The following is a 72,089-nucleotide window of genomic DNA, read 5'->3' as shown; positions in this document are numbered from 1 at the left end:
CCCCGAGAAAGCTCAAGGATGCCAGCATTCACTGCTTGTTCCAGCCAAAACCTGACTCTAGGCCCCTAACTTCACTCTTCTCAGAAGCCCTTACTTAAATGGCAGCCCTAAATCCCTTCTCTGCCCCTTTGAGATGTGCCTTCTACAACCCAGGACTGCCTCGAAGATCTGGGAGTCATCTCTTTTCAGTGCAGGCTCCCAAAGTTTTGTACTGCCTCCAGTCCCTGTGGGAGGGTAAGGGCCTAGCTTCACTGGGTGCCTTGCTCTCATTTGCAGAATTACCTTCTGTCCTGAAATATGACAAGTTTGCTTCTCCTCCAGATAAACACTAACGAGCAAACCCAGATGGCCTAATCACATTACCTAACCATCCCTTCCTGCTTTTTGGTAATTTTCTGCAACTCTGATTCTGCTCCAGCCCGGACTCCTTCACCACCCACACCCCCCCTCCCTCATTCTCCCTCTGAAACACCCAGTCACCTTTGCGCAGAGTGGAATTGAGCTCAGTTCTGTGAAGTCTCTTTTTCCTGAAGTCTCCTTCCTCTCTTTCCTAGTACTGAGTAGTCTTTAACCTCTGTCCAGCTCTGTTTCTTTGACACTGGATGCCAAATAACTAGCTACAAGCCAAAGACGATAAATCCGATATGCCACTTACGGCGCGGAACGGACAAGTGCAGTTAACCCAGGCCTGTGTGCGCTTTCTGAGGTCCGGGGAGTTCAGCGAGTCTTACTGAAAAAGTAGAGCCCAGAGGCATAGACTCTTCCATCGGCAGAGAGGAGCCACAGTTAGAACTGCCATAGCTTCCAGAGCCATATCTGGAGCCGTAGACATACACAGGCCACCAAGATTAAAGCTAAGGGCACTGAGGTAGTCACCACAGTAACTCATCTGTCAGGAATTGAAGTTTTAATTTGACAGTGAAATGAATGTTCCAGGAACGAAGATTGCAAAGAAACGAGTACATTTTTAGATTCGCAGTAAACGATGTAGCAAACCATAACACATGAGCTTCATTCTCTGTGAAAATAAATCTCTGGTGAAAAAGAGTACCATTAGCCTATGCTTTTATTATTTAAGGGTAGTTCTAAGCATGCCTAAAGTCAGGATTTCCTCTGAATCTATTTGTCATGTCTAAGAATCAGAGAATCAGTCTTTATATGGAAAAATTAGTTTTATGTTCAAAGCTAATGACTATGCATATTTCTATATTTAAAGTTTATGATCATAATCCCTTGGATCAGGCCGCTCTTTCCTGCCATGGGCTGAAAATTTGGATTTGTCAGACGATATTTCTTTCACTTTGGCTACAATAGAGTTCAATTTGTGCCAGATATCATGTTTTCTTCCCTTTTAAAATTCAGTGAACTAGCACAAAAATTATAAAATTGTCATGCATAATTGTATAACTCTGAAACAGGCAGAATTTATTTAGAGAAAACAACAAATATTTGACCATCCATTTGTCTGCCTATTCTGCGAAACAACATATTAACTTCCTGCAAATCGTACGGGTCAAATTCTATTAGATTATATTCAAGCCCTGTTCGGACACAATGCAACTTACTTCCCATTAGTACCTTTCACAAAACACCCATCCTAATGAGAAGGGTCATCCGATTGTCTCTAAATTTTAAATGAGTGCAGACGCATTCTAAGCTTGTTCTCACACCTTTCTGCTGAGCATTCTTACACTTCCTACACCTGTGAAATATATTCTCCTTATAGGCTCCTGCAAACTTTCCTGTCCACAGTCATCTACCGAACTACTCTAACTCTTTCTATACGACTAATTAAATCCTTATTATAAAAAGGTAATTTGCTATACTTTTAGACAAGAAGATGATAAGTGAGAAGGAAGAAAATGATCACTCCATGGTCCTATCAAGTGATGCTCCCATTATTGTCAGAATGTGTGTGTGCATGTGTGTGTGTGTGTGTGTGTGTATTTCTACATGTGTATGGGTTGTGTGTACAGGTGCAAAGCTGAATATATGGAAGTACAAAACTAGCGGAAGTTAAAATTACTTGAGAAGTTTTTTTCGAGAAAGCAAAGCTGTCGTGGGCTGTGTTGTCCTGCAAAATAAGTTCTAGGGAAGGTTTACAATAGGCTGCAACCCAATTTATAAATATTTAACAGAGAAGATAAGAGAAGACCCTATCAAGAGACAGTGGTTTTAACTAACGCTAAGGGACAATAGAAAGCAAGATGTGCATGTAGACAGGACAGAAAACTTCTGCAAAGAATAATTGAATTTTGAGAAGTCTGTTGTCTCCAGATCAGCAAGGGTCTGTACATATTTCCTGTTGTTTATGAAAAGTTGATCCTTCTATGGTCTTATTAAAGGTACTCCCACAAAAGATATGACTTATTAGAAATATTTTGTGGGGGGCGCTTGGGTGGCTCAGTCGGTTGAGCGTCTGACTTCGGCTTAGGTCATGATCTCGCAGTTCGTGGGTTCGAGCCCTGCGTGGGGCTCTGTGCAGACAGCTCAGAGCCTGGAGCATGCCTCAGATTCTGTGTCTCCCTCTCTCTCTGCCCCTGCCCTGCTCATGCTCTGTCTCTCTCTGTCTCTCAAAAATGAATAAACGTTAAGAAAAAATTTAAAAAAAAAGAGATATTTTTGATGTCAGGATAATTTGTAGGTTAAGATCTAAAATAATTTGGCTAGTTGTGGTCTTTTGTGCTTCTGTATGAATTGTGTTTCTTTTTTTTTTTTTAATTTCTGTAAAAAACACCCTGGTGTTTAATAGGGAATATATTTAATATGTAGATCACTTTGGGTAATATGGACATTTTAACTCCAAATGCTACATTTAGCTTAATTTTTAACATCAAATGTTGAGCTTTAGGTCTTAATTTTTTCCCATAAATGTAATGTATTTTATTACATGATCAGAAACAACGTCTATGTTACTTTCATCATTTGTTATGCTTTTGATCAACTAGTTCATATCTCAACCTTTTTGTAAGGTTCTGGTAAAATATTATCTCCTTTCTTATTAGTTCCATATGATCTATCTTTCCCTGTTCTTTAAGCCCTGTGGTGTATGTTTTTCCAGGATAGAACTTTCATTGTGGTACAGTTTTGCTATATTTGTGATGGAGAAGTGTAGACATAGGTAATATAATGAGCCCTTAGCTATAATCAATTTGTTGCCAGTGATCTTTCATTTACACCTTTACTAATTCCTTATTTTTGAAAAAAAAAATCAGATATTCTGCCACTTTATGTGAAGATATTGTGACATGTATAAAACATAAAAACATAATATGAAGAGTATAAGGACACATTAAAAATAATGGAGCCAATTTTAGCTGTATTTTATCTTTGCTACTTATTGGTCAAACAGGCTTACTTTGGCAGAATCACTTTTTAGATTCACCACAGTCCTGTGTAAATGCTTGCTACTGAATTGGCTGAAAAGCTTAAATTTTCTATGAAACTGGTTAGTACCACTCCTATAATCATCCCTAATTTCTCTAAGTTATCAAGAGGAATCACCAATGGCACTACATGTTTTTCTCTTGGATGCATTGCTGAATTATTTTGGAGAACCAATCATGAAACATGAAAACACAAAAAACATGCACATGAGCAAGTCAGGAAAAACACTGTGAGAATCAAGCATAAGAAGACAGATAGATATGAGGGGGCACCTGGGTGGCTCAGTTGGTTAAGCATCCAACTTTGGCTCAGGTCATGATCTCATGGTTCTTGAGTCTGAGCTCTACGTTGGGCTCTTTGCTGTTAGCACAGAGCCCATTTCAGATCCTCTGCCTCCTTCTCTCTGCCCCTCCCCTGCTTATGCTCTCGCTCTCAAAAATAAATAAAAACATTAAAAAAAAAAAGAAACAGATATGAGGAAACCAAACATGAGGTAGAACTTAATGGCAAGTGTCATGAGTAAAGGCAAAAAGCCAAATACAGTATCTGGAAAATCATTCCTCTCAAGGTTTAAGTAATGAGAAAACAGCAGTAACCAAACAGCTGGAAAACAGTAGAAGAATCATCCTGACTTAGAACAGAGGCATTGGGAATTAATTAATATATCATAATGCCTTTGGTTGTTTAAAAGACACATGGCATCGAAGTATCCTGAACGCAAAGCGCTTGTCCATACATACCTATTTTTTTTGCACACTTTAGTAATTCAACAATATCTGAGGTGACTAAGAAGGACAATCCCCAATCCCCACCTGACAGCACTGAAGACTTTTAGTAATGTATATAATGATATTGAAAATAGAAGAGGCGTCAGGTGGAGCTATGCATTTTTTAGTGGAAAAATATCTTCATTGGAATTGAGTGTCTAAAATTATGTGATCCTGTGGGATTTGAAATCAGAAGCATGAACTGTGCAAAACACACACCACTTGAAGGAGTGATACGTAATCTTAGTGTATCAGTAAGTGCCAAGTATGAGGGAACAGGGAAGGGAGTAAATAATTCGATGGGAAAATTGTTTGATGCAAAAACATTACTAAAATTTTGAAAAACCCGAAAATCAATTGTGTTGAGATGAATGAAAAGAAACAAATCCATTTTTATGTTTGTGGAAAATGTTTATTAGAGACTATGCCCCAAATTATCACAGAATAGATACAGAAAGATGTTATATATCAGTAATGTTACAGGATTGAGAATATCCAGCCTGACTGGTGAAACCATGGCTCAGGAACATATGTCTCCGCTCATTCAAGGGGTCAGTCTGCGTTGCAATATCTTTTTCATTGTCCTCTCAAAAATTTCACTGCTGATTTTGAAGCAAAAGTACTAATCCATTAAAAGTTATAAAAAGTAATGTGAGTAATAAAAAATATTAGAAAAATCCATAGGACCAGTATCTTCTATAGAAAGTGGGATGAAAGTAGCCACAGCCGCAACCACCGTAGCCTCCAAGGCCGTAAGTGGAACCATAACCATAGCCCAGGCCACCGAAACCACCAAGGCCATAGCCAAGGCCACCATAGTAGTTGCCGTAGTAGTAGTTCATTGCGTCAGAGCTTGAGGATTTTGTTGGATGTTAGGTGAGTTTCTGGGAAATGAATATCACCACTTGTGCCTGGACTTTTATACCCCTTCAGTGTGGGTGTGGTAAACCACAACATATGAGTTTCATTCTTTCTGAAAATACATTTTTGGTGAAAACAGTCCTATCGAGCCATACTTTTCCTATTAAGGTAGTCCCACACATGCATGGCATATATTCTTCCTTTGAATTTAGTTTAATTTTCATTCCTCAGAACCAGACTTTGAATTGAATAATTATCTTCACGTCTTCAAAGCTTATGTTTCACATATTTCTGTATCTACATCATAATAATCAAGCTTCCCTACTTTAGAGAACTTAAGATTTTGATATTTGTCAATGATATCTCCATTTTGCCTCAGATAAGATTCTCTTCAATGATGGTTTATTCTTCTCGTTTGTGATTTAATAAACTACGGTAAGTTTATTGAATAATCATAAATGATTGCAAAGCCATATTCTTCAGAAAGGAAGTAGGAACAAGTATGGGCTTTTTCTTTCTTATTTGCACATTCGTATAATAAACTTCTCAGCACCTTCGTACTTGTAAAGATAATACTCATTATTCAATACTCTTGTCATAAAATAATTCAAGCTTTCTTTCTCAAGTTTCTTCCTGCTACAACTTGTATTAAACCTCCACTCTACCTAGATGAGACTCCTAAATTGTTTTTCAAAACTTTAAATGCCTTTCTCACTCTGAGCTTGTTCTCAGATGTTCTCTCTCATTCCAAAGTGACCCCCCAACTCCTTATAGCTTCTTTCAACGTATCTATAGCTTAAAAACACCTACTAACAAGCCACTATTGTTCTATACTAACATTGGCTCTTGCAGAATTTTTTTTCAATTTTTAACTGGTTACTAGGACTGGCTTAAAAATACTTTGAGGGCATAGACCTGATGCCTAATGTGATGATTTGTAAATATGTATTTGTTGATTTTTTTTAATTTCCTTTTTTTCTGAAGTGCCAATTTAAATTTTTGTAATCTTTTTTTTTCTACAGAGGTATCTATGTCAAAGTTTGCTTCATATTTCAAATTGCAAAACAGAATCACAATGAAGACAACATGCCCAATAAGATGTTCATGTTTATATTTTATTATGAGGAAAAAAAAACGATAATGAGTTTTGGGGCAGGGAAATGATAGGTGATACATATATAAACGATCGCTCCATGTACTTTATTTTTTTTAATGTGTATTTACTTTTGAGAGAGACAGAATGCCAGCAGGGAAGGGGCAGAGAAGGAGGGAGACATAGAATCTGAAGCAGGCTCCAGGCTCTAAGCTGTCAGCACAGAGCCCGACGCGGGGCTCAAACTCACAAACCATGAGATCATGACCTGAGCCAAAGTTGGACGCTTAACCGACTGAGCCACCCAGGCACCCCAATGATCACTCCGTGAACTTTAAGTCCCACAGTTTAATTAAGCTCACAAAGGAGGGTGCATGCACATCTCTTCATATTGTATGTATGTGTGTGTGTGTGGTATTTGGTATGTATGAATGAATATATACGTGTGGTTTTTTTTCTTACTTATGAATAAAGCAGTGTATGGAAGAGTAAAGTGATGGATAGTTATACCGATTTCAAGACTGGTTCAGAGGAGTTAACTATTCTACTGCTGTCATGTCTCATAAATAATTATGGGGAAGTGGGAGTTGCATCAAAAAGGATGTATAAGAATCCTACAAGTGAGAGAGGAGGAGGTTCCAACAAAGAAAACAATTGTAGCATTTGATCAGAGACAAGGGTAAGCAAGGTATGTCCTCAATGCGAAAAACATTGGGGTTCATGCAGAGTTTAAGTAAAGAATAATTGGTGGTTGGGATGCATAGTAACTTAAGACCAGGGTGGGTCATACATTATATTCTACAGTTTTGTTTAGGGCAATGGCATCAGAGAAGTGATGTTTTAGGAAGACATATTTTCTCTGCAATGTGGATCGTAGCATGAATTCTTGAAAGCCAGAGGACCACTGGAGAAGCTCTTACAATACCCTGTCATAGAACGAAACAAGAAAAATGGACTGAAAAGGATGAACATAAGATGCAGTATTAACAATCAGTAGCATTTGTGCAGATAGAGACAAGAATAAAACTTACATGCCATAGTTATTATTTTTCCTTGTTTAAATGTGTTCTGTTACACCTCTTCAGGTCAGCTTTATTAAAAAAAAAAGAATATCAAGTTCTAAGATTGCTCAGTACATTTTTTAATAATGCATAAATTTAAATAATTATGATGAAATTAATTTCTTTGGATTTCTAGTTAGTCATCAATCAGTTGGAAGGGAAATACATTGGTGAACAGCCAGGAATAAGAACTCATCCAAGCACCTTAATTATAATAATTAAAAGAAAATCTTATAAAACTAAATATTTTGGTGCCAAAACCCACTTTGGAAAGCCACTTTGGTTCTTTTCCTCAGAATTTAAGATGCAATTATCTGCTGTGCAAAATGTAAGTTTTGAGGTGTTTCTTGGTAATTATAATTAATATATAAGTAGAGATTACCTAAAAGTATAATGAGATACAATCAACCATATAATGTTTTCTTAACAAGGTATTTTCACCTGGAAATCAAAGTGGCACTGTAGGTGCAGATAGTATGAGATCAAACTTTTGTTTTTTGTGGTCACATGTATATCTATTTCTCTGCTCCTATGACTGAGGGCGGCACTTTTATTCAGGCCTCTGACTCTGCAAACGTGGACTCCACATTCCTTTTCCTATCATCACTCATATAATCAGTCTGCATGGCATTTTTCGAAATTTATCTCCTCAAACACCTGCCCTTTCTATTCTAACCCCCACACATGGACGCAATATTTGAGTCGGGACTTCTTCAGCATATGACAAGATTCTAGCATTTCATCTGACGTTCAGTGGTTTTCTTTGAGACTCATTTTTGTTCTGTGCCACTCCTCTTTTTAAAATCTGTGGTCGTATGAAATAAATATAATTTCACTTAGTATTTAAGGATGTCCATGTGCTATATTCACTCTAAATAACTCAACATTGTCCCAAAATCTCCAGTTCCTACTTTATCCTCTGGATCATATTTTTTTTTTCTTATCCCCCATGACAGTGCACAAGCTGTTCTCTTCTTTGACTATGCTTTTGTTCTTATTTGTTTAAAATAACACCGGAGCAAGGTGCACATGAAGTACAATTCTATTCAATACATCTCTCCACATTCTTTAAGTCCTGTAAGCCTTCTTACAAAATAAAACAGTTAATTGGTTTTGAAATTCTAGAAATGGAAAAAATTTTAAAGAGAGAAATATAAGTAGTACAATAGAAACAAATTCCATAAATAGATCATTTATGTAAAAAATGTATGTCAATTCAAGGTCAAATATAGCTTCACTTACCTGCAGCATCATTTTTGATCTTCTGTTCTTTGGATCTATAAATATTTCAATGTCTATCTGGTAGGTGTAAATATTCCTTAAAACAAAGTATAAAGTGTGTGATTTTTAATTATTACTTATTCCCTGGAATTTCAGACCCATTATTTGAAGTTTTCTGTCAGGCTGGATTTAGCGTTGTATAAGTAACTACTAATCACCAAATTGACGAGTCCTGTTTCTAGCATGAAACAGTGAAACACATCCAAATCATTCCTCAATTCACTAAGTCATAAAAAAATGTCAGCACAAACTTTTATTTTATGGACACATTACTGAGGTACCAGTGAGGATCACTGGAGATCCATGAAGACTTGTGTAACTTACCTAATTAAATGAGCATCATATTGCTAATCACATCACGTTTAAATTAAAAGATGACGATTAGGGAACTGAAGACACTAAAATAAGATATAAAGATGAATAGCCAGTCTAAAGTTGGAGGAAAGACTCCAAAGAAAACACATGCAATAAAATTCCTCTCAAGACTTAAATGAGGAACAAATACCAATAGTCACCCTGAGTTGGAAAAATGATACAAACCCTGATTCAAGCTTCAACATAATTTTTAAAAAGTATGACTAAAAGTGGTAAAACCCAAAAAGTTAAACAGTCACATATCACAATGTCAAAATAATAAAGTCTGAACATAGAAAACAAAATTTCCCAGGCTATTTCTTTTATAGAAACAAAAGCTAATGGTGTGGGCAGTGTGAATGTTTGGGAACATGGGGTGCTGGGTGGGCAGGACTCAAACAATGTATAATACTCCTGTCATTGTTTTCCAAGGAGGTGCTAAATAAAGGCATGCCCTGAACAGAGACGAGCAGAAAGGTATGCACAGCTCTTACTCACACATCTGTCAAAAATAAGTTTTCAAGAGAAAATGTGCTCAAAAATATTTTTTTCCCTGAAGTCAAAGTAGTTATTAAATTAAGCTAATAACTTTTCAAAAGAAGTGTTGTTCTATTCATAAGAATAGGTTATATCTAAATACGTGTTTCTACAGGATGTCAAATCAAAAAGAAGAAATACCTGAACAAGTTATTGCATGTGATATACAGTGGACTTCCTGGCTAAAAGTTAATAAGATCATTTCTAAGGAAGTAAATAAATGTATGGGGAAAATATGTTTCAAAGAAATACATTGTTCAAATATGCTCAAATTATGAATAACAAGAGCCTTTAGGTAGGCAAATATGACCGAAACAAGATTTAGAAAGTTTACGAAGTTTATTGGAAAATATGCCCAGAAATATCACAAAAGAGATAAAGAAGGAAGCTGTGTGTCACCAACAGAAGAAGAGAGTGGGAGATGATAGCCAGCCTGGGTGATGAATTCTGGGTCAGGGAAATAGATCATTGCAGATGGACAGTGTTCAGTAAAATCCAGAGGACCAGTATCTTCCATAGAAAGAAGGACGGAAGTAGCCACAGCCGCAACTCCCATAGCCTCCTAGGCCATAGCTGGAACCATAACCATAGCCCAGGCCACCAAAACCACCAAGGCCACAGCCAAGGCCACCATAGTAGTTGCCATAGTAGAAGCTCATTGTGTTAGGGCTTGAGGATTTGGTTGGATGTTGAAGGTGACTTTCCAGAGAATGTGTATCACCATCTGCACCCTGAGTTTTATACTTCCTCAATGTGGGTGTGGTAAACCACAACACTAGAGGTTCATTCTCTTTAAAAATTCATCTCTGGTGAGAAATGGTACTATTAGGTTAAACCTTTCTTAGTAAGGGTAGCTTCAAAAATGCATGGAATGTTTTATTTTTCCTTTGAAAATATTTCAACTTTCATTTTCCTTTCATCAGAGTCTAAAATTACTCATATTTCTACAGTTAAAATATAATTATCAGGCTTCTTTACAATACATTGACCGCTTCTGGCATTTTCTGAGATCTTTGTCATTGTCAGTTATCTTCATGTTTTCTCACACTCAATTTTTGTCTGTTTTAAATATGGTATTTCTGTCTCTTTTTCTCTTTGGCTTTTAATAAGCCAGGGGGCTTAGTATTAAATAATCATGAATGATTGAAATTAATCCAAATTAATCCAAATTGAAGACAACTCAATCTGAAGAAAAAGGGAGAATATTTTCCGGTCCTTTTTGTTTGTTTTCTGTATGATCACATTTCAATATTTTTAATTTGTAAAGACAAACTCTAGAGGAGAATATTCAAGTCATAATGTAAGTAATAGTCGTTGAGTTAGTTTTTCTTAGGAATGCTATAATAAAAATTACCACAAATTTGGTGCTTTAAAACAAGAGAAATTTATGTTCTCACAGTTCTAGAGGCTAGAAATCCAAATCAAGATATTGGTAGTGCCATGCTCCCTATGAAGGCTCTAAGGAAGGATCATGCCTTGTCTTTTCCTAGATTCTCAAGGTGCTTGCAATCAGTTTTTCTGGTCTTGTTGCTACATCACTTTATCTCTGCCTCAATCATCATATGATCTTCATCTTTCTGTGTGTGTGTGTGTGTGTGTGTGTGTGTGTGTGTGTGCGCATGTGTGTCTAAATCTGTCCTCTTATAAAACACCAGACATTGAATTCTAATCCTAATTCCTGATTCTAATTCCTAATTCAGTATGATCTCATCTTAACTTGATTATGTCTATAAAGACCCTATTTCCAAAGAAGTGCACATGTACATGTACCTGAGGTAAAGACTTCAAGATTTCTTGGGGATGTGATTCAATCTCTCAACATTGCCTTTCCTACAGAATATGCCTCTGCTGTCAGATTGTACTGCAACAATTTAGATGACTTGAAATGAGTTTGCAAGAAGGGCCCTCCCTGTATAATTCTTAGTTACCTAGGGTTGAAAGAAAAAATTTGTGTGAGATTGTCTGAGAAGACAGAGATTTAACAAAAGCTTCATTTCACAGCCCTGCCTTTTGTGAGGCAGGAAGACTAGATGGGGTTGGGTATGAGGAATGGCTTTCTTCCAGGGATCTAGAGCAAGGTTCTGGTAGTCTGTTGCCCTTGGTCTTGACCTATGGGGAAGGCTCTGGGTGTATTTATTTTTGTTTTTAATTTATTTATTTAGATTCAAGTTAGTGAACATCACAATGTGGTATTGGTTTCAGGAGTAGAACCCAGTGACTCATCACTTACATATAACACCCAGTGCTGATCCCAACAAGTGCCCTCCTTAATGCCTATTTAGCCCATCTCCCTAGCCACCTCCCTTCCAGCAATACTCAAGTTTGTTCTCTGTATTTAAGAGTTTCTTATGGTTTGCCTTCCTCTCTCTTTTTATCTTATGTTTATTTCCCTTCCCCTATATTCATCTGTTGTGTTTCTTAAATCCCACATATGAGCGAAGTTAGATGATATTTGTTTCTCTGGTTGACTTATTTCACTTAGCATAATACACTCGAGTTCTGGCCACAGTGTTACAAATGGCAAGATTTCATACTTTTTCATCGCCAAGTATGTGTATGTGTATACATATACATATATATGTATATATACATATATATACACATATATATATACACATATATATGTATATGTATATATATACACCCATATATATATGTATATGTATATGTATATATATATATATGTATATGTATATGTATATGTATATATACACCCATATATATATATATGTATATGTATATGTATATGTATATATATATATATACACCCATACATACACCACATATTCTTTATCCATTCATCAGTCGATGGACATTTGGGTTCTCTCCATAATTTGGCTATTGTTGATAATGCTGCTATAAACATTGGAATGCATGTGCCCCTTCAAATCAGCATTTTTGTATCTTTGGGATAAATACCTAGCAGTGCAATTGCTGAGTCATAGGGTAGCTCTATTTTTAACTTTTTGGTGAACTTCCATAGTGTTTTCCACTGTGGCTGTAGCAGTTTGCATTCCTACCAACAGTGCAATAGTGTTCCCCTTTCTCCACATCCTGGCCAACGGCTGTTGTTTCCTAAGTTGTTAATTTTGCCCATTCTAACAGGTGTGAGGTGGTATCTCATTGTGGTTTTGGTTTGTATTTCCCTGATGATGAGTGATGTTGAGCATCTTTTCGTGTGCATTTCACAAGCATAACTCTTCTTCTCCCCTAGCCAAAGAAAAGAGGGAATCTTTCTCAAATGTTTGCAGTGAGACCCCAGTGGAGTTCCTATAGATAAAGTCCATAAAATTGTGAGCCCCTCTGAGAGTAAAGTCCCGAGGAATTTCTCACTCTCACACTAACCTACACTCAGCCTCCAGCAATTTATGAAAATCACATTTTAAGTATTTATACCAGTTTATGACTTCTGTCGGTAAGCAGATCTCAGCTGTGACTCTGGATCCTCTCATCTCTAGATTTTAGGGTGGGGGGATTGTCCTGCAAACTCAGTTTTCTGTTAGATTCTAGAAAAGCTACTGCGCTTTAGTTTGTCCAGCTTCTTCTTGTTGTGAGGACCAGAGTGACAATTTCTGACTCTTGCTATGTCAGAGCTAAAATGAGAAGTCCTAACCTTTTATTTAATAGAAAATAGAACAGTTATTTGTAGCATGAAAGACTTTACATCACAGGTTGTACACAAAAAGGATTACAAGTGAAATGAAGATTCATTCAACCAAACGACACGTTGTATTGAATATCTGAAATATGAAAGTTATTTCACTTTGCTTTGGAAAAAGTAGATCATAAAAGGGAAATATATAAATGGCTTCTCATGGTGTTAGAAAGTCTGCCTGTTAGCTGTGATCTCAAAATGTGTGTGCCTGGAGTGCCCAGGGTTTTCTGAGTATTTTAGGCTGTAGTCTGGGAGGAGGATAGTTGGGGGTACAAATTGGACCACAGGAGGGAGTATGGAGAAATGCAGATAGAGACCCCTATTTCAAAAGCAGTTTAAAAGAGCTTAAGATTTCCATGGGCTAGATTCACTCATCAAAGAATTCTATAGAAGGTGGGACACACTGGATAAGAAGGATGTCAAAGATTCAATAAAACATCAAAGGGAGAGGGATAAACCGGAAGGAGGCAATGACTTGAGCTAATGCTGGGAGGCAAGACTAGGCTCCATGTATCCTCAATGAGCAAGTCGGTATAGTTGGAGCAAAGCTGATATAAAAACTACTAAATTGGGGAGGTATACAAGTTCCTGTACAATAAGGGAGTGGGCAGATAAATGATCTCATCTGTAAGTGGTATTTCACTGTATGTGACATCATAGATCAGAGAGCCAAATGGTGGCTCCTGGGGCTTCAGGCTGTGGAAAATGAGGAGGTCTTAGTTGACCATAAACTTCCAGTTATAAGATGAATAAGTTCTGGGGATCTAATGTACAGCATGGCGATAGTTAGCAGTACTCTATTAAATACTTGCAAGTTGCTAAGAGAGGAAATCTTAAGTGTTCTCACCACACACACACACACACACACACACCACATACAAGGTAATTATGAGGTGATGTAAGTGTTAACTAACCCTATTGTGTTAACCATTTCACCACATATACTGTATTAGGTCAGCATGTTGTACACCTGAAATTTACACATTGTTATATGTCAATTACATTTTAATAAAGCTGGGAAAATTGAAATAAAATGAAAAAAAAAAAGGTTTGAGATTTGGGGTTGCAAAGCTGTTTTTACATGGAAAGGCATCCTCTAATTTGTGGCCAGCAAAGTACTACAAAAACGTTGAAATTTTAGATATACTTATTTTGGTGCAAGTTGGATGATGTGGGAAAATCTGAAGAGTAAGGAGAACAGTTAAATAATATGGCAATCATCATGGTGGGGTATGGTCAGAGCTGATATTAGAGCTTCCATTAGGGGAAGGGCAAGGAAAGAAGGGGCAGAAGATGCATTGTGGTAAAGAACAGTATTTACACAGGGGTGCCTCGGTGGCTCAGTTGGTTAAGCGTCCAGCTTCGGCTCAGGTCATGATCTCACAGTTTGTGAGTTCAAGCCCCGCGCCAGGCTCTGTGGTGACAGCTCAGAGCCTGGAGCCTGCATCAGATTCTGCGTCTCCCTCTCTCTGCTCCTCCCCTGCTCGTGCTCTGTCTATCTCAAAAATAAATAAACATTAAAAAAATACAAAAGAATAGTACTTACATGCTTCACTGAGGAAAAATGGAAACATTCCCAAGCTACAAGTTTTTATTATTTGTATTATTTTGTTTTCATCATAAAAAGATAACTTTTAAGTAAATATAAGCTCATAAAAACTGACTTCCCATCAAAAATAAAGAGCATTATGACCAAAATTTGCTTTTTAATAAATGAATAAAATTCTCAAATGTGTAGTAATACATATGCAGAAGCCCATTACATTTTACGTCTATTCAATAATTTTGGAGAGAAACATATTTGAGAACAATAAAAACAAAAAAATTGTAAAAAAATTATACTTTGCAGAAGTTACCAGAAGGCAACTTTAGAGGTTCAGCTATTTAATGATAAATAAATATGGTATCCAACTGCAGTTTTGGAAGGTGACCATGACTCCAACGACCTATGCTCTCCTCAGCTTTTGAAGGAAAATTCTGAGATGTTTGCTGGTGAATTAAATGAATATTTAGATAACAATTAAAAACAATACAGCAGTTAAATATTTTCCGATAATGACATCATACCTTTGAAATCTAAGAATGGTATAACTATCATATTTTCGATTTTTAAAACGCCTTCCTTAATATGATACACCCAGTATATCCTGTAATAATTGGAAAAATAGTTATAAGGGCCAGAAATACAATATATTCTGAAAAATGTTGTCTTAGTAAAATACATGTATAAAAATTAAATAAATCATTGTCCATTAACTATAAGTAAATTTAAACAAAAATAAAATACCTGTAAAATATTTGTTTTTTATCAAACAAAAATATTAATATGTAGTTTTGCACTATTACATTGTTCTGAATTTGAAACACACACACACACGCACACACACACACTCCAACAGGGTCATGTTACTATGGATCTTTCTTTCTTCCTTACTTTCTTTCTTTCTTCTTTCTTCCTTTCTTCTTTCTTTCTTTGTCTTTCTGTCTTTGTGTCTTTCTGTCTGTCTTTTTTACTAAAGAAACAATATGCGTATCAATGTAATGATCTAAATCGAGTTTTTCTTCAGTATCTTCCCCTCAAAGTCTACAAAATATGAAGGAAACAAATCTCATTACCACTCAGTTAAAGCTCCCAGCAAACTGTATCCTTTTTGTAATTCAATACTTCTTATCATATGACCATTTTCCTATTATTTCATAGAATCTATATTCTGCTCCTTATGCCCATGACAGTGCCATACTGTTCTCTTCTTCTGATATTCCATTTCCCCATTAATTCAAGTTCATTTTTAAGTGAAGATGCTATACATTTCCTATGCACACAATAGAACATTTACTTATGGTCATATTTTCTAACTAATTTTAATACAGAAAGAGGTAATATAAGAATATACAGTATGGTAAAAGGGACCATCATATACATAACTCATCTTCAGAAATGAGGTCAATGGTGACAAACGGTACCATGAAACCATACCTCCCTTACTAAAGGTAGGTTCAATGACACACAAAAAAATATTTCCTTTGAAACTTTAATTTCTCAGAACCAGTTTTTGTGAGTAATCAGTGAAGTTATTGTTTCACTTCAAAGCTCACACGCATATTTTCACATCAAAATCTTAATGTTTAGACTCCTGTTTCACATAGGCTGGGTTTTTTTTTTCAGTTATGATTATAAGTTTATTGTGTTTATTTCAATTCCAGTATAGTAAACATACAGTGCAGTATTGGTTTCATGTATACAACACTTCCCTACAACACCTAGTACTCGTCACAACAAGGCCACTCTTAAATCCCGATTACCCACTTCACCCATCCCCCCCACCCACCTCCCCTCCGGTAACCATCAGTTTGTTCTCTGTAGTTAAGAACCTCTTTCTCTCTCTCTCTCTCTCTCTCTCTCTCTCTCCTTCTGCTCTTAGACTGAAGTTTTCAATCATTAGTCAAATTATGTCTCCTTCACTTTGTCTTAGAGTGGGTTTTCATTAAACACAAGATTTTCTCAATATTTTCTTCTCTGTGATTCGATAATCTAACGTAATGATTGTAAGGAAAAACCTCAATGAATGTTCTTACTTTGACAGCACAAGAATGTATTTATATAAAAACATGTTTATGCAAAAACACGAGTAAGTGCTTATCTTTTCCTCTTTGCTTGTGTATATTGAGGGATAATTTTCTCAGTACCTGTATAGTTCGAGACAATATTCAAATCTTGTCAACATAGCACCAAAGGCTAACTTTTCAACACCTTTTCTCCTACAACCTTATGTGAAACATCCATTCCTAGATGAATTCCTCTCAAATTGTTTCTTAAAACCTCAACTGGTTTTCTTTCTCTCTGCTTTTCCTCAGAACATTTTACTCACCATGAGGTTTTTCCTGATAGCGCCCCTCAGTAATTTTAGCCCATAAATACCTGCTGGCCCCCTTCAATTCTTCTAGGTGTTATTCATTTGACTTTGCCACCTTGAAAAACAAGTTTTCCATTTTGTAATCATTATAAACTCTTTGATTTCAAGGATTCAACATTTACATTCCTGAGGCCTAATATAATATCTTATAAACGTAAATATAATGAGTATCTGTGAACTTTCCAAATGTTTGTTTCCTGAAACACTAATTTTATTTTATTATTTTTAATTTTTTAATGTTTATTTATTTGAGAGAGAAAGAGAGAGAGAACGAGTGGGGGAGGGGCAGAGAGAGAGGAAGACACAGAATCCAAAGCAGGCTCCAGGCTCTGAGCGGTCAGCACAGAGCCTGATGCAGGGCTCAAACTCACAAACCACAAGATCATGACCTGAGCCAAAGTCAGATGCTTAACCGACTGAGCCACCTAGGTGCCCCTCCTGAAACACTAATTTTAATATATAGTATTATTTTATAGAAGACATATTAGGTGTTTACATGAAGAAACATCAAATTTCAAGTTTCAAAGGGAAAGGTTTATGGAAAAAGATTGATATTTGATCAACAACACAAAGTTTAATTGAATTTTTACTATACTGAAAAAGTATTTGAAGGGCCTTAGGGCTGGGATATGGTTGATAGTAAATACAAAGTACTGCTCTATTAACGAGAAAAGCCCATCATTTAATCATAGGAAAAAAAATATAAATATAGGTGCATTATATGTATTGTGTGTGGTTTTGTATAAACGTGGTATGGCAGTTTAGAGAAGAGCAAAATAAAGAGTAGCTACACTGGTTCTTTTTAAGATTTTACTTTTTTTTTTTACTTTGTGGGGGGAGGGGCAGAGTGAGAGAGAGACAGATGGACAGAGAATCCAAAGAAGGCTCTGCATTGACAGGCTGACAGCAGAGAGCCAGATGTGGGGCTGGAACTCATGAACCCTGAGATCATGACCTGAGCTGAAGTCGGACGCTTATCACCTGAGCCACGCAGACACCCCTATACTGATTTTAAGTGTGGTTTAGAGGAGTTGACTATCAGAGTGAGGGCTGAATTGCCCCACAAAATAAATCTGGAGAAGATGTAAAGATAGCAGTATGGGTAAAAACACAGCAAAGTAAGATTCCATCGAGGCACAATGGCTTCAGCGAATAATTAGAGATGAAAGCAATCAAGGTTTGTCTGCAATGAGCAAAACACTACGAGCTTGGCCCTGAGTTTATGAAGAGCTGATGACTGACAAATCAATTAGGTTAGAATCAGGGTAGACTATGAATTACATTCAATGTTTTATCAGGACACTGAGAAGAGTGAGGTGATAGTTTAGGAAACCTTATTTTCTGTGCAGTGTGAATTACATACAAAATTCTTGAAAGCAGAAATCCTACTTTCGGATGGTAAAGGCTGAAATTAAGTTGCAGGAAAAGTAGTAGAAACACACAGACAAAAGTAGCAGGCGCAAGATGCATGATGAAAAGTCAATAGTACTTGCATGATTTTGTTTTAATTTACATCCAAATTAGTTAGCATCTAGTGCAACAATGATTTCAGGAGTAGATTCCTCAGTGCCCTTTCCCCATTGAGCCCATCCCCCCTCCCACAACCCCTCCAGGAACCTTCTGTTTGTTCCCCATATTTAAGAGTCTCTTCTGTTTTGTCCCCCTCCCTGTTTTTATATTATTTTTGCTTCCCTTCCCTTATGTTCATCTGGTCTGTGCCTTAAAGTCCTCATAGGAGTGAAGTCATATGATATTTGTCTTTCTCTGATTAATTTCACTTAGCATAATACCCTCTAGTTACATCCACGTAGTAGTACTTGCACGATTTTTATGAATAAACAGAAAACTTTAAAAACGCCAGACATTCTTTTATTTGTTTCTGTTCCTATTTAAAGGCAATATTTGAAATCTATGTAGATTAAATTTATATCAAAGAAGAAACAGCATCAAACCCTAAGACTTCTCTTTGCTTTTATTTAAGATGTATGTATTTCAACGTTCATGTTGAAGTTCACTGCTTGGAACATCAATACGGTTGACAATCACTTGGGTGAGATGAATATTTGGAAACATAAAAATAGGACTCTTTTTTTTTTTAATATATGAAATTTATTGTCAAATTGGTTTCCATACAACACCCAGTGCTCATCCCAAAAGGTGTCCTCCTCAATACCCATCCCAGGACTCTTAACTATAGAGAGCAAACTGATAATTACTGGAGGGGAGATGGGTGGGGGATGGGTTAAACACGTGATGGGTATTAAGGAGGGCACTTGTGATGAGCACTGGGTATTGTACATATGGGATGAGTCACTAAATTCTACGCTTGAAACTAATATTGCACTGTATGTTGACTAGCTGGAATTTAAATAAAAACTTGGAGAAACGAAAAAGGAAACACGTAAAAATAGGATTTAGCAAAACTAGTTTTTCATAGTGTAAGCAATCAATGTAAAAATAAAGAAAAAATGAACAAAATGAAAATTTATTATTTTGTTGTCGGAGCCAGCATTGGAATGTCACTTTGACTCCAAAATTAAAATGCTTCATCAGTAGAACAAAGGCCAGCCTTTGATAGGTTTCTATCAAACTATACTGAATCCTATGTATAGTCCCAGATTATTTAAGAACAAAACAATCCTGTGCACACTATGAGTCTATTTGACAGTAAAACTGAAATAATTGTGAATGGTCTGATATCAAACTTCCACTAATTTCAATTCAAATGTGTGCCTACTTGTATCTTTTGGTCACACTTGTAGGAGCACTGTTCAGTCCTTGAAAACATGCACACATCTGGTGTTCTTTTTCCTCATCACTTGTACTATCTGTCTACTTGACATCTTTGAAATGTATCTCTTTAAACTCCTTTTGTTTTCATCGAGACCTCCAAACCTAGGCACAGGGTCTGAGTTGGGCGTTCCACGGCATGTACCAAAATTATTATGTCATTATACATCTGACTTCTAATCTTTTTTGCTTAAGCCTAGTTTCCTTATGTGCTATAATTCTCTTTAAAAGTTAACACAGTATGAAGCAAAAATCATGTTTCCTTTCATCTGAGGGGGTCTACACGCTGTATTCACTTCAGTAATCCAAAACCAACTCTTAAAGTCAAATGTCCTTATTGTTCCGCGGGTGACATTGCATTCTCCTTTTCCATGGCAATTAATATGAAGTTATCATTTTCTTTATACACTTATCTAACTTGTTTAAATTTTTTGCAAGGTGTATCCACCTCTGCATGTTCTTTAGTTTCTACAGCGTGGATATTTTCCTTTCCACAAAATAAAATATTTAGTTTGTTCTAAACTTTCAATTGTGAAATTTTAAACATATATGAAAGTGAAGGGGCTGGTATAATAAATGCCTATTACTTATTATTTTTTAATTTGTTTTAATTTACATCCAAGTTAGTTAACATATAGGGCAATGATGATTTTAGGAGTAAAATCCAGTGTTTCATCCCATACATACAACAACCAGTGCTCATCCCAACGAGTATTCTCCTTAAGGCCACTTGCCCATCCTCCCACCCAAAACCCCTCCAGCAACCCTCACTTTGTTCTCTGTATTTAAGAGTCTCTTATGGTTTTTCCTCCTCCCTGTTTTTATGTTATTTTTGCTTCCCTTCCTTTATGTTCACCTATTTTGCATCTTAAATTCCACATATGAGTGAAGTCATATGATTCTCACCTTTGACTAATTTGCTTAGCATAATACACTCTAGTTCCACCCACGTTGTTGCAAATGGCGAGATTTCATTCTTTCTGATTGCCAAGTAATATTCCACTCTGTATATATATAACACATCTTCTTTATCCATTCATCAGTTGATGGACATTTGAGTTCTTTCCATACTTTGGCTATTGTCAATAGTGCTGCTATAAACATTGGGTGCATGTGCCCTTTGAAACAACACTCCTCCTGTATCCTTTGGAGAAATACCTAGTAGTGCAATTGCTGGATCATAGGGGTTATATTTTTAAATTTTTGAGAAACCTCCACACTCTTTTCCAGAGGGACTGCACCAGTTTACATTCCCACCAGCGTGCAAAAGAGATCCTCTTTCTCCACATCCTCACCAACATCTGTTGTTGCCTGAGTTGTTAATGTGAGCCATTCTGACAGGTGTGAGGTGCTATCTCATTATGGTTTTGATATTTCTTTCCCTGATGATGACTGACGTTGAGTATTTTTTCATGTGTCTGTCAACCATCTGGATGTCTTCTTTGAAAAGTGTCTATTCATGTCTTTTGCCCATTTCTTCACGGATTATTTGTTTTTGGGGTATTGAGTTTGATAAGCTCTTTATAGATTTTGGATGCTAATCCTTTATTCTATATGTCATTTCCAAATATCTTCTTCCATCACGTCTGTTCCCTTTTAGTTTTCCTGATTGTTTTCTTCACTGTGCAGAAGCTTTTTATCTTGATGAGACTCCAATAGTTCATTTTTGCTCTGGTTTCCCTTGTTTCCTGAGACGTGTCAAGTAAGAAGTTCCTGCCGCCAAGGCCAAAGATGTTGTTGCCTGTTTTCTCCTCTAGGATTTTGATGGTTTCCTGTCTCATGTTTACATCTTTCATCCATTTTGAGTTTGTTTTTGTTTATGGTGTAAGAAAATGGTCCAGGTTCATTCTTCTGCATGTCGCTGTCCAGTTTTTCCAACATTTGCTCAAAAAACTGTCTTATTTGACTGGATATTCTTTCCTGCTTTGTCAAAGTTTAGTTGGCCATACATTTGTGGGTCCATTTCTGGGTTCTCTATTCTGCTCAATTGATCTATGTGTCTGCTTTTGTGCCCATACCATACCGTCTTGATGATTTCAGCTTTGTAATACATCTTGAAGTTCAGAATTGTAATACCTCCAGCTTTGGTTTTCTTTTTCAGGATTGCTTTGGCTATTCTGGGTCTTTTCTGGTTCCATACAAATTTTAAGATTGTTTGTTCTAGCTCTGTGAAGAATACTGGTGTTATTTTGATAGGTATTGCATTGAATATGTAGATTGCTTTGGGTAAAATCGACATTTTAACAGTATTTGTTCTTCCAATCCATGAGCATAGAATGTTTATTTTATTGTGTCTTCTTCAGTTTCTTTCATAAGTTTTCTTTAGATTTCAGTGTATAGGTTTTTCACCTCTGGTTAGGTTTAGTCCTAGGTATTTTAGTGCAATTGTAAATGGGATCAATTCTTTGATTTCTCTTTCTGCTGCTTCACTATTGGTGTTTAGAAATGCAACCAATTTCTGTGCATTGCTTTTAGATCCTGAAACTTTTCTGAATTCATGGATCAGTTTCAGCATTTTTTTTTTGGTAGAATCTTTTGGGTTTGCACATAGAGTATCATGCCATCTGCAAAGAGTGAAAGTTTGACTTCCTCCTTGACAATTTGGATACCTTTTATTTCTTTGTGTTGTCTGATTGCTGAGGCTAGGACTTCCAACAATATGTTGAATAACAGTGGTGAGAGTAGACATCCTTTTCGTGTTCCTGAACTTAGGGGGAAAGTTCTCAGTTTTTGCCCATTGAGGATGATATTAACAGTGGGTCTTTCATATATGGATTTATGATCTTGAGGTATGATCCTTCTATCTATTTTCTTGAGGGTTTTTTATCAAGAAAGGATGGTGAATTTTGTCAAATGCTTTCTCTGCATCTATTGAGAGCATCAAGTGGTTCTTATTCTTTCTTCTATTAATGTGATGTATCACATTGATTGATTTGCAGATATTGAACCAGCCCTACATCCCAGGAATAAATCTCATTTGAGGGTGGTGAATAATTCTTTTACTGTATTTTTGGATCTGGTTGGCTAGTATCTTGTTGAGAATTTTTGCATCCATGTTCATCAGGGAAATTGGTCTGTAGTTCTCCTTTTTAGTGTGGTCTCTGGAATTAAGGTAATTCTGGCCTCGCAGAATGAGTTTGGAAGTTTTCCTTCCATTTCTACTTTTTTGGAACAGCTTCAAAAGAATTGGTGTTAACTCTTCTTTAAATGTTTGGTAGAATTCCCCTGGAAATCCATCTGGCCCTGGACTCTTGTTTTTTGGGGGAGATTTTTGATTACTGATTCAATTTCGTTACTGGTTAAGGGTCTGTTCAAATTTTGTATTTCTTCCTGTTTTAGTTTTGGTAATTTATATTTGTTTTTATTAATGTTATATGTTATGTTAGGAATTTGTCCATTTCTTCCAAATTTCCCAATTTGTTGGCATATAATTGCTCATAATATTCTCTTATTATTTGTTGTTCTGCAGTGTTGGTTGTGATCTTTCATTCTTGATTTTATTTGTTTGGGTCCTTTCCTTTTTCTTTTTGATCAGTCTGACTAGGGGGTTATCAATTTTGTTAATTCTTTCAAAGAACCATCTCCTAGTTTCATTGATCTGTTCTACGACGTTTTTGTTTTGTTTTGTTTTGTTTTTATCATTGATACCTGCTCTAATTTTCATTATATCCCATCTTCTGGTGGTTTGGGGCTTTATTTGCTGTTCTTTTTACAGCTCTGTAAGATATAAGGTTAGGCTGTGTATCTTAGATCTTTCTTCCTTGCTTAGGAAGGCCTGGATTGCTATATACTTCCCTCTTATGACTGCCTTTGCTGCATCCCAGAGGTCTTGGGCTGTCACATTTTCATTTCCATTGGCTTCCATGTATTTTTAATTTCCTCTTTAATTTCTTGGTTAATCAGTTCATTCTTTAGAAGGATGTTATTTAATCTCCAAGTATTTATGGTCTTTCCAAATTTTTTCTTGTGTGTTTTTGAGTTTCAGAGTGTTGTGTTCTGAAAATATACATGGTATGATCTCGATCTTTCTGTACTTGTTGAGGGCTGATTTGTGCCCCACCGTGTGATCTATTCTGGAGAATTTTCCATGTGCAGTCAAAAAGGATGTATATTCTTCTTCTTCAGGATGAAATGTTCTGAATATATCTGTTAAGTCCATCCGGTTCAGTGTGTCATTCAAAGCCATTGTTTCCTTGTTGATTTTCTGCTTAGATAATCTGCCCATTGTTGTAAGTGGGGTGTTGAAGTCCTGTATTATGGTATTGTTGTCCATGAGTTTCTTTATGTTTGTGATTAATTGATTTATACATTTGAGTACTTCTAAACATTGGGGGCATAAATGTTTACAATTGTTAGATCTTCTTTGTGGATAGACCCCTTAATTATGATATAATGCCTTTCTTCATCTCTTGTAACTGTCTGTATTTTAAAATCTAGTTTGTCTGATATAAATATGGCTATTCCAGCTTTCTTATGGCGACCATTAGCATCATAGATGGTTCTCCAACCCTTTACTTTGAATCTGAAGGTGTTTTTTGATCTAAAATGGATCTATTGTAAACTGCATATAAATGGATCTTGTGTTCCTATACATTTTGATATCCCATGCTTTTTTAACTGGAGGGTTTAGTCCATTTAGAGTGAGTACTTAAAAATATGAATTTAGTGCCATTGTGTTGCCTGAAGTGTTTGAGTTTCTGGTGATGTTCCTTGGTCCTTTCTAGTCTTTGTTGTTTTGGTCTTTTTTTTTTTTTTTTTTTTTTTTTTTGCTTTGTTTCATCTTTTCTCCACTCAGAGAGTCTCCCTTAAAATTTCATGCAGGGCTGGTTTAGTGATCATGAACTCCTTTAGTTTTTGTTTGTCTGGGAAACTCATTATTTCTCTTTCTATCTTGAATGACAGCTTGCTGAATAAAGAATTCTTGGCTGTATATTATTCTGATTCAGCGTGTTGAATATGTCCTGCCACTCCATTCTGGTCTACCAGGTTTCTGTGGATAAGTCTGCTGTGAACCTGATGTCTTCCTTTGTAGGTTAAGGACTTATTTTTCCTTGCTGCTTTCATAAGTCTTTCCTTGTCTGTGTATTTTGTGAATCTACTATGATATGCCTTGTTGATGGTCAGGTTTTGTTGAAGCTAATGGGACTTCTCTGTGCTTCCTGGATTTTGATGTCTGTGTCTTTCCCCAAATTAGAAAAGTTTTCCACTATAATTTGCTCACATAAACCTTCTACTGGCTTTTCCCTCCCTTCATTTTCGGGGACTCTTATGATTCAGATGTTATTCCTTTTTAATAAATCACTGAGTTCTCTAATTCTTGTATCTTGCTTTTTTGCCTTAGTTTCCTTCTTTTTTTTCTGCTTTATTATTCTCCATAATTTTGTCTTCTATATTGCTGATTCGCTGTTCTGCTTTGTCCATCCTTGGGGCCATGGTATCCATTCAAAATTGCATCTTGGTTATAGCATTTTTAATTGCAACCTGACTAGATTTTACTTCTTTTATCTCCACAGTAAGGGACTCTATGCTTTTTTCAACTCCAGTTAGTATTCTTATTATTGTGGTTCTAAATTATAGGTCAAATATCTTCTTATATCTGTGTTGATTAAGCCCTTGGCTGTCATTTCTTTCCATTCTTTCTTTTCAGGTGAATCCCTTTGTTTTGTCATTTTGGAGGAAGAAAAAGAGTTAATGAAATCAAAAATTAAAATTAAAAAATTAAAAACAACACAAAAAATCAAGTAAAGGAAGCTAGATCCTAGGTGTGTTTTGGTCTGGCTATTGAAAGAAGCTTTATAGAATAGAGGAAAGGGGAAAGAAAAGAAAAAAAGAAAAGTAAGAAAAAGTTTTAAAAATTTTAAGAATGTCTATAATAGATTAAAATGAAATGAGAAAGTGAAATAGAAGAAAAATTAACAAAAAAGTAAAAACCTTAGTAAAAAGAATTTGATTTTTTTAAATAAAAGGAAAATAAAAATAAATTTTTCTCTTTCTGTATCCAATAAAAAGAAAAGAAAGGAGAATAAAAAGACAAAAATAAATAAACAAAAGCAAAACATTAACAATAGCAAATGGATGAGCCAGTAAACAGAATGAACCCAAATGAAGTTACATCCAGTCTCCCTAGTACTCAAACTATGCAGCACTTTATAGTCCATACACTAAGCAAATGGAGAGACTTATGGTGGTCCTCTAGGGCATGTGCTTGGAGGGTACAGTTGGGCGGGGTTTCATGTAACAGCTCCATTCTCCACTAGATGGCATTGCTTAGTTTACTGAGGTGGATTGGTGTGGCACGTGGGCACATGTATGCCTGTGTGCAGGAAAGGTGAAAGTGGCTTCACCCAGCTTCCTAGTCTCTTTCACAGGAACTTTGCACTGTCATTGACTGGCAATCAAGCACCGTTCCTTTGTCTCGGGCTTCTGCCCACTCCCCACTTCTACCATGTCTGGGCCCAAGCCATCAGCCTGCCAGGCGGCATCTCCCCCACAAATTTTTATCTCATATGGGTCTCTGTTTCCAAACCCCTCACTTGAGAGAACCCTGAAGCTTGGACCCACTCCAAACCTCTGGGAGGTCCTCAGTGAGCAATTGCCAAGTGCCAGCTTGTCCCAGAAAACGTTTGTCTGATTGCACAGCAGCAAAGGTTCAGAGATTATGGAAAATCACAACACACAGCCAGCACCAGGTTTCCCTGCATTCTGGTGTCTTTGTTCCAATACCAGCAAACGTGGCTACCCTCCACAGTCTGCTGGGACTTTGCCTGTAGAGAAGCCATGTAGTCTCTACCAAAGGCACTACAAGCAGGGGAACGTCTTCTCCCATTGTGCCCCATAAACCCCTCAGACCTCACTGCCTGCTCCTGGAGATTCACCCTTTTTCATCATCAGAGCACCACCAGGTATTGAGTTGCAGAATTTCTGACTCTGCACTGCACTGTTTATAGAGCCCTAATGGTATTGAAACCCTCTCTTTTCTCCGTGTCAATGGTTTTGAAGGGAACAGATTTCTTGTTCAGTCCCTTGTGAGTGTTTCCACTTTTTCTGTTTCTCTCTAACTACTTTCAGGGGAAGTACTTTTCCTGCACTCTCCTGATTCACCACACTCTCCCTGACTTTCTCTGTCCCCTCCTGATAAAAAGAGCTTCCTACCCTCCACGGCTTCTCTCTCCCCCAGTTCACTTTTCTGCACCATGTACCTGCCAAGTTCTGTGGCTTAAGTTATGCAGATTGCTGTGTTAATCCTCAGATCATTTCCTAGGTGTACAAATGGTTTGGTGCTAATCTAGCTGCATTTCAGGGAGGAGAGAAGCTGGGAACTTTCATGCTGGTCCACTATCGTGGAAAAAAGGACCCCCCATTACTTATTTTAAACAATATCAACAGAATTTAAATTGTGCTTAATGTATACCTACACCCATTTGTCCCCTTTGGTATTATTGTGAAGCCAGTACATGATAACATATCATTGCATCTATAAATTTTTCACTACATATCTCTAAAATATGAGGTCTCTAAAAAAATAATCAGTTCTAGTTGAATTGTTGAATCTCATACCTCCTTATTGAGTGGATAAGGCCCCTGGATTCATTTTAGGTCACAGTAAATATCTGACACATGAAGGGTTGAAAAATGCTGATTTTGGATATAATGCTGAGAATCATAAGTTGTCTCTAACATCACCATTATCTAGAACAAACAATAAAACTATTTATATGATATATTGATTTATATAATATGACATATGGTATATGAATACATGTTGATACACATCTCTATACGTAGATTTATTGTTATCTGTCAGTTTTTACTGATATCCACTGTAGTTCTTGAACACATCATTACCAATACCTGTGAAAATCACTTGAGGGCCATTAGGATCAATGTAATTCACTAAATTAACTAAGAATTATATCACATAAGCGATTATATCATATAAAATCAAAAAATGATTTGAAGTCTGAGGAAGTCAATACATGAGTTATAAGTCAGTAATGAGTCTCATGCTTGAGTGAAGGAGACAAAGAGAAAATCTGCATAAAATCTTTTTCAAAATTTAAATGAAGAACACATATAATTACTGAATTTACATTGGGAAAACAACGGAAACATTAATTTGAAATTGATTTCCATTTATTTAAGCAAGAAAAAAGGTAAAGGATAAAGTCTGAAAAGATAAGTATTATATATAGCATTGTTAAAATAACCGAGAAGTTATGAACACAGACAAAAATTCTCACACTCCCTACCTTTTTGTAAAATAAGGAGCAGGAAGACAGAGTCAATCAACCTGTACCCTTGCTTTTGGCTTCCAGGGAAACGCTCGTAAAGAGTCACACTGGAGACAGCAACAAGCAGCGGGCCACTGCATTTTGCAAAGCCCGCTAAGTAACAACTCATAGGTCCTAAGACAGATTCTTCTCCATAAATGCACTTCATTTATTGCTCAAATTCATGTAAAGATCAGAATACATATTACATTAAACTCATAATTTTGTATATTCATCAAAATAACAATTAGAGTTAAGAAAGTCTAAGTTTATCTAGTAAGATTTATCTAAATTTATCTGGGGCAGCAATTTCTTTAACTTTGATGTTTATAAAGCAATCTCAAGAGCTCCCTCCCCCTAAAAAAATGGGCAATGAGAAAGAAAAACAGGGAGCACTGTGTGAAAATGAAGGATTTGCTGGCTAAAATTCTCTGAGTATTATTTTTAAGAATGAAATAATACTCTAGGGATATGTGATCAGTGAGGTATGCCAGATGTCAATGTTATAAATAAAATTTCATTTAGACTAAAAGAAGTACACCAAGATTTTATATTTTATGAGTTAAGTTTATTTTGAGATATATCCACAAATATCACAGAAGGTATAAAGACGGAAGCTGCATGTCATTAATGGAGTAGGAATGAGGACATCCATCTTGAGAGGTGAAATTCTTAATCAAGAAAATGGTCCCCCGCTGATCCAGAAATTATTGTTAGATGTCTTCTTCAATGGCTATGACAGTATCTCAAATGTGTCAAAGATCATAGTGAAAAAATCAAAAGAACCATTTGATGAAAAAGAGAGAATATCCATGAATTTTTATGTAGCGGACAAAATTTTTAGTAAAATCCAGATGACCAGTATCTCCTATAGAAAGTGGGACAAAAGTAGCCACAGCCACAACCACCATAACCTCCAAGACCATAACCATAGCCCAGGCCAGCAAAACCACCAAGGCCATAGCCAAGGCCACCATAGTAGTTGCCGTAGTAGTAGCTCATTGTGTCAAGGCTTGAGGATTTGGTTGGATGTTGAAAGTGACTTTCCAGAGAATGAATATCACAACCTGAACCCTGACTTTTATACTCCCTCATTTGGGTGTGGCTCACTCCATAGATATTTCTCATTCTTATTTCTTTTCACAAATATGCTAAACATCCCAATTATATCTTTGTCTTGTGATTTTAGAAATTTTAACGCTACTGATGCATAATTTTATTTACTTATCTGCTTCATCTACATTTCTTACAGCCAGAGTCTTTCAATAAAAGGTAATTACTATGACGTCTTCAAAGCTCATGGCTGATTAACATAATCTAACTGGATTGCTACTTGCAATGTGCCCTCTTCTTGCATCATATTAATTTTACTGGTCTTTGGATCTCATTATCCTCCTTTAGAAAGAGCCAGAGCTCTCCTCCCAAGCCAGAAATTGTTTTCCCATTTACTCAGAATGAGCTTGAAGATGTTAAAGCACATTGGTTAAGAGCCCAATATATGGAACCATACAGGCTTTTAGTTCAAACCCTGGTTCTGTCCATCACACATTATATAAACTGAGTTTCTCAATCTCTTAAAATATCAATTTTTACACATGTGCAAAGACAATAATAACTTCCATCTATGTTTTTTACCTTTGCATCAAAGCTCCCTAAGTGTAGAACAACATGCCATGCATACTTTATTCCATTCTCAGCACACAAAAGTAATTATATCAAAGGAATAAATATAGCATGGAAGATTCCTTTCTTATATAGCTTTGAAGATACTTAAAGGCACCGAGTGAAATTGAAACACCCAGAAAAAAAAAGGTGTACTAGAATTTATATCTGTTAAATGAAAGGGCAATATCTATATCATTTGGGAAGAAAACCATGCTTAATTAGTTCTTAAGCATTTGAATTACAGTGAGCTTATATCATTCTAAGAAAGGATGATATTGCATTAGGAAGTTTAATTTAAGTCTTTCATAAGCAATCATTAGTAAATATAATTCAAAATAAAATATATTGTTCTTTGTAAAAATATTGGCAAAGCCCAAATGGAAAAAGTCCACGTTGATGAATAAATTAATATTATTGGAAACAGATATCCTCTTGATGGAATAAGGAAGTTACCACAATGTTGATAAAAGTTTTGATGGTGAAGGTGTGCCTTTTGATTTCAAAGGACACTATCAACCTGACTATCCTGATTCACCCTTAAGAAGAATAGCTAGCATTACCAAATTATTCTTTTTATTAATTCCCTAAGAAAATGCACAAAAAATATGTAGCTGCTTTATGACTTCAAGCTATGTTTAAATTTTATTAGTTTATTACATTTAAAGCTTTTCATGGTTGACATTCCTCAGTCCCAGATTCTTTCAAACTCTTGCTACTGCTGTATCCTTGCTATTTGACCTTGATAAAGTACTTAACCTATTTCTGTTTTCTTATCTCTGTGATGAGAATAGTATTTTTTTCTGAAAGATCGAGTAAAAATTTAACTAAATAAAATGGATTCTCAAAAATTAGAACTGAAGGAAAAAAGCAACATATATATGAATTTTCATTAGTGATACACAGTTGCAATGTATTTGGCAGTTATTCCCAAGGAATTTCCAAAGATATTGCAAAACAGTGAGGGCAATAGGAACAATGAAAAATCCTTGTTAGCCAAAGTAGCCAAAATAACAAATTCTATCATCATGTTTGCCATGAGGTAGTGCCAGAGTTTGCAGTCCTGTGTAATTTATATGGAAAAGGAGAAGAAATTATGACTTAAGCTACAGGAATGCAAGTCAGGGAAAAATAACTAGATTCAAGTTTTAAGGCAGTTAGCCAAGCCCCATACCTAAAATTAGCATATCTATCAAGGGTATAAGAAGCACTGAAGAGTCTTAAAAGCTCTCTTTCAAGAAAGTATCGTAGCTAAATTATTATGAAAATAATTTCTAAAGAATTCTTCCTAAGAAAAATAATCCCAGAGGAAAAATAGTCGTTCAGTATGAAAATATATTGCTTAGACATTGCAAAACTTACATCAAACATGTTCATCTTAATGCATGGACGAGAAACCAAATTTGCAAGGGCAATAAAATTAGTTTATTGGAAACATGACCAGGATTATTACCATAAATAAGGAAGTTAGTGCCATGTTAATGAGCCACAATAATAAGGGAAATCAGTCCTTAATATTAAAGCTAGTCCCAAGGGAAGTGATTTGGGTGGGTTTTTACCTTTTGTGGCCAGAGGTGGGCTCCAATAAAGTAACTGAAATTAAAGAAATCCAAAGTGAAAATAACATTAACAAGATTGAAGAACTCAGTAGAATAGATTGTACTAATAATATAAAAAATACGAGCTTCCTTATTTTGAATTCACATTATTTATACTTACATTCGTATTTTTTACTTTATTTAAGTGTAGTTGACAAAGAATGTCACATTAGTTCCAGATGTACACCGTTGTGATTCAATAATTCAATAATTTATACATTACACTACGCTTACCACAAGTGTAGCTAGCATCTGTCACCACTGAGCTTCTTAAGAAAACAAGTGTTTCCGTACAATAGAGAACACAAATATGTTCCATAAAAAGAAGGACAGTGGAAGCCACAGGTATAGCCACCATATCTATCAATCTGTAGTTAGGAGCAGAGAAAGAACCAGGACCATACCAAATCTACCACAGTAGATTTATAGAATCTCATAATGCCACCGCCTACACGGGTCTTCTTTATAGTCTTTCATGGAAGGGAGTGGCCAATTCCACATTAAAAATTCTTATTTAATTGGAATAACTTTTAAGTATCAATATTTAAAAAAAATTTTTTTAACGTTTATTTTGAGACAGAGAGAGACAGAGCGTGAATTGGGGAGGGGCAGAGAGAGAGGGAGACACAGAATCTGAAACAGGCTCTAGGCTCTGAGCTGTCAGCACAGAGCCCAATGCGGGGCTCAAACTCATGGACTGCGAGATCATGACCTGAGCCGAAGTCGGACGCTTAACTGACTGAGCCACTCAGCGCCCCTAAGCATCAACATTTTTAAAGGATCCCCAAAGGATTCTAGAGAATAGCAAGGGTTGAGAACTAATAATTTAGGGACATAATAGTGATCCCAATTTGGGATTCGGTTGTTCACCAACTGTTTACTTAGATCTCTCAATTTTCTATGTTTAGAGGTAAAGCTTGAAGCAAAATTCGTATCTTCATGATTTACACAAAGGATACAAGTATAGATTCAGAGGATTACATGCACCTTATTGTTTATAGCAGCATTATCAACAATAGCCAAACTATGGAGATGGCCCAAATGCCCACCAAATGATGAATGGAAAAGAATAAAATCCTGCCTTTCACAACAATATGGATGGAGCTAGAGTGTATTATGCTAAGCTCAATAAGTCAGTCAGAGAAAGATTAATACCATAAGATTTCACTCATATGTGGAATTTAAGAAACCAAACAGATGAACATATAAGAGATGGGGGAAAGAGAAGACAGGAAAACAAACCATAAGAGACTAGAAGGGAGAGAACAAACTGAGGGTTGATGAAGGGACATGGGTGGATGGTGGGCTAAATGGGTTATGGGTAGTAAGGAGGGCACTTATGATTATGAGCGGTGGGTGTTGTATGTAAGTCATGAATCACTAAATTCTACTCCTGAAACCAATACTGCATTGTATGTTAACTAACTAGTATTTAAATAAAAATTTGAAAAGAAAAAAAAAACCTATCTTTATTAAGATTACATTCCAGGAAGAAGATAGTAAATAGATCTATTGGATATATCTATTAGCTAAAATGTAGATGAAGGAAATAAGAGAAAATAATTACATACAGAGTGGCAGAATAGGGGGAAATACCATGATATAAGAAAATCAAGAAAAAGTCTCTTTGAGGAGATGATATTTGAACATAAGAATGAAGGAGACACATGTACATGTCTAAGTCAAAGAACAAACTGAATAGAAGGAAATGTACTTGTAAATGTCTTAAAATGGGAATTATTTTAGTATGATGATATGGAGAGAAAGTTAATGTGGCTAGATTATAGTTAATGGAAGGATATAATGGTGGGAGAGAAAGTCAGAAAGTTAGGCAGATTACATACAATCTAATGTATTAGATTATACAGAGCCTTCTGGACCTTGATGATTTTTAATGGAATTATAGGTGTAATGGAAATGTATGGAAGATGTTTAAGTGAAGGGGTGATCTGACAACTTGCTGCTATATGGTTTGTGAATTGCAAAAGCTCAAGAATGGAAGCTTGGAATCTAAATTTATTGCAGTAATTAACACAAGAGATGGTGGTCGGCTCTATAGGGGTATGCTGGTGGATAGGGCAGAGATGGTAGGCATAAGAAAAGGAGGAATAAAGGATACCATCTTGGTATGGGGCTGAAGGAATTTGTTGAATGCCTTTGGTGTTATATTTGAGGGGAAGCCTGGTTGGAGGCAGGATATAAAAAGATCAAGATCAAGACATCTGATGTGGACACAGAAATATTTGTTTAAAATATTGAATAGGCAGTAGGACGGGCAATGTGAAGCTTCAGGGATGGTGTCTACAGCATAAGACTGCATGGAATAATTGGAAAGAGTGTAGGTAGATAAGAGTTCAGCCCTGGCATGTAAAGGTAGGAAAGAGACCGGGAATCCAGCAAAGGAGTCTGAGATGGGGTGGTCAGTATCATGGGAAGAAAGTGGCATTGTGGTGATCAGATCAATGAAGAGAATTTTTCAATAGGAGTAATTAGTAAATTCAGTGTAAATGCTGCTGATGGGCACTTGAAAAATAAGAGACCTGACTGGGGAAGAGGGGGTGGCTTCGAGTACACAAGTGGAAGAATGGCTTTTAGACAGAACAAGGATCATTCACGCACTGTAATATTCAGAAGGTACATTGTATGTTTGCTGAGGAATGATTGTGTTAGGCAGAATTCTAAAGACATTCCATCAAGTTTTCTGTCTCCTGGTTACTTAATCACAGATGGATCTATGTACCACTGAGGGGAGTTTCAGATGCAATAGTTATTAATCAGCTGACCTTAGAATAGGGAGATTATTCCTAAATCATCCAAGTGAGCCCAATGTAATCACATGGGCATTTTAAAATCAGAAAGAAAGGCAGATAAATTAGATATGTCAGAAGAGAGCAGCAGAGGGGAGCCTGGGTGGCTCAGTCGGTTAAGCCTCCAACTTTGGCACAGATCATGATCTCGCAGTTCGTGGGTTTGAGCCCCGCATTGGGCTCTGTGCTGACAGCTCAGCCTGGATCCTGCTTTGCATTCTGTGTCTCCCTCTCTCTCTGCTCCTCCCCTGTTCATGCTTTGTTTCTCTCTTTCAAAAAAAAATATAAACATTAACAAACAAAATTTTTTAAAAAAAGAAGAGAGCAACAGAGAGATGCAGAAATGGAGGTCTAATATTAGACCTGTAAGAATTTGACCTGCCATTGCTGGCTTTGAAGATGGAGGGACAGAGTCTATGAACCACGGAATATCAGTGCCATCTAGAGGCTGAAAAGGGAAGTGGGACATCAGTCCTGCAACCATAGGAACTGAATTCTGCTAACAACTAGATGGAGCCTGGAGGCAAATTCAACCCCAGAACTTCCAGAAACAAATGCAGCCTGCCAACAAATTTGTTCTGGTGCTGTAAGACTAAACAGAGAGTCATCTGAGCCATTTTGTGCCTGGATTTGAGTTGCTCTGAACCACGAGGTTTATGATAATCCATTACAGCAGCAACAGAAAATAAATAAAATGATGATTGGTAGGTGTTTAATTCTCTATTGTTCTTACTTTTTCAGTGAAATTTGAAACAAGTCACAAGTTGGATGAAGAGTAAAGCAGATAGTGTCAGGCATTTAAAAAATGATAAAGACTGTAATCATTATTTTAGTCATTGGAAAAGTGAATTTAGTAGGAAAATGGAGAATTTCTGGGCATGGCCGAATGCCTAATTGAGACTTAAAATTATAAATGTAATATAAGACAATTCAACAAGGCTAGACTTCTCTAGACAAATACCCCTGTATATGAGTAAGCATGGAAAAAGCAGAGTTAAGCAAGGATTGGAATTTTAAAAGTCTGATACCACCAGTAAAGTGAGGTGAGGGATTTAAGGGTGTAGCAAAGCTGTGATTGGAATACTGGACAATTGATAATACTATCCCAGTAAAACTAGAAATAAGAACAAGGGAGATGTACAGTAGAAATTCGATGAGATCCATAGTTTATAGTTGAAAGAAGGGACAAGAGTTGTTTTTAAAAAATGAATATAGTAATATAAACCCCTAAAAATGGGAAGTAGAAAACAGAACAGTTGAAGATTGAAGGCAGGGACCAGGGCACAGAGGAAAAAGAGTATGAGGAGAGGCAAACACCAGGGTGTTTGAGGTGAAAAGAGGATTGATTGTCTAAATCCAAATGTATGAATAAGAAAAGGTTTCTTTTTTTTTCAATATATGAAATTTATTGCCAAATTGGTTTCCATACAACACCCAGTGCTCATCCCAACAGGTGCCCTCCTCAATACCCATCACCCAACCTCCCCTCCCTCCCACCCCCCATCAACCCTCAGTTTGTTCTCGGTTTTTAAGAGTCTCTTATGCTTTGGCTCTCTCTAAGAAATCTCTACCCACTGATGTGGCAGAGACAGGATCCTAGACAGGATTCAGTCAACAAGCAAACACCCACGAAGACAAATACCACACAAGCCCACAGAACAGAGAGCAAATACCTTCCACTTAGACGTGTCGTTAAGGCAAGGAGATTATATTTACGAGAGAAGAGCCCTCTCCCATTTAGCAATGAATATTATTAATGGTCACTAATTCTATTACAGATAGGGAAGTGATAAGTGAAATTTTATATTTGTGGGTTGAGAGGTCAACATTTCGGAAGATATTAGGAACATCAGATTTTGTTGATTCTCTTGCATGTCCTTGGAATCATTCTGAGCCAGATCAGATACAAGTGCTAATTTTAAACCTGTCTGTCGGCATAATTTTAAAAGAAAAATTATTATAAAATAATTGTGTCAATGGACAAATATTGGCATATATATATATATATGTTTCAGAAAATTATTATTTAGGCTTTGCAAAAAAAAATACACTGGTGTGTGTATGAAATTCTTTAACATAAATCAAAATGAAACCAAGTTTGTTATGTCAATGAAGACACTTTATGGGAAAACAGACACAGAGTTGTCTGTGAATGAATGAAGTAGCAGCAGTTCCAAAATGCAGCCATTCTGAAAAGAACTCCAGTGTCTTTGATGATATTCTTCTGAGAGGAATGAGTCTTCCTTGCCCTGCTTTCTTCAAAGCGCCTTCTGTAATGGTGTGTGACGTTAGCCATCTTTGCAGGTAATGAGGTTAACAATAGGCTTGACTTTGAGGACCGGAAGGAAAGAAAAAAAAGTTCACCATTTACAATGAGAGAAAGTTTCTACTGTTTAGTAATTGACAGATTTTTCAGTGGAAGCCAAAGGAGCTATATCTTCTCCAGAAGAAGGGACCAGAGCAGGTCTTAGCTGAATTTATCATAGTCAATATAGCCAGAATGATTGCCACAGCCACATCTCAGGCTTCCAAAATCATCAAGGTTATAGCGAAGGCCACCAGAGTAATTGACATGGAAACTCGTTGCTAATAGGATTTCGGAATTAAATTTGTTTGTTTGTTTGTTTGTTTGTTTTTCTCAAGGGCCAGGAGCTTTTGGACCAACTCCTGTGTTACTCTGAGGTTCTTGGAGCATCTGGGGCTATTCTCAACTGTCACATTTAGACATAATATCCTGCTCTTGTGGTATTTTACTGGCATTGGACCATTCGGGCCCAAGACTCTTCTCTATTGGGAGCAGTGACAAGTAGCGATGTGCCCTACTCTTTGTCCTCACCTCACCTTCAAAGTTTGGACGGTTAGGAGAAGATGAGACCTATTTTCATAAGTTCACTGTAACATAAGCTTCAGACACATCCCAAAGATTCTTCTTTATTTCTTATCCCTAGGTAGTTTATAAGAATACATTAGTTTTCATTTTCATTATTCTACTTCTTTGTGTGTTAGTATCCCTGCAATTGGGCTGCTGCACAACTGAGAAAAAGATCTGGGGAAATATGATATGTCTAATTTATTTATAGTATAACTTTATGCTTTGACCTCCTCAGAGATCTGCTTTTGTTTACACACTATAATCTGTAATCTTGCTAAACTCACTTATTAATTCTGGAAAGTTTTCAGCAGATACTTTAGGATTTTCTGCATATATAAGCATATAATCTGTGAATAAGGGATAATTTTATTACTCTTTTTCTAACATACATGCCTTTTATTTCTCTTGTTTGCCTTATTTTACTGATAGGCCTTCCTGTTTGATGTTAAATATGAATACTCAGAACAGACATATTTTCTTGTTTTTCATCTTAAGAAGAAAATATTCAGTCCTTCACAATCGAGTATGATTTTAACCAGGTTTGTCACGGATACCTTGATCAGGATGAAGTTGTGTTCTACTATTCCTAATTTGCTAAATGTCTTTTTTAAATTTTATTCATTTATTATTTCTGTGAGAGAGAGAGAGAGAGAGAGAGAGAACAAGTGGAAGAGTGGCAAAGAGAGAGAGAGAGGCACAGAATCTGAAGCCGGCTCCAGGCTCTGAGCTGTCAGTACAGAGCCCGACATGGGGCTTGAACTCACAAATTGCAAGATCATGACCTGAGCCAAAGTCGGACACTTAACTGACTGAGCCACCCAGGTGACCCAAAGTCTTTTTCTAATATATGTTGAATTCTGTCAACTTTTTTTTCTGTATTAATTGAAATGATCATGATGCAGAACAATGGCACTCTTCCCCAAACCACCTTATGCTATCACTTTCTAGTGATACTAACCTCCTGTCCATAATCCTTGTCAACTGCTGATCTGTTTATTATCACTATAGAGTTCAGTTTTGAAGAATATCAAATAAGTGGAATCATATACCACATAATCCTTAAGATTGGCTTCCCTCAGAATTATGTCTTTGAGATTTCTGCAATTAATTGAATGTATCAATAGGTCTTTCTCTTTCATTGTGAGTAGAATTCCATTGTACGTATATGCACAGTTTTTTTTTTTTAATAAATAAATATTTGAAGGCTCTTTGGTTGTTCCAGCTTGGGGCCACCACAAAATAATGTTGTTATGAACATTCGTGCATCTAAATTACTTTTAAATATTGTCAAACACCAAATTTACCCTTACTGGAGAAACATAGCTTCAACTCTGAAAGCAATTCCAAAGATGTCCCAAAATTATGATTACAGAAGAGGCTAAAATCACTAGCTACATATCTATTTAGCACCTCAAAGGGAAAAATTATTCAGAAGTATATAAATCAGTATGTATTTATAAAGCCACTATTAATGTGACTTTAGAGTCTAATTTTGTATGCCAAGTGGTACTTGTGGCTGCAGAAAAAATGACTTCATGCCGGTTCTATCAATGAGCTCTCACTTCAATTTTGTAAATTACACGTACATTCTTTTTCTGATGATTTTCCGTATGACTCCCTGATGCCAAAGTAGCCTCTTCGCCTTTAGTCTCATTATTAAAGCAGCCAGCTAGACACTCCTTCTCACCCATTAGACTCCACAGATCTGAATCAGATCCTATAGTCCATTGTGCACATAACTAAAGAAAAATAATATCATTCATTATGAGTGGTCTTATTAGAACACTACTCATTCAAGTAAGGCAGAAAGAATATTCTACTTCTCCTCAGGATGAGGACTCACAGGACACCAACATATTTCTTTAAATATAAATAGTCTTTACAAAATTCACATCAACGCTTTCAAACCATCTGTATCTTGTGTATGGTTTGTTGAGCTGTTTAACTGATTCTCAGACGCTAATACTGAAATTCCTGATACTTCCTTGCAATAGCACATTTATTATATGGCAGTCCTTCAATAGAAACTTTTAATCTATCAATTCCATCATACAAGGCTGGCAATAGCTGTCATATCCACAGCCACCCAGAGCTGTACCTGTAGCCAGCAGAGGAATGACCCATGTCTCTAGGCTAGCATATCCATAGCTACAGCCCAAGAGATCATAATAATTGTTCCTAGTAGCTTAATTTGTCAGGAATAGCAAATGAAAATAATTTGCTGAAATAAGTAAATGGAAGAAAAATCCATGTTTGCTTTCTTTTATATATATATATATATATATATATATATATATATATATGTGTGTGTGTGTGTGTGTGTATATATATATATACACACACACACACATATATATACGTATATATGTGTGTGTATATATATATATATATATACATATATGTGTGTATATATATATGTATATGTGTATATATATATATATACATATATATATATATATGGGGTCATTCTTTTTTTAAAATTTTTTTTTAACGTTTATTTATTTTTGAGACAGAGAGAGACAGAGCATGAACGGGGGAGGGTCAGAGAGAAAGAGAGGGAGACACAGAATCTGAAACAGGCTCCAGGCTCTGAGCTGTCAGCACAGAGCCGACCCGAGGCTCGAACTCATGGACCAGGAGATCATGACCTGAGCCGAAGTCGGAGGCTTAACCGACTGAGCCACCCAGGCGCCCCAAGGGGGTCATTCTTATTAAAGAAATGAAATTGGGGCACCTGGGTGGCTCAGTTGGTTGAGCTTCCAACTCCGGCTCAAGTCATGATCTCACGGTTCGGTGGGTTTGAGCCCCACCGTCGGGCTCTGTGCTGACAGCTCAGAACCTGGAGCCTGCTTCCGATTCTGTGTCTCCCTCTCTCTCTGCCCCTCCCCTGCTCACGCTCTGCCTCTCTGTCTCTCAAAAATGAATGAATGTTTAAAAAAAGATTTAAAAAAAAAGAAAGAAATGAAACTTACAATTCGTTGCTAAGTCATGTAAACCACGATGTTATTTAAAATAAATGAATCAATCATTGAAACATCCCACCTCTATGATGAGGAGTCAACTCCATTTCACTGTCAAAATCCCATGAGATGGGCACTAAACACAACTTGCAGAGGCGAAATGAAAGCATACAGAGATTAACTTGTTCAAGACCACAAGAGGTAAGGAGAAGTGGAACCCAAACTCAAACCCAAGGCTCTTTAACACCAAACCCCGATGATGAAGTGCGAATCTATTTTCTTCTCAGCTTTGAAGAACAAGTAAATGATGTCTGAAGACGTGATGTTAGCACAACTAGAGAATAATTTGTTTCAGAGATGTAGCTGTTGAATATTTGGCTCTATTAGGCTAATGGTGACTTAGAAGTCCGCAATCTACTTTTTTCAAGTCCACATCTTGTACCCAGTTACCAGTTTATCAAGACAGTAATTCGGCAGAAGCCAGAGAACCAGCTACTGAATGGGTGATAGCACCATACCCAGAGCCACATCTACAGACTGGTCCATGGAAACCGCCTCATCCACATCCACACTCACAGCCCAGCCTTCTTTAGTGATTTCTGTTGCAGCTCACCACGTCGGGAACTAAGGATCTCATTGGGTTTGCAGGGCGGTCTGCATTATAACTACCTATGTAGTGACATTCAGATCCCTTTAAGAGTGGGATTAAGAAAATTTGAAGACGTGCCACATTCTCCTTCTAGATAAAAATTGCACAGACGAGTTGATAAAACCATTCTTTTCATATTTGAGAGAAGATCTGAACTTGCTTGTAAAGCCCTCCATTCATTTTCTTTCTGTTTAGCTTGCATTCTTCAAGGCAAAATTGTGGCTACGATGAAATGATATTTACATCTTCAAAGTACTCCTTTCTACATTTAAATCTCAAAAACAGGTTTCATAACATTAAGTCGTTCTCTTATAAAATAATGCTTTCTAACCATTAATTATATTACCTTGCTAATGTATTTCTTAAATCCCATATGGTATCCACATCTCTTTCCTATTATTATTAAACTAATAGCATAAAATTTACTCAGGAAAATGATGAAAAACCATGATCCATTTTAATAAAAGTTGTGAAAATGTATCAATCTCTTAATATCCTTTTATGGTCATTCAGTAGTTTTTAAAGCGTAATTTTTATATCATCTCAAATTTTTCCAAATGTAAAAAAACAAGTGAATAAATACATGACAACACCGGTCTTGAGTAAAAAAAAAAAAGTTCAAATGATTTAAAAATAAGTTTGCAAAATAGAGTATCTGCAAATCAATAAATATGCTAACATTTATTAGACAAAATCAAACGTCCTTAATAATGGAAACATTTGCAAAATTGCTTCTCCCCTTGCCTCTAGCTTTCTCGAGCAAATAATAAAAGAATGAGAAAGTTTTGTTCTTCCCTAAAGTTCTTAAGATCTATTTTCATTAACATTAACAAAACCTAAGAGCTTAATGCAAAACAAAAATGATAAATCTGTGGAGAGAGTGCCTTTAAATTCAAGACTGACAAAATTGTTGGAAATATTATCAATTAAGGGCACTAATGGCCTTCTACATGGGAAGCGGATGTAAGAGATTGTTTTAATCAAGCTGTAGGGCAGACTGGTTCTGCAGTTTCTTCAACTAACCAAACACATACCCAGCAAGAATTTGTTGAAACAGTAGAGTTACTCAGGTATATGGAAACAAATCTCTTGTGCTAGAAAGCTTACCCTTCCCCCTCCTTCATCCCAAACCCTGAAAAGACTAACTTATATTTTTAATTACCTGAATGCTTCTAGAGGATCATAGAATGTTACAACCAAAAAAAAGCATTGTAATTTATTTTTTCCAATTTTTCAATTTCACAAATCTTGTGAGTGGTATTCATGTGTAAGAGAGCAGTAAAAAATGTTGCTCAAAGGCCCCAGACATGGCTTTACCCATTTACTTCCTGTGGAAAAATCAAAGAATAAGCTGAGAAATTCTTCCAGAAATAGGAAAGTATAAAGTTGATGGGACACAATATTTAGTTTGTTATTTCTAAGAATAGACATTTGAAAAGAGCCTAAAGTAGGCTTTTGTCCAAGAGCAGAAAGATATAGAGGAAAGTGAACATAATCTTGAAAAGCTGAACTCTCTTTGGCAATGAAAACAGAGAAAGATCTTGATTTGCATAGTTAATTTGAGTAGATAGTAAAAAAAATCACAAACCAGTTCTCTGAAATCAATTATGAGCTGCCTTGGGCTAATGTCTCCATGTTTGTTTATGAGGCTGTTTGGCTGTACATATTTATGAGAGGATATAAATTAAAACCGCAAGCTCCCTAATGGGCAGTTATAAATGACCTTCTAATTGTCAATTGAAGCACATTCCATTCAAAATCCAAATCATTGTCTTCTCTTCTCAAACCTCTCAGTTACAGAAAGAGAAGCTTATAATTGTCTAAAGGATTTTAAGACTGCAGTCAAAACTCTAATGTTGAATCATCTGTTAGTTTATATCATTGAAATAAAGTAATATGAAGCACGAAATATTGACTGATGCTTTGGGTTGAACTGTGCCCTCACAAAAGATATACTGAGCACCTAACCTTCCCACCCACATGGATGTGAGTCATGTGGCTTTAGTCGGAAATCAAGTCTTTTAGGGCACCTGGGTGGCTCCGCCAGTTAAGCATCCAACTCTTGATTTTGGCTCAGGTCATAATCTTACAATTCATGAGTTCAAGCCCCACATAAGACTGGGTGCTGAACATGGAGCCTGCCTGGGATTCTCTCTCTTTCCGTCTCTCTCTGCCCCTCCCCTGCTTGCTCTTTCTCTCTCAAAATAAAGAAGTAACCTTATAAATAAATAAATAGGATCTTTTAAATGTAATCAAGCTGACATGAGGTCAACACGACATCTGTAGGGTGGGTTGATTATTAATCATGTTGATTATTCAACATGACTGGTGTCCATTTAAAAGGGAAATTTTGGACACAGAGCCAGACACTCATAGAGCCAACAGGACGTAGTGACACTGAAGGGACATACAGTGTGACAATGACTGCAGAGATTGGAGTTCTGCTCCTCCTGGAGCAGCAAGCCAAGGAACACCAGATTACCTGCCTACCACCAGAAGCAAGAAAGAGGCAAGGGAGGATTCTCTTACAGTTTTCAGGTGTATAACCTTGCTGACACCTTGGTTTGGACTTCTAGGCTCCAGAACTGTGAGATAATAAACTTCTCTTGTTGGGGTGCCTAGGTGGCTCAGTCACTTAAGCTTCCAACTCTTGATTTCTGCTCGGCTCATGATTTCCCGGTTCATGGGTTTGAGCCCCACATCAGGCTCTGTCCACATTGGCAATGGGGACCCTGCTTGGGATTCTCTCTCTCTCCTTCTTTTTCTCCCCCTGCCCCACTCATTCTCACCCTAAAATAAATAAACTTTTAAATAAATAAATAAATAAATAAATTTCCCTTTCTCTTTTTTTTTTAACGTTTATTTATTTTTGAGACAGAGAGAGAGACAGAGCATGAGCAGGGGAGGGGCAGAGAGAGAGGGAAATACAAAATCCAAAATAGGCTCCAGGCTCTGAGCAGTCAGCACAGAGCCCGACTCGGGGCTCGAACTCACAGATCGTGGGATCATGACCTGAGCCGAAGTCGGACGCTTAACCATCCAAGCCACCCAGGCACCCCGTCTTTCTCTTGTTTTAAGCATCCAGTTGGTGGTGCCTTATTACAGCAACCCTAGGAAATTAATACAATCACCTACTGTCTTGTACACCATAATATATACTTATTTGTTTACATGTCTATGCATGTAGCGGAAGGTAGGCTTATCTTACAACAGTTCTTGAAAGTAAAAATTATTGTCAGATGTACCTGATTAAAAGTGGATCGATGAAGTTAAGAAATTTGCTTTATGTCATACAGTTATTAGTGAGGAAGGTATACAATCCCAGCCTCTTTGTCTCCAGATTCCACATTTTCCAACTATTCTAAATACTCCTTAGAGTTGTTTGAAGATTTAAAAAGCTTTTCACACTTTAATTGTTATGTTTCGGAGGATTGAGAAAATTAAATGATTATATATTGATTATATATATATATATATATATATATATATGACATGTTGCAAAATATCTGGCACACAGTAGGGCAGAAATTTTAATTACCTTCCTCTTTCCTCACTAATTAGTTCCATTTATGTAACAAATATTTTTTGAGCTCATGTTATGTGCTAGGCACCTGTTCATTCCTAGAAACCTGTTCATTCCAGGTTAAGATGCAAAGCAGCTTAGCCTCAAAGTTCTTGCAAAGGTTTTCCCTTCAGTCTTTGGTTTTTCTTTAGTTCAATAACCCTTCAACTAACTACATGTAAATCTCTAGGGAAATAAAGACCAACAGTCTCTTTCATTGTTCTCCTTCTCCTATTATGGCTTATGAGAAAGAAGGAATGAAAAAAAAAAAAAAAAAACCAGTCACATATGATGAACCGTCTGGGACAATCTTTTTCAAATCTGTGTTCTCCTTTCTTGCTGAATCCAAAATTACTTCAACTTCCCTTGCTATCCTTCCCTTGTCTGGTAATTAGAAGCTTTCTGGTTGGCTCTGCAAAGAAATGTCCAACTTCCAAGCATCACTATGAAAAAATATATATTTGTTTCCCCACAGGATGATTTATGTTATAAAATAGGGAGAAATGTCTAAAGAAAGCAGAGAAAAACTGAACTTTTAAACCTGAGGTCAAAAGAAGAGATTATGCTTTGAACAACAATATAGTACAAAGTCCTCTGAAAAGGTGATCCCTGAAAGAATATTCCTAAAGCAGAATAATCGGTCCATTTGGTAACTTCAAAATTGGCAAACATCAATACGAGATCATGTAGAAGAAATTATGCCCAGTTTGTCATCCAAAGAAAATAACTTTATTGAAAATTGAACACAGAGTTGCCACAGGCAACCCAATCTGTAAAATTTCCAGTCAATTCATGGAATGAAGACTGTTGTTGATTAATTTCTGGACTCCAGTGTGAGTTTTGATCGTCTTCACTGTACACGTGGCCAGATGGCCAGAGCAGCATCTGGAATCCGATGGAAATACAAAGACGTGAAAGAATTAGCAGTAGGGTGATTGTAGGGTTCTAAAGTCCCAAAACACCAGTCTTTTCTTTTTCAATAAAAGCTGGAGAATCCATATCCTCCATAGCACGGTGGGCGGCACCAGCCATATCTGTGGCCTCCCCAGCCACACCCTAGGCCTCTAAAGCCACCACAACCACAGCCACAGCCTAGGCCATAGCCATAACCCAGGCCTCCACATCTATAGCCCAGGCCACCATAGTCATTGCTGTAGTAGTATCTCATAGTGTCAGGAGCTGGGGTTTCTGTTTGGTAATTGGGTGTGTTTCCCAAGTATGAATGTTGCCATCTGCCCAGGGACTCTTATACCTCCAAAATAGGTGTGGCAATAAAAACAAACTTGCATAATCCTCATTCCATGGCCTGAGTAGCATGAAAAACAGACTCATTAATTTCTTTGTTTTCTAATTTAAGACAGTTTGCACAGATTCCAGTGAAATACTCCCCATGTTGACAATGATTGTGGTACCTTCAAAGACCATGCATGAGATATGACCGTCATCCATAAAATCCTCTAGCCAGACATCATAGCGTCTCATTTCTGTTCAAAATAATGGACACATTCTTTACTGATTGAAGCCAATATCATGGGAAATTATAGCTAATTTTCCAGTAAGACTGAAAAAATATTGATGATCCTTATTCAAAATCCCCAAATATGCCATTTATTCACTCTATTCTAATCAAGGTCTTAAGCACTCTATTCCATTAAGATCTTGAACAATTTATTTTTTTCTCACAAAAATTGAGTTGCTTAAAAGTTTGGCTGTCATGAATTTTCTATCCTTTTTGTAAAATAAGTTGTGGGATCTTTTTTCACAATTCACTCATCAAATAATTCCCAAAGACCTGTCAGTGAATTTAGCTTGAACGTCCATTCATTTTACACCTGACTGGCTGGAGTCACGTGAGAATTCAACACAATTTTTTCATTTTGCACTCGATCCTGAATTTCCAAAATCATCAGCAAAGAAAAAAGATTAAAAAACAAAACAAAACAAAAAAACTCTCCCCAACTCAGGACTCTTGTTTTGATTCTTTAGGAAAATGTAACAGGAATGCTTTGTCCCTTTACCACTGTGTGCTACTTATGTAGAACATGTTGGATTTATTTGAGTCAAAAAAAAAAAAAAAAAAGAAAGAAAGAAAGAAATCAATGAAGATTCAATGTCTTTAGGAATAGTTAGATTCCCTCTGTTAGTTGTCTCCAGATAGGACCACAGTTCCAAGATTTATTTTATAATAAAAACATCTACAAGACAAGCAGCTAAATTATTCAATGGATATTAATCATTAGCACTAAAAAGATAACACAAAACAACACTGTCATTGCTGATGGGTCAACAGGAATCATTTTTACATTCAAACCACTAACTGTGAATTTAAATTATGCACCAATTATTTCATAAATGAAATAAATATTCATTATTCCTTAAAGGGTATTCCTTAAAGTGTCAGTATCAGAAAGCTTCATATATCTAAGATATCTGTGAGCAAGTCTTCAAGCAACTTCAACCTTTGAACCTCTAATGTGAAAAGTCCTAAAAAGACACCAATTATATTATTTCCCGCAGGAACTTTTAGACATAGGATTAACTTAAGGTGAAATACATGTATGATAAAAAGCTAATCTCTTTGACCTACCAGGAAATCGAAAGATCAGGATTTGCATTGTTAAAGGAAACACAATTTCATTTGAAAGTTATACTCAGTACATTTGGATTTTTTGTTGGTTTGCTTTTTTTTTTAATAGTTATATATTTTTTCTGAATAAGCTACAGCAAAAAGACTCTTGTAAAATGATTTATTTACATGCAATTAGCAATTTGAACTTTCACATACGTATCTTCCTCTGGTCCTATTGACAACTCTGAACTTTTGCTGGAAAATGTTGCTTTCTTCATTTTATGTGTACTTTGCATTCAGAAGTAGAGTTAGGCAATTTTGTGACTATTTTTGAAAGGCTAGGAGATTTTCACGAAGTTCTATATAAGCAAATAAATGAGACGTTAGCATGACTCCTATCACTTTACTCCTACTTCAGTTCATCTGGAAGAAACATATCAAAGATGAACTTTTAAGAATCAAAATATAATAGTTAAAATACAATTTTGTTTCTAAAGAGGATTTGGAAATGAATTGCCAATGCCTTGCCCAATTTCAGCTGGCACTTCAATTCTGTCATTGGAGGTCCCAGTCAGTCCTAATCAATAACCTCTTTGGATCAAAAAATTCTACTAAATTGATGTGTTTTCTTCTGACCAATATTCGTTGAGCATCTGTCTGTATTGGGCAATGTATCAATGCAAGGGGAACAGACAGAACCTGACCTCAAAGTCGGTACAATGAGAGAGATACTATTTGTTCTTACCACCAATTCACAGCCACTAACACTGATGGGCACTAACAAGCTTGATCCCAGTTCTCCATTCCAGCAAATAAGCATGGGATGACTCATTTTAGACCCATCTGAATTTTCTCAATGGAAAAGGGACTATTTTATTTCACAACAGTTTTACACACTGAACCGGTATGGGCATAGTTCATTTTATTGTGCTTCACTCTATTGAACTTACACAGATAACTGCATTTTTTACAAATTGAAGGATTGTGGTAACCCTGCGTCCAGCAATTTATCAGAGCCATTTTTCCAACAGAAATTATTTGCCTCGTGTCTCCCTGTCACATTTGAGAATTCTTGAGCATTTCAAATTCTTATCATCATTATTGTATTTGTTATGGTCATCTGTGATCAGCGATTATGATCCACGGAAAGCTCAGATGATGGTTGGCATTTTCGAGCAATAAAGTATTTTTTAATTAAGGTATGTATTTTTTAAGACATGATACAATTGCACACTTAATAGACTACAGTATTATGTAAACATAACACTTATATGGGAAACCAAAAAACTCCTTTGACTTACTTGGTTGCCACATTTGCTTTTTGCAGTGGTCTGGAACCAAACCACAATATCTCCAAGGTATGTCTGTAATTAAAATAAAAGAAAAAAAACACAGCTTACATTCTTCAGCATCTAAAGTTTTAGAGAGGAGCTTATTTATTTTCTTCAAGGTAATTTCCTTATCTTTGTACTTGAAAAAATAATAACTCGCTGTAATAGGAAATCTGCTTGATAAATGATGAATTTTTTTGTCAGTTTTATTTTCAGTCCTATAAACTAAAAATTTTAAGACTAAATGATTTGCAAATTTCCTGGAACCGTTTCCCCAGCAAGGGTGTGTGTGTTAAAATTAAAAACCAGGCCGATGCCTCTAAGAAGGTTATCAAATGACTATAATGTAGGAAAACGCAGCTAAACAAGAAAAAATAAGATATAAACCAAACAGTACCATTCCCATCATTCGCAAGAAGTTGTTTGAAATAAACACAACATGAACTATCCAGAGGAACATGGTGTAATTTCAGTTTATTATTTCATCTTTTGATGTAATTGTCATGTCAGCTCTCGCCCAGATCAAATCTTCCAAGTGCATAGAATTATTGTACCGATTTCTAGATGATGTGGCCTGAAGAGTGCAAAGCATCCAAAAGCTACCACAACAAACATTGTTGGCTGGAAAGAGAGCACAGATAGAAATGGACATCAAGCATTTTGCTTTAACATAGTTGAGACGTTGAGTAGCATCTAGCAGTGATTTTCCAGGGAAAGTTTTGAGTAACGAAAAGTTTGGGGGCCTATAACAAACCTATTAAAAACTAATTATCTCAGAGTATATACCCCAGGAAACTAAATTGGTAATGCACTCCAGGTATTTTTAATTCAGGTAGCCTTTATGCTTACTTGGAGACAAACAGTGTCTTTTAAAAAACAAGACCCTCATTCTACAGGCAGGAAACAGAAAAGTCAATTAAGTAAATTAATTACTCAAAGAAGCAAAGTATACTTTCATATATATGTATGTATGTATACATATATGTATGTATTTTCTTTTTATATATTTATTTTGGGATATAAAATTGACCTGGTTATAATAAATAAAAAGCATTAGAAATTTGAAAATTCAGTGTTGAGTACAGGGCTTTTCTATTACTTGCAGTATTTTTTGTTGCTTACATATTATTATACATTTTATTTTGTATCAGCTCAATGTTTTCTTTGAAAATATTTTCTTTAATCACCATAGATTTATGGTCCCATAATAAACCGCAGAATACAAACCATGTATATTGAAATGAAGTTTGCAATTTGTTATTTTTTAAGTCATAAAAATAATAGCTTCTAGGATGACTTTATAAAAATGAAATTACATTCAAAAACCACTGAAAACAAATGAAAGGTAAGATATATGAAAGCATATCAAGGTTTTGTTCATCTTGTTCTCCCACGTCCTCAAGACCTCGAACACTACCCAGCACATCGGGACATGCAGTGAACCTTTCTTGAATCAAATTATTTACTGAGTCAAAACACCGTTGAGTCAAAACACCTATTCAGAAGAAAGAAGAGTAGCATTCTGATTGAAATCTCATTAACTCATTAGAAATATACTGAAATGAATTGAGAAAGCCGCATCCCCTACGCCAGTTAAATACGTGTATTAAAAAAAAAAAATTAAGTACAAGTTACGCAAGATCACAACAGATACTAGTAACTAAATAATAATGGGTGAAATCATGATTCAATGGAAAGATTCCAGATTCTTCTAGAGATAGGAACGACTAATTCCTTTTGGAGCATGTAGCCAATTGATGATAGATGTTTTCTCTACCTTAAGAAAAGTGATCACATCACTGAAGCATAGGGGCAGCAGCATAGGGACAGAAAGAGACTGAGGATCTGTAGGCTTTTAGCGGAAGCCAGTGGAGCCATAGCCTCCAAAACACGATGGGCGGCAGCAGACATATCTTTCTCCTCCCTTAGCCACAGCCACGGCCCAGTCCGCGGAAGCTGCCCCATCCCCAGCCACAGCCACAGCCCAGGCTACCATAGTAGCTGCCGTGGTAGCTCATCCTCATTGCGTCAGGGGTTAGGGATTTGGTTTGGTGCTGAAGATGATTTTCCTCAGGATGTCTCTAGCTTCCTAGAACGTTCTTACACCCTCAGTAGCTGGTGTCGTGAAGAAGGGGCAGATGGTCTCCTTCCTATATGACAGAATAATTTAAAGTCTAAAAATTAATTCAAATTTTTCTTTTCTTACTTACAAGAGAGTTCATAATCTTCTCAAAGGGCTTTTATTAACTAATGGTTATTTTTTAATGAGTTTGTGTACCGAAAACCAAATGTTTCCAAGATCAAAAGTGATTATCGCCTCTTCAAAGGCCATGCTGGTGTTCCAATTAAAATGGTCTAATCTGGTTGATAGTTTCCAGTAGCCTTGTAATTGTATAAGCTCAGATTGCTTTTTTTTTTTTTTTTTTTTTTTTTTTTGCATTCAATTGTCTTAGTTACTGACTTTCCCCAAACCCGTGATCTCTTCTCCATGGTGGCCAGGGCATAGTCGCCAAGTCATTAGTGATTTCCAGATAGTCAAATGAGATGAAACTTCGGTTTCTTACTTCATTGTTTTGTTTTTTAAACTTTCCTTGGCATTTGGCATGGCTACCCTCCCCACCCATTGGTTCTTTTTGTCAGGTTTTCCGTCCTTGTTTCCAGTGACAAATTTTCAATTAGTTTCCTCTCCCAATATGGTATTCCTTCACTAACTTTAAATGCCCCTTTTCCATCATATTCTATGTATACACTTTTCCCATGGAATTTTGTCAAATGTTTTTAATTGCGATGCTTATACTGATGAGTTGCAAAGGGTTCCTCTAAACTTCAACTCCATCAATCTTGTTGTTTATTGCATATCTCCCATTTGAACTACATTGTGATTCCATGTCTGGTAGGAAGCTCATTTCTCCCTCAAAAAACTGTTTTTCCAGATTACCAGTTACTCAAGCCGCATGGCCAAGACGTGATCTTGGAATCGTCTTTCATATGGTCTGAATATTTCTGCACCTCTGACCATCAACATTATGTACTTAGTTGATCACCAAATGAACCACATAAGTGTTTTTTTCCTGAATATTACTCATAAGTACTCATATTATTTGTTATTATTTAATTTAATCCTCTATCACTTTCTCCTGGATTAATATAATAGCTTCCCCAATGGTCACATTGCCCCAAGCAAGGGCCCTCATCTGATCTGTTCTCCATACAGAGTCCAAATGAATATTAAAAAAAAATTTTTTTTGATCGTTTCATTTTTTAGCCCTTATACCTTTAAGTCATTATAGGAAAGATTAAACTCTTAAATTCAAAAACAAGGTTTTTTTATCACTAAACTTATTTTTTCTCTATCCTATTTACTTACAATTGACCATATACTTCCATTTATGCCATATGTAACAATGATGTTGACCTACTACATGCTTTTTGGTACTTCTTTACCGACCTTATTCCAACTCATCCTTCAAAATATAGGTCAAGTGTAACCTTCTCCAAGAAAACTTCAAAGACATCACAAGTTATTTCTACTTCTGTCTGACTTAGAAAATGCTTGAGAGTGCTGCCATATGCCCTAAACAAAATGCTCTATCTTAGCATTTCATCAGATTTTAGTACACTAATTAATTTGTTTACTATCTTTTCCACTATACTATCTACTCCTTCAGGGCAAGAACGTTTATTATAATCACATTTTATAACTTTTGTGGATGGAATAGAGTAGGTAATATATTGTTAGCTGAATGCATAAATTATGAAATGAATAGATCCACAGAAACAAATTATGTACAATCCACGCTTTTTTGAATCTATGGGTTTTCCATTCTTCTGTGGTCAATACCCTGAACACCAAGTTTTATTTACGTCAATGTGTTTACATGTGTTTATATTCTTCTACTCTATTAAGTGAAATAAATTTAAATTAAACAAAAATTCTGGAAATGTTTCTGTTTATCATTAGCCTCTTAGATTTACTGGGTGGGTGAAATAACAATTCCGGAGGTCCGTGTCTCCTAATGTATCTCCTGACAAATACACAGAGCTACAAAAAGAAAATTATAAAATCACACAAATGCTATGCTTTCAACATAACTACAAGATGGAGGGGACTATATAAAGTACAAATTAGAAAAAGAAGTGGACAGAAGAAGCATCCATTTCCAGTGGAGACATTTCTTGAATTTTCCTCCTAACTCTTTGTAAAGAACAAAGCAATGTCAACAGAGAAACAGAATACCAAAGACTGATCAACAATAACAAAAATCCCCCAAGAAAAAGAAAACCTTCTCCCTAAGGAGACATACTGTTTTTAAAAAAATTATGCTAAATGAAATAAGGCAGTCAGAGCAAGACAAATACCATAGGGTTTCACCCATACGTAGAATTTAAGAAACAAAACAAACAAGCCAAAGGGAAAAAGGAAAGAGAAGCAAACCAAGAAACAGACTCTGAAATGTAAGGAAAAACTGACGGCTACCAGAGGGGAGTTGGATGGGGGGATGGGTAAAATAGGTGATGGGGATTAAGGGGTGCATTTGTCACAATGAGCACTGGGTGTGGTGTGAAAGTGTTGAATCACTATATGGTGCACGTGAAACTAGTATTGCACTGTATGTTAACTAACTGGAATTTAAGTGAAAACTAAAAAAATAGCAGATAAAGTCAAACTGCGCAGAACTGCTTAAGAATGCAGAAATAGAGTACCAGTCAGTTTTGGAAAGGCAATGGATTTGGAAAGAATAATTTAAGCCGGGAGAGAACAATGAGGAAAACAAAGTGTGAGGAGAAAATAGAGAATCCTAACAGAGAAAAGAAAAAGACTGAGGGATAACTACCAACTGCCTTCCAAATAAGGTGATGCAATTCATTAACAATACTTGATACACCAAAACGAGAGGACACGCCTACACTAGGAATATCATAATGAACTTTACCAGCCTTATCTACAAATACAGAGGTGCAAGAATCTTTTTTTTTTAATATGAAATTTATTGTCAGATTGGTTTCCATACAACACCCAGTGCTCATCCCAACAGGTGCCCTCCTCAATACCCATCACCCACCCGCCCCACCTTCCCACCCCCCATCAACCCTCAGATTGTTCTCAGTTTTTAAGAGTCTCTTATGGTTTGGCTCCCTCCCTCTCTTACTTTTTTTTTCCCTTCCCCTCCCCCATGGTCTTCTGTTAAGTTTCTCAGGATCTACATAAGAGTGAAAACATATGGTATCTGTCTTTCTGTGTATGACTTATTTCACTTAGCATAACACTCTCCAGTTCCATCCACATTGCTACAAAAGGCCATATTTCATTCTTTCTCACTGCCACGTAGTATTCCATTGTGTATATAAACCACAATTCAACAATAGCCAAATTATGGAAAGAGCCTAAGTGTCCATCAACTGATGAATGGGTAAAGAATCTTCATCTATACAAAGTATAAAACAAAACCAATAAAACAATTATTATTAAAACATTCAGCTTAAAACTTCTCCACCCCCCACTCACAAATATAAACAAAAAGGCAGAAGAAATTTTTAACAAAATACTTTATATGAAAAAATTATATGTACTAACGATAGGAAAAAATAAAATTTGCTGAAAAACTGAGAAAACAAGTAAAAGAAAAAGACAAAATAATTTCAGAATGAAAAGAAAGTTCCAAGATGCCTAAAGAAGTATGGATTTAAATGAAAACAAAAGATGGTGGGTGCCTGCATGGCTCAGTCCTTTAAGCATCCAACTCTTGATTTTGGCTCAGGTCATGATCTCACAGTTCTGTGGGATCAAGGACTGTGTCAGGCTCTGTGCTGTCAGCTTGGGATTCTCTGTCTCCATTTCTCTCTGCCCCTCCCTGAAAAACAGGGGAAAAAAATATGGAATTAAGAAAAAGCAGAAAAATGATCAAGGTTAATGAATATGTCGCTAAAAATGAAATAAAAGGAGTCAGAGAGAAAGTGGGTAAAACGAGAGACAGGAAGTCAACTTACATGTAAGTAGAGTTTGTGAGAAAGGAAAAAAATGGAACAGCATAATATTCAAAATTATACTCCAAGAAAAATGCCAAATTAAAAGAAAAGCTCTCAATGTACATATGTTATAGCCATTTATTACCTGGAAAAATGACCCACAATGAAAAACTTCAAGATAGTCTAGTTAAAAATTCTAGAGATGGATAGTGGTGGTGGTTGCAGACCAGCAGGATTGTATTTAATGACACCAAACTGTACACTTAAAAATTATTAAACTGGTAAATTTCAGTTATGTATATTTTATTTATTTTTTTATTTGTTTCTATTTTAGAAAGAGAGAGAGAGTGCAAGTGGGGGGGGGCGGCAGAGGGGAAGAGAGAGAACCTTAAGCTGGTCCATGCTCAGTGAGAAGCCCAATGTGGGGCTCAATCCCACTACCCTGGGATCATGATCTAAGCCAAAATCAAGAGTTGGACGCTGAATGAACTGAGCCACCCAGGGACGCCTAGTTATATATTTTTTAACACATTAAAAAAATTGATTTTATAGATAAAGAAAAAACCTTCAGGGCATCCAGGAAAAGATCAAATAACTTACAGTGATAAAAGAATTAGATGCTTGTCAGACTTCTTCAAGGCAACTTACAAATCAAACCAATAATTTTGCAACATTTTCAGAAACCTCAGGAAAATAAAATTTGAACCAAAGATGTTGTATCTAATCATTCAGTCCTTCAAATATACTGGTGATAGAAAGGAAAATTTTAACTGTGCAAGAACCTGAAGAATATTGGACTCTTAAGCCTTCTTTGATGGATCAGCCAAGGATCCAAGAGAGATATCTGAGGAAACTTTGCAAACGACTGATTTTGAAAATTTAATATACTTAATTTTTTTATCTAAGACTGAACCAAGGATGGAAATGAGTAAAAGAGTATGTAAACACTATATGGTATGAAAAAGTAAAACTAATACAACTATAAATAAAAAAGAGGGGAGGGGAAAGGGTAGAAAAAGTTATGTGATAGTTAAATAAGATATTTATCATTCAAGCTGACAAATGAGACAGCGGGGCACCTGGGTGGCTCAGTAGGTTAAGTGCCTGACTCTTGACTTCAGCTCAGGTCATGATCTCACAGTTCATGAGTTCAAGCCCCATGTGGGCCTCTGCACTGACAGTGTGGAACCTGCTTGGGATTCTCTCTCTCCCTCTCTCTCTGTCCCCCCCCCCCCCCACTCACACTCTCCCTTTCTCTCACTCTCAAGAAGTAAATAAACTTAAAAAAAATCAGATACTGAAGGTTTCAATAAGAAAATGTTTATCATCCAATGTTATCATTCAAAGCTGGCAAATCAGATAGTAAAAGTTGAAAGCAGAAAATGAGGGGCTAAGGACTTTTTCATGAAAAATACATAATTAACAACTAAATAACCACTAAAAAAGTCATCAAAGCATTTCTAAATATCAAAAGAAGTGTATAAAATATTGAGTAAACAAAATACAATATATAGAGAAAGAAGCACAGCAAACATAACAATATAATAGTAATTATAAAATATTTTTCCAGAGTGACACTGAACCTCATATAGCAACTTAATAAATATTAAGAAGCTTAACTTTACTAACATAAAATATGATTTGAGATCACGAAGAATCAAATATTTGTGCTTTAAGTTTATTTATTTATTTTGAGAGAGAGAGAGAGAGAGAGAGAGAGTGCAAGCAAGGGAGGGGCAGAGAGAGGGAGATGAGATCCAGAGTCGGACATGTTTAACCAACCGAGCCACCCGTGTCCCAAGAATCAACTGTTTTCAAGAAAAATATTTAAAGCCAAGTGATCAAGAAAGTTTAATAATAGAATTATATGTAAACTAATGATGAGATACAACTAGGTACTTATGTACTTATTAAAATGGATAAAATCCCACAAACTTACAATTCCAATTGTTGGCAAAGGTGCAAAATGTCAAGAACTCTCATTCATTGCTGGTGAGAAGACTAAATGGTTCAACCACTTTGGAAAACAGTTTGGCACTGTCTTAAAAAGCTAAAAATAATTGTATCATAAGATGCAGCAGTTGTTCTCCTTGATATTTACCCAAATGATTTGAAAATTTGTACCCACCCCAAATCTACATGTCAATATTTATGACAGTTTTATTCACAATTTTTATCAACTGGAAGCAATGTCCTTCACTAAGTGATCGGCTAAACAACTGCAGTATATCTATAGAGTGTATTCAGCAATAAAAATAATTGAATTATCAAGATGAAAAGACATAAATAAATCTTAAGTGAATATTATTAAATCTATTTCTTACAGGAGAGAAGTGTGGCAAACATTACCTCAGCCAGTTGATCAAGGTCAATATCAATGGTAAAAAAGATATGTTGATAGTATATATCCTTAATATGATGTGATGAAAATGGCATTTTACCTCTGTGATCTTCCTCCAAAAAAACATAATTCCAGTTTAATCAGGAGAAAAATATTGGGCATATCCCAATTAAGAGACATTTACGGAATACCTGACAAGTACTCCTAGAAACTTTCAGGGCCTTTGGGGCTAGAACAAATCTGAGAAAGTCAAGAAGAAATTAAAGAGCTCTGATGACCAAAAGCAATATGGTACCCTGGACAGTATCTTAGAACAGAAAAAGCACACTACATAAAAAATTAAGGAAATCTGAATAAAGTATAGACTTTAGTTGGTAATAATGTGTCAATATAGATTCATTAGTTATAATGAATATACCATGCTAATGTAAGATGTTAATATTAGGAAAAATTAGGTATGGGATTTATGGGAATCCTCTGTGTTATTTTCACAATGTTTTTTGTTTTTGGCAAATCTAAAACTGTTCTACAAAATAGATGGTCAATTCTTTAATGTATAGGCAAAGGTATAGCAGATAAGTGGGAAGAATGAGATGGCACTGGTTGTGGCTCTGACGTTAAAGCACAATCTAACCAAATGGTAAAACACATCAAAGGAGGCCATCTTCACGATGAAGGTTAACACGAGGAAGAAATAACAGTTATTTTGGGGATGAAATAACACAGCCACCCCCTTTACAAAGCAAAGTATACTAGAGATGTATGGAGGCATATAACACACCAACCTCAGAACAAGACATAAAATGGAAAAATTCAAGTAAGAGTATGGAGGACCAAAACATATTGATGAGCCATACTGACTCCTTTAAAATTGTATATGACTTTACATTTTGATAATGCAAAATAAAACTTATTCTCAAGCATATAAGGAACATTGCGATATTTTATTATTTTATATCATGAAGAAAGCATCAGGAAGTTCCATGAAAGATGTTACAAAAAAACTCCTCTAATGGTGCAGTGCAACATGCAGTTAATAAAAATTAAATAAAGACCTGATGAGCCCTTCCACCTAGAAGTTAAAACAAACAAAAAACTATGAACTCATGAGTGAAAGAAGAAATAGAAAACAGATGACATAATTGGTAAAGTTTATGTATTTATTTTAAGAGAGAGAAAGAGAGAGCACAAGCAGGGGAGGGGCAGAGAGAAAGAGAATCCCAAATGTCAGCACACAGCCCAATGCAGGGCTAGATTTTACAAACTGTGAGATCACGTCCTGAGCCAAAAACCAACTTAGCCACCCAGGCACCTCCAGATTATGTAATTTTTAAATGGAGATAAATATAGTGAAAATAGTACATATCATAATATGCGGTATAAATTACAAAGATTGAGGAAGATTTCATTATAAGCGCATACATCAGTAAAATACAAGAATACAATAATTGCATTAAGTTTCCAATTTAAAATTGAGGAGTACAAACAAGTAAACTAAGAGAAGGTATAATTAAGGAATTATAACAAAAGATAATTATCAAAGCAAAAAAAAAGACAGGAAACAATACAATAATCATGTAAAATCATGGTTACTGAATACAACAAAATAGAAAAACTACCAACTAACTTAATTTTTAAAAAGAAGAAGAAGAAAATTGTAACTAAATTTAACTAAATAATACGTAAATATATACACTATAAATATATAATAAACACAAATGTGAGTATAAATATATAGAGAGTCTACTTTATAAATTTCTATGCAAATAAATTTGAAAACCTGGATGGGTTGCATAGTCTTTTTTTGTAGGAAAAAAGATTTACTACAATTGAACCCATTAGAAGTAGAAATATTAGTACTACTTTTTAAAAATATTTACTTATTTATTTTGAGAGTGAGTGTGAGCAGGAGAGGGACAGAGAGAAAGGGAGAAAGAGAATTTCAAGAAGGATCTGTGCTGTCGGCACAGAGGCCCACGAGCAGGGTTCAATCTCACAACTGTGAGATCACGCCCTGAGCCAAAGTCAAGAGTCAGATGGTTAACCAACTGGGCCACCCACGTGCTCCAAGACTAACTTTTGAGAAGAAAACGAGAAGGAAAGCAAACATATACCCCCCGCAAAAGCCGCAAGTCCCATTATTTCAAAGGTTATTCTACCAAAAATCCAAAGACATAGTGTTTATGCAACATACATAACTTGTTCCAGAGCACTGAAAGTGAATGAAGATTCCAAACACTTTTTATAAAGCAAAAACATTTATCGAAACTCACTAAAGATATCACACACACAAAAAGCAAATTACAGACCAGTATTACTTACAAGGATGTATGCAAAAATGCTTAAAATACTAGACAATTGAGTCTAAAACCATAATAAAAAAATAATACATCATGGGGAGATGGCATTAACTTAAGAATATAAGTGATCTCCTTCTAAGGACCTTTATTAATATAATGCATCATGTTAACAAATTCAAGAAGAAAAATCATATTACTATTACCATAAATGCTGAGTAACTTTTGACGAATTTCAACACTCATTCCTAATAAAAGTACTTAAGAAAATAGGAATTGATGGATTATTTCTTAATATAGTAAGATTGTTTTAAAGTCAGCATCTTCATTAATTGTGAAACTTTAGAGACATTTCCATAAAGATCAGGAGAAAGACACAAATGCCCAGTATATTCACTATTAAATCTTGTTCTGGAGATATTGGCTAATGCAGCTGGGCAAGAGCCCAGCTCAATAAAGGAGCAAAAATTAGAAAAAAAGATAGGGGCGCATGGGTGGCTCAGTTGGTTGAGCGTCTGACTTCAGCTCAGGTCATGATCTCGTGGTCTGTGAGTTCAAACCCCATGTCGGGCTCTGTGCTGACAGCTCAGAGCCTGGAGCCTGCTTCAGATTCTGTGTCCCCCTCTCTCTCTGCCCCTCCCTTGCTCATGCTCTGTCTCTCTCTCTCTCTCTGACAAAAATAAATAAACCAAAAAAAAAAAAAAGGAAAAAAGGTAAAAAGAAATGAAACTATCTCTACTTGAAGGCAACATAATAGCATACCTGGAAACTCTTGAGAATCAATGATAAAACCAATCCAAAAACTAAAATAATTCATTAAGCAGCACAATATAAAATTACCACAAACAATCAATACTTTTCATGTACATGAAAAAGTAAATGATATCGTGATAAAAAAAATCTCTATTTACAAAAGTAACAAAGAATATAAAATACTTGAAAATATACTTAGCAAAAAAATATGCAAAATCTATATTAGGTGTTTTAAATCCCAAAAGACTTCAAAGTAGACTAGAATAAGTGGGAAAAAATCCTCTCTTCATGGAATGAATAATTCAATAACATGACAATGCAATGTTTCCTCAAGTTAATTTATAAACTTCATTTAATCTCAATAAAAATATTTACAAGTTAAGGGGCGTCTGGGTGGCTCAGTCAGTTAAGCATCTGACTTCGGCTCAGGTCATGATCTCACGGCTCGTGACTTCGAGCCCTGCATCGGCTCTGTGCTGACAGCTTGCAGCCTGGAGCCTACTTTGGATTCTGTGTCTCCCTCTCTCTCTGCACCTCCTCCACTCGCGCTCTGTCTGTCTGTCTCTCTATCTCAAAAATAAATAAACATTAAGAAAAAAATATTTACAAGTTTATTTTAATGGAGATAGATAAATTGATACTAAACTTCATGTGGCAAAATAAACAGATGAACATAGCCAGGAAAATATTAATTTTGAAAGGCTGTGAAAAAATTGTAGCCCTACCAGATATTAAACTGTAATATATACCTCTAATGAACACCATTTGGTACTGGTTCATGAATTAAAAGATACAAGAAATAAAATTAAGAATCTGGAGAGAGAGCAAAATACTATGAAAACTTAGTGTATTCAATGGAATACAACTTGACAATGAGAAAGAATGAAATCTGGCCTTTTGTAGCAACGTGGATGGAACTGGAGAGTGTGTGCTAAGTGAAATAAGTCATACAGAGAAAGATACCATATTTTCACTCTTATGTGGATCCTGAGAAACTCAACAGAAGACCATGGCGGGGGGGGGGGGGGGGGGTGGGGAGGGAGAAAAAAAAAAGCTAGAGAGGGAGGGAGCCAAACCACAAGAGACTCTTAAAAACTGAGAACAAACTGAGGGTTGATGGGGGGTGGGAGGGAGGGGAGGGTGGGTGATGGGTATGGAAGAGGGCACCTGTTGGGATGAGCACTGGGGGTTGTATGGAAACCAATTTGACAATAAATTTCATATTAAAAAAAAAAGAAAAGAAAACTTAGTGTATTGATAAGGTGGGTAAAATATACTTTATAACAAGTAATATTTGGGAAACTAGATAGGAACTTATAAACCCATAAAAGACAAAGTAGATCCATATCTCCTCAGAACACAGAAGCAACTCATTCCATCTCTGTGAGTCAAAGGCACATAAAAGAGCCATATAGCACTAGCAAAGCACATGAGTGAATTCCTACACAATCTGGTGATAGGGAAAGGCTTTTTTTTTTTTTTTTTAATGTTTATTTTATTTTTGAGACAGGGAAAGACAGCATGAACAGGGGAGGGTCAGAGAGAGAGGGAGACACAGAATCCGAAACAGGCTCCAGGCTCTGAGCTGTCAGCACAGAGCCCGACGCGGGGCTCGACCTCGCAGACCACGGCAAAAATTTAAAATACGTGACTGCATTCTTTTGGTGGAGAAATAGTCATTCTTGTACATTCCTGATGGTAGTGTAAATTGGTGAAAACTAGGTGCAGTATGTGGTAGGGAAAATAATGCCTTCTCCCCTCCCCCCCAGAAAAATGTCCATATTCTAGTTCCATAATCTGCAAAACGTTACTTCACACGGCCAAAGAAAGTAGGCAGACGTCACGTCGGTTATGGAATGTGAGGTGAGATTACTATAGGTATTTAGGTGGGTCCAATATTATCACAGTAGTCCTTAAAAACAGAACCTTTCTCTGCTGCAGAGAACCAGAGGGATAACAGCATGAGGAGGACTCCATGTTCATTGCTAGCTTTAAAGAGGGAGGAAGGGGACATGGGCCACAAAAGGCAGGCAGTCTATAGAAACTAGAGAAGACAAGGAAATACATTCTCCCGGACAGCCCGCAGAAAGCAATGCAACCCTAGCCAGTATGTGCTTGCTGGCTGACCTCTAGAGCTGTAAGATAATGAATATGCATTGTTTCAGCTACCAAGATTGTAGGAATTCATTAGAGCAGCACTAGAAAACTAATATGTAAAAGAAATTGGCAGTAACTTCAAATGCATCAATTTGTGAATCCGCAGGTGCCTCTTAAGGAATTTACCCTGAAGATAGCAATATAAATATAATGTGGACAAGGGTGTTCATCGCACCATTGTTTGTAATTAGAAACAATGATGAAACCCAAGTGCCCACAAAAAAGGGCGGTTGCGTCTATGCTCAAAATGGAGCATTACACAACTTGAAACTTTAAAAACTTCGAATGAAGAAAGACCGTATCTTGAAATGGGCCCAGAAGGATTTCCAGGAAACACTGTTAAGTGAAAAAAAGAAAAAAGCAAGGTGTGTCTTTTGTGTAAAAAAAATACAAAGGTAGATAAGAAAATGTACATTTATCAGATTATTTGGGCATGAGAAAGAAATATAAACCACAAACCAATCAGGCTGATCACCAATTGAGGAAGATCTGGACTGAAGGGTAAAGGATAAGAGGATAGTAACAGGATAGAAAGGATGGATTCTGAGCTTCAATATGATATACTTTTCTTTCGACCTTTCCTTAAAATATATTTACGTGTATTTCATATATTTATTAATTATTTTATTTGCCATTAAACATTGTATGATTCATTAATATATTACATATCTTTAATATAATCATACAGTAGGTACACTTTTCTGTATGGCGTCTTTAGTTCAGTTATATGTCTGTGGAGCGCACCCACATTACTGAGGGAAAAAGTGCTTCATTCCTTATCACTGCTGTGTGATAGCACTACCATGAATGTCCTTTAACATTTATGTTGGTGGGCATGTTCACTCTTCTCCCTTGGACACGTTCGCAAGAGGGGAATCGCAGTGTCGTAGATGATATGGACGTTCAAAATATGAGACACACGGGGCACAAAGCATTCGGCCGCTCATTGGTGAGCCTCTCTTCTCAGATGACTCCCAGACTTACACTTGGGGATATCAGGTAGCAGTATCATCTCAGATGCATTTCTCTCCAGAAACGACAGAGGTCGGTGAGCCCAAAGAGCATTTTGTGTTTCCTCGGAAAACGTCCTCATCAGTGAGAAACACAGACCAGACCAGACTCTCAACTGCTTGAGTCGTTTTCCTGAAATTGTGGGTTCAGTTTCTAAATGCTGTGGCAACCAGGAAGGAGGGGCGTCAGCCTCTCTGCTCTATGTCATCTCACGTGTTCAAGTTTCTAACCCCCTTTTCCATCTCCAAGAATGGGGAAAGTAGAATGTACAGAGCAAAGTAGAATACGGTGTGGAGATACAACAACCATTTGGGCTTCTGTTGTTGTTGAAGCTAAACGCTCAAGTTTTCTACCTTCATTTTTAATTTTTACTTCATGGTGATACTGAAAATCAAAAAGCGTTTAAACATAAAGACTTCTTATTGCTAAAGAACACTTTAGAAATGGGAGCTAGCACTTAGAAATAAAGTTGTTTCTGGAACGCAGATCTGTAATTGGGTATTTTTTTTAAAAAAGCATCATCTAAAGTCTCCAAAAGATGATAGGAGTTAGCTTGTTAATACAGCAGTTAGCAGGGTTAGTATTTCAATTCACTATTTAGACTTCCAGGTCCTTCATCACTACACTATGGAAGGCAGCATCAGTGCGGTCAATATGGGTGACATCACACACCTGTGATGGGTTTCCCATTGGAGCTCAGGCTGAGCGAGCCCCTCCTATTCACTCACTCCAATGAGCTGGCTGCCACTTGCCGAGGGAATTGGGTTGCACCCTACCTACCTCCTGTCATGTTGTCACTCTTTCTGCTTTTGTGGTGGTTTATTTGATGCCTTGTTGGTTTTAATGTACTGATAACTGATGGTGTTGAAGAGTCTTGAAGGTGGTTAAGGGGAATCATGCCTTTGCTCAACTCTCCCACCCAACCATAGGGATAGGTGGCCATTCTTTCCAAATTGTGGATGACTCCCAAAGAATGTCATGTGACGTTTGAAGATATGGGTTCTGAAGACGCTCGATAATGATGATGATGATTTTATTTGAATATAGTTGGCCCACAATGTTACATTAGTCCCAGGTGTACAACTTAGTGATTTGACAGGTTTCTAAATTATGCTATGCTCACCACAAGAGCTACCACTGTCCCATTACATCACTATTACAATATCATTGACTGTATTCCTTATGTTGTGCCTTTTATTCCCATGACTTGTTCATTCTATAACCAGAATCCTGTACCTCCCACTCCCCTTCACCCATTTTGCCCAACACCCTTACTCCCCTCTCCTCTGGCAACCACCCATTTGTTCTCTGTATTTATAGATATGATTCTGCTTTTTGTTTGTTTACTCATTTTTTTTAGATTCCATATATGAGTGAATCTAAGCCTGACTTATCTGACTTAGCACAATACCCTATAGGTCCATCCATCTTGCCTCTAATGGCATAATCTCATCCTTTTTATGGCTGTATAATATTCTTGTGTGTCTGTGTGTGTACTATATCTTCTTTATCCATTCATCTATTGATAGACACTTATGTTGCTTCCATATCATGGCTATTGTAAAAAATGCTATAATAAACAGACATGCATACATTTTTTAGAATGAATGTTTTCATTTCCTTTTGGTAAATACCCAGGACTAGAATTATTGGATCATATGGTATTTCTATTTGTAATTTTTCGAGGAATCTCCACACTCTATCACGGTGGCTGTACCAATTTACATTCCCACTAACAGTTCGTGAGGGTTCCTTTTTCTCTATATCCTCACCAACACTTGTTAATTGTTGTCATTTTAATTTTAGCCATACTAACTGCTGCAAAGTGATATATCTCATGATTTTGATTTGCATTTCCCTGATGATGAGTAATGTTGAGCATCTTTTTGTATGTCAGTTGGCCATCTGTATGTCTTCTTTGGAAAAATGTCCTCTGCCCATTTTTAAATCAGATTGTTTGTCTTTTTGGTATTGAGTTGTATGCATTCTTTATATATCTTGGATATTAACCCTTATGGGATATATCATTTGCAAATATCTTCTCCTATTCAGTAGGTTGTCTTTTTGTTTTGTTGGTGGTTTCCCTGGCGGTGCAGAAGCTTTTTGTTTTGATGTAATCCTAATAGTTTATCTTTGCTTTTGTTTCCTTTGGCCTAGGAGACATAGCTACAAAATAGCTACCTTGTTATGGCCAATGTCCGAGAAATTGCCCGTACTCTCTTCAAGGATTTTTATGGTTTCAGGTCTTCCATTTAGGTCTTTAAGCCATTTTTAGTTTATTTCTGTGTATGGTGTTAGAAAGTGGTCCAGTTTCATTCTTTACATGGAATTGTTGAAGAAAATCAATGACTGAAAATTCCAGAAGTTCTGAATGAGAGTGGGTATCTTTAATCAACACTGGCAAAAACTACATACTGTGCAGGTTGAAGCCAAAGGTCAATGTTGTTACACTGTTAGTGGAGTGAGGGGAGCACTGGTACCTGGTAGTGTTAACAGTCCCTCACATTCATGGGCTCCTACACACACAAAGATGAGGTCTTAGGTACTAAATTTGAAGACTTCATGCACTCAAGAATCTCCACAACTTGTATCAGACATATTTTCTTTTCAGGAATGAAGGGAAGTTCTCCCATTTTTAAAAAATATTTATTATTTTTGGGAAAGTGCAAATGAGGGAGGGGCAGAGAGAGAGGGACAGAGGATCCAAAGTTGGGTCTGCACTGACAGGCTGATAGCAGAGAGCCCACTGGGGGGTTCGAACCCACGAACTGTGAGATCATGATCTAAGCCGAAGTCAGATACTCAGCCGACTGAACCACCCAGGCGCCCCGAATTCTCCTATTTTGGAGTCACTTTTATGCCAATTCTATAAAACTGTAAGTAACTGTATAAATTTGCTTTAAAAATGTAGTTTTGTAAATATTTAACATTCTTCTAATTGGATTTTGAATTATAATTGTCAAGTACCATGTTTGGGGGGTTATGTTTTATTATACTTTGTTAACAAAGGAAGATTATACACTTTAAAATTGTTTTATGAGTAAATTTAATATACTCATGTTAATCAGATGACTTTTGGGATGCCCCTAGGTCACCTAATGGGAGGCCGATGGCCAGGGAAACCGACCCTTATGATTGGAGGGCTGGAACTTTCAGTCTTTCACTTCCACCTCCAGGAAGGAGAAGGGGCTGCAGGTTGAATTGATTGCCCTTGGGCAATGATTTAATAAGTCATGATTGTGTAATGAAGCTAACATTAAAAAACCCAGAAGGATAGATTTCGGAGCATTTCCTGTTGGTGAACATGTGGGGATTTGGGGAGAAAGGTGCACGCTTTCCCCATACCTTGCCCTACACATCTCTCCTACCTGACTGTTCCCGAGTTATATCCTTGTGTAATAAACTGATGATCTAGGAAGGAAAATGTTTCTGTGAGTTCTGTGAGCCACTCAAGCAAATTAATTGGCCATAAGGAGGTGGTTATTGGAGCCTCCAAACTATAGCCGGTCCATCAGAAGTCCAGGTGATAACCTGGACTTATGACTGGTGTCTGAAGTGATGGACGGCAGTCTTGTAGGACTGGTCCCTTAACCGGTGGGATATAACATTATCTCTGGATAATCAGTGTCAGAATTGAGTTAAACTGTAAAATATCCAGCCTGTGTTGGAGAATTTCTTGTTAGTGTGGGAAACCTTCCCCTCCACACATACACCCACATGTTGAAGTTGGTGATCACAACCGTTCATGTGCCTACTAGACTTGCGGATATCTTTTGTGAAATGATTGTTCAAGCCTTTTATAAATTTTTTAAATTATCAAATTTTTACTTATTGAGTTTCTAAGTTATCTAATGTATGCCAGTGGCACATAAATGCATGTCAAATATTTTTTTCCCAGTCTATGACAGATCTTTTCAAATTTTTTATGGTGTCTTCTCATAAACAGAAATTTAGAAACCCCCACCGGTTTTCTTCCTCAAGATTTTCTTGGTTATTTCGGGTTTGTTTGTTTTTTCACATTTCTAGATAAATTTTAGAATCACCTTCTAATGTCTGTAACATTTCTCCTTGGATATTTTAATTGCACTGAATTTATAAATCAAATTTGTCAGAACTGTCGATAAGGAGGATTCTTCCAAATCACAATTTTGACAGATCTTTCCTTATATTTAGACCTTCTTTAAGCTCTAAGTAATGTTTTAAAGGTTACTAGGAATTGGACATTTTTGTTGGATTTATTAATAGATGGGCAATCACAAAGATTTGCATTGTCAGATTCTCACGATGAGTTTGCAGAATGAGTTTGCATTAATGAGTTTGCAGAATGCTGCTTACCACAACAAAACCATTTTTTCTTTCCAAGTGAGGAAAACTAATGGAATAAAGATTCAGTTAACACGGGCTAAATAAGATTTAGGGTGGGGCGCCTAGGTGGCTCAGTCAGTTGAATCTGATTCTTGATTTCTGCTCAAGTCTTAAACTCAGGGTTCCTGAAATTGAGCCCCACCCCATGCAGGACTTTGTGTTGACAGCTTGGAGTCTGCTTAGGATTTTCTCACTCCCTCTCTCTCTACCTCTCCCCTGCTCTCTCTCTCTCTGTCTCAAAATAAATAAACCTCAAAAAAGTTTTTAAACAAGATATAAGGTATGTAAGATCTCAACTTTGCTACTCACATGGGCTTCATCTGGCTACATAGCTAACTTCCAATCTTTCACAGAACAGTAGAGCATTTGGGGTTTATTTATAGTAATCTACCTAGGTAAGCCAGGTATACACTGCAAAAAGCACTCCTAGCACCGTCGTCATCTACTGGACAGAATAATCCATTCAAAACCCTCCTCCATTCATTTTCATTTTTAGCCACTAAACTCCATGAGTCTAGAGGCCATGCCTTACTTACCTCTTAGGAGAAGATGTGAGAGATTTCCCATTAATCCTTTCCTCTCCACTGTGTATTTAAGGTTTTGATGCTGCTGGAAATTCCATTGATTTTTAAATTTGGTTTCTAGTGCTTCATAAGTAGAAATGCAATGAATTTTTACAAATTAAATATACCATGGAAATAATAAATGTCTTATAAATTAAACATTTTCCAATGATTATTACTCTTATTATTACTACTGCTCTCATTAATATTGTTGCCTAGTGGTAACTGTTAGGAACAACAGGACAATATTGAATAGAAGTGATGGAGGAAGAAATTCTTCCCAAGCTCAGGAAGAAAGCATTTAGTATTTTGTCAACAAGTAGCATATTGATTGTAAGTGTTATCTTTTTTGTTGTTGTTTTTTAGATGCGTTTTATCTATTTCTGGTTTCTGTTCCAGCATGCAAAGCACTGGAAATCATCACTTCCCTCTTTAGAACAAAAAGAGCAAGGGGAAAAAAAAACAAAAACAAAAATTAATGATTTCCATTGGACCCACCAGGTAACTGAAGTTCAGACCAAATCGCCTCCTTGAGTCTGGACAGAGTGCTTCTTAGAATCACAACTTAGATCTGCTTACCTGGGACAGAAGCCCCTGTCATCACAGACTGAAGGAAGAGCTTGCATGAGAATTTTAAGAAATTGCCAATCAGGTGAAAAATAATAAATTCTTAGGTCTAAGGAACCAAGGTGTTAAGGGGATTGCTACACTTTGCTGGGCTTTATCTCCAAATTTCCTTCGGTTTTCATGACAAAGATCCAAGAAAGATCCCATTATGGCTCTAGAAGGGAAAGAAAAGAGTAATCAGTATGAAATACATCCAAAACCTCCTCCATAACAAAAACTAATGCACCAGAGAAAAGGGAATTACTTCCACTCCAACCCCTTTCAGCCTATTTCATCTCAAAGAGGGAAAAACCCAAAGTCTACAGGGGTCGGGACTTCAATTAAATATACAGGGAGCCCTACATCCAAGGAAGACAGTAAGGGCTGTACCAACTGAAGAAACAATTGTGAATATCAACCTTGAGACACTATCCACTAAGACACAGAGATTTAATTCTAAGATTATAGAATGACTCTTTTGCCTAAATCTTATCATGATTCCAATGGTGCTCCGGGATAATAGTGGATTATAGCAGAAAAAGCCGCAAGACACAGACTCCTTTTGAAGAAAACTACTTAGGAAAGTCTTCAGTCAAAAGGAAGCAAACCTGTAGCTCCTACAGCTATAACAAACATTTAACACAGCCCTACTCCCAACCACATCAACATAAATTCTCACACTAAAGGCTTTGCCTCTGTCCCAAGTATCTAATAAAACACAGTTGACTTTCAACAACAGCAAAAAAGTACAAGGGATGTCAAAAGGCACAGAAAAACACACGCAGAAGAGAAAATCATCAGAACTAGACTCAAATATAACAAGGACATTGAAACTAACAGTCTGGGAATTTAAAATAATCTATGGATATGACATAATGCTTTTCCATTTACTCTGTTAATATATTGGCATATGTTTCTAATTTTCTAATGGTAAACTTTTCTCGTACTCTTCAAATAAAACTCATTTGCCCATGATGTATTGTCTATTTCATATGTTGTTATATTAAATTTGCTTCTATAGTCTAAAGAATTGTACATATATGTTAGCGAGAAACACTGGCCTGTAATTTTCTCTGCTGATGATAATATTTTTTATTTTGAGATATTGCTAGCTTCAAAAAAAAAAAAAGTAGGGAAGTGTTTCCTTTTTTCTTATTCTTTGGAAGAGAAAGTGTTTAGAATTTACCAGTAAAACCATCTAGGTTGAAACTGGCATTTTTGACAAGATTTTTAATTGTGAATTCAATTTATATGCGAGATATAGAACTCTTCAGATGTTTTTCCTTCTTGGGTCATTTTTCCTAAATTTAATTTAATATGATAATGTATATTATAGGCCATGATAAATGGTTTTCACCTTTATTTTATGAAATATTTTCAAAGTATCCAAAAGAAAGAAGAATAAATATTACAACAAATATCATATACCTAACTCCTAGACTTACCAATTGTTAATATGTTGATAAAATTCCTTCATGTTTATTGTCTCAAGTATTCTCAAATAATTTGCATGCAAACTAAAGTATTTCCTTATTATTTTGCTTTAGGATTAACAAGATAATTTCCAAGGCGAAATGAATTTCAAAAGTGAACCTAAGTTTGAATATCATGACAGAACCTCTTTAACCCAACGAGATGGAATTCTTACCTTCTGGTAGGGAAGAAAAGGTAGATATTGAAGATGATGAGAAAGGAGATAAGATGAAGGAGAAGAGATAGTCACGAAATAAGTATATTGGTAAATTTCTTAGATGGAAGAAGCAAATGTTGCCATAGTTGATGATTATATTAGTGCACGGCAGCAAATTTACTGTGATTAAAAAAAGAAAGAAGGAAAACAAAACTGAAGCTCAAAACACGTTTACTCTGTCAGAAAAAGATTATTATAGATACCAGATACAGAAAGGCAAAGCCTGGGGCGCCTGGGTGGCTCAGTCCGTTAAGCGTCCGACTTCAGCTCAGGTCACGATCTCACGGTCCGTGAGTTCAAACCCCGCGTCGGGCTCTGGGCTGATGGCTCAGAGCCTGGAGCCTGCTTCGGATTCTGTGTCTCCTCTCTCTCTGCCCCTCCCCCGTTCATGCTCTGTCTCTCTCTGTCTCAAAAATAAATAAATGTTAAAAAAAAAATTTTTTTTAGAAAGGCAAAGCCTGGCTAGGGTACAATGACTCTCCATCCTACACAGAAGGGGATCCTTGAAGAGCATTACTAATGAAACATCTGCTGAATCAAGTTTTCATCACATTATTGTCAGAAACCAGGGGGTCCAGATAACAGTTTAAGTCTCAAGACAGGATAAACAAAGTATGAGGTTATGAAATACAATTTTCTGGGTGAATCAGAGACAAGCGCACAAATTGTAAATTTTCAAGTATTTATTCAGTAGAAGCCAGAAGACCAGTATCTTCCATAGTAACAGGGACGACAGCAGCCATATCCGCAGGCTCCCCAGCCACAGCCGCAGCCCAGGCCGCCGAAGCCTCCACAGCCGTAGCCCAGGCCTCTGTAGTAGCTGCCGTAGTAGCTCATGGTGTCAGGGTGGTGAGTGTGGCTCGGTATCGTGGGCCGGTTTTGTGACTGTGACAGCACAGGGACATTTATATATATACGCTGAGGGGTGTACAAGGCCACACCTCTGAATGTCATATGATAGAACACATTACTTGGAAACTATGTCAACCATCTTGTTTCCTAACACCCAACAGTGTCTTCCACTTGTTTAGGTCGCTTAGTTATTTAAAAGTTATGCAACAGGCCTGATTTTCTGCTTCATTTGAATGCCTAGAGAAACATTGGACTGTTAATAAGACGCTATTGTGTTTATAACCGCCATACTCTGGGTTTCTTGGCTTCCCCTCCCGTCAGCAAATCTCTGTAGCTTCAGGCATTTTTCAACTGGGCGTCACAGGCGATTGCATTTTTTTTCCTTTGACAATTGTATCTTTTCCTCTAATTGTATCTTTTCCTTTGACAATTCATGCCTGTTGACTCTTTTCTAAGCCAAGGGTGTCTTCTTTACCAAGAATTCACATAAAGTGAACCAGAATCCTTCCCTGAAATACTAGTCCTGTGACAATGACAATCAACCGTGATGTACATCTAAATACAATGTGCTTTTAAAGTCAGCTGAGACCCAGGTTTCCTGGTGCAAGGATGATATTTAATTTTTAGAACAGCCACAAACTGGGAGTCAAAAGAATGCCTCAAGCGTTATGTCTCACGTTAGAGTAAGCCTGCCTGGTAGATTCCGCTGAAGATTGAATAAAAAAAAAGAGTTCCTGCTGATTATTATAAATAGCTCTCTGCCCAGGAATACATTCTTATTTCAGGATCTGAATTCCATATTATCATGGGACCATAAGATTTCAGAATTCAAAGAGACTTGGGGCACCGTTGATGTCAGTGTCCTTTATTGATTTGTTTTCTTAACCAATGAGAAATTACAAGTCAGACAACAGAATTATGCAACAATGATTTTTTTTTTTTTTTAATTATTGAAGCATGGTCAACACACAATGCTACATTAATTTCAGGGTCCAACATAGTGACTCCACAAGTCTGTACGTTATATATGTTCCCCCACAAGTGTAGCTACAGTCTGCCCCCATATAACTCTCGCAATACAGTGACCGTATTCCCTGTGCTGAGCCTGTTGTCCTCATGCCTTATTCATTCCATAACTGGAAGCCTGTATCTCCCACTCCTCTTTCCCCATTGTGCCCATTGCCCACCCCTCCCCTCTGGCAACCACCAGTTTGTTCTCTGTGTATGTGTCTGTCTCTGCTTTTTTCTTTGTTTGTTCATTTGTTTTGTTTTTGAGATTCCACATGTAAGTGAAATCACACGGTGTTCATCTCTGTCTGACTTATTTCACTTAACGGAATGCCCTCTTGGTCCATCCACATTGTTGCAAATGGCAAGACCTCATTCTTTTTTATGACGGAGTAATATTCCATCGTATTATATATACCGCATCTTTAACCCTAAGTACTCCAATTCAACCTTAGTTTGTCAGATAAATTTGAAATTGAGGCTATGCTTGCAGGTGAGG

General features: G+C 36.5%; 2 protein-coding genes across 2 annotated transcripts; both read right to left on the bottom strand.

Annotated features, from left to right (window-relative positions):
• Window positions 1-45,056: 45,056 nt before the first annotated feature.
• On the bottom strand, window positions 45,057-45,248 carry LOC122229221 (keratin-associated protein 19-4-like). Its single transcript, XM_042954329.1, has one exon. The coding sequence runs from the start codon at window positions 45,246-45,248 to the stop codon at window positions 45,057-45,059; it is 192 nt and encodes a 63-aa protein (XP_042810263.1).
• A 25,169-nt stretch (window positions 45,249-70,417) lies between these two features.
• On the bottom strand, window positions 70,418-70,567 carry LOC122230123 (keratin-associated protein 19-7-like). Its single transcript, XM_042955824.1, has one exon. The coding sequence runs from the start codon at window positions 70,565-70,567 to the stop codon at window positions 70,418-70,420; it is 150 nt and encodes a 49-aa protein (XP_042811758.1).
• Between the last annotated feature and the right edge of the window lie 1,522 nt (window positions 70,568-72,089).

This window comes from Panthera leo, chromosome C2 (assembly GCF_018350215.1).
Source record: "Panthera leo isolate Ple1 chromosome C2, P.leo_Ple1_pat1.1, whole genome shotgun sequence".
NCBI classification, from domain to species: domain Eukaryota; kingdom Metazoa; phylum Chordata; class Mammalia; order Carnivora; family Felidae; genus Panthera; species Panthera leo.
The sequence above is the reverse complement of the archived record's forward strand: the minus strand, read 5'-3'. Positions and strand labels throughout refer to the sequence as shown.

What these genes read in the sequence shown, in the direction of transcription:
- LOC122229221 (XM_042954329.1), bottom strand. Translation starts at nt 45,248, where the DNA reads ATGAGATACTACTACAGCAATGACTATGGTGGCCTGGGCTATAGATGT.
- LOC122230123 (XM_042955824.1), bottom strand. Translation starts at nt 70,567, where the DNA reads ATGAGCTACTACGGCAGCTACTACAGAGGCCTGGGCTACGGCTGTGGA.